This window comes from Diospyros lotus, chromosome 15 (assembly GCF_014633365.1).
Source record: "Diospyros lotus cultivar Yz01 chromosome 15, ASM1463336v1, whole genome shotgun sequence".
Lineage (NCBI taxonomy): Eukaryota > Viridiplantae > Streptophyta > Magnoliopsida > Ericales > Ebenaceae > Diospyros > Diospyros lotus.
The window spans coordinates 11,127,799-11,199,887 of record NC_068352.1 but is presented as its reverse complement, the minus strand read 5'-3'; the positions used below and the strand labels follow the sequence as shown (position 1 = coordinate 11,199,887).

Below are 72,089 nucleotides of genomic sequence, written 5' to 3'. Positions count from 1 at the left end.
AAGGAGCTTTACCCCTCATTGTTTGAGTAACCAAGTACGAATTTGGAGGACCAAATTCTTTTAAGGAGGGGAGAAATTATAACGACCCATTAGAGGGCCCAGTATTTATTCAGAAATTATTTAATTAATTATTGAAGCATTGATTAAGAGATTTTGCCAATTAATTATTTAATGTGGCAATTTAGAGATTTTAAAGGAAAAGAATAGCATTTATTTCTTTTTAATATTGGAGTTAAAGGAATTTGCCAAGGTGGCAATTTAGATTTTTAATGGAGAGAATAGTATTTAAATAGCATTTAAATAGCATTTAAATGGCATTTATTTTGTAGAAATTAAATGCAAGGGCATGAAGGTAATTTTGGAGTTTTATTATTATTTGAGAATTTTAATAATAATCTTTGTATTATTATTAGTTAAGTGGGGCTATGTATTTAAAGAAGAATGAGAATCCATGTATGAGATGGAATTGGATTAAGAGTCTCCTAGTCCCAATAGGAGAAGGTTTGAGAGTCTCCAAGTTCAATTGGGAGAGGGATTCCAAGTTATAAAAGGAAAGGGATCTAGGACTTTATGTCTATATATAGAGCCCATTAGCTTAGCTTTTCTTCACTCCATGTGAAGAACTATGAGGCCAAGAGATAGCAGAGGCTTGCTAGAGTCTTCAGGATCGCTCCAGGGTTCGATCAGAGAGTTCTATCAGGCAAGTATTCTTCCTGTAATCCCTTCCATTACAGGTTTATATCAGTTTTTCAGATTATTCCAGTTCTTCATTGAGTTCTTAGATTTCATATCAGCAAGCAGAGACGTATATATATATATGCGTATAACAGTGAAGTTATGAGCAAGTTTTATTAATCCTCATCCATTTTGGATTGCAAGTTCTATTAATCCTTATCCATTTTGGATTGCAAGTTTCATTAATCCTCATCCATTTTGGATTGCAAGTTCCAGTAATCCTCATCCATTTTGGATTGCAAGTTCCAGTAATCCTCATCCATTTTGGATTGCAAATTCCAGTAATCCTTATCCATTTTGGATTGCAAGTTTTATTAATCCTTATCCATTTTGGATTGCAAGTTCCAGTAATCCTTATCCATTTTGGATTGCAAGTTTGATTAATCCTTATCCATTTTGGATTGCAAGTTCCAGTAATCCTTATCCATTTTGGATTGCAAGTTTCAATAATCCTTATTCATTTTGGATTGCAAGTTCTATTAATCCTTATCCATTTTGGATTGCAAGTTCTATTACTCTAAGTTCTAATATCCGGATACCTTGTATCGTATCCGGATGTATCTAAAGTTCTTCAAGTATGATATCCGGATGGGTTATTTATACATCCAAAAAGGTCAAGATAATATCCAGATGTCTCGCCTGATATCCGGATGCCTCCCTCAAAAGTTGAATTTTTCATTCGAATAGTCCCCAGTTATATCTGAATGCATCAGTGAGATATCCGAAGGACCAAAATCATATCCGGATGTCCTAGTTCATATCCGAATACTTCCCAGCATATCCGAATAGCTTCTTCTTTGAATGTCAGTGTATCCGGATGAGCCTTCTTCATATCTGGATGTCTTTCTTCTTATCCTGATATCCTTTCTGATATCCAGATGACTTTTCCAGAAATCTAATTTAGCTTCCAGTGAGTCCTAATTCAAGTTTAATTCAATCAATGTATTCAATACCTTCCAACATTGAATTCATAAGCCAGAACATGATAAGTTAATCATACCCATACCATAAATCATAGTTCATTGAATCTTTATATTCTAATATATAGATGAAGATCATATCATGTTCAGTATTATTATAACATGATCAGCATTATTTTGTGAGATTATGTGCATACATTTTGGTATGAGCATTGAGCATGACTTTATATGGAGCACTACATATCGTGTGCCAGCATTTATGTGAGCATTGCATTGCATTATGCGCGCTAGGCGGCTTGTCCGCGGGGATCCCATCAGTTTCAGTTTCAACTCAGTTTATGAGTTGCTCGCCTGGTGGCAACCAGGGGGCTAGGGGCTTTGCCCACAGTATGTGCTTACAGTTTTTATGTATGCAGGTTTCAGATCAGACAGGTATGTGTTATCAGATTATGTGGGCCTATGAGCCAAAGTTGCATACCTGCATTTAGTTTACAGTTTATGTGCATTACATTTTTATGAATGCAATCAGACAGTGATTATTCAGTACAAGTTTAGTCAGTTATTTATCAGTATCGATATTCTTCGATTCAGCTTTAGTATTCTTTCCAGCTTATTACTTGCTGAGCTTTTGTAGCTCACCTTGTACTCTTCACCCCTCCAGGTTCTAGCAGGGGAGTATCAGATGTGGGGCCTAGCAGCAGTGTTCAGTAGTGTGTGTACGTGGAGCCGCTCAAGATAAAAGATGTCTGGGAGTCTGTTGAGTTTATAGTGTTTTCTCAGTTTAGATCTATTTTACATTGCAGTTGAGGGATTGTCCCTTAGATAGAGTTTATGGTTTTCAGTCTGTATTGACTCAGAGTTTTTATTTCAGTTGATTGATATTTCAGTCATGGTATCAGATTGCAGATTATCAGTTAGTTTATTTTATTTTCCCCGTAGCACCTCTTCTCGAGCAGTTCTAGGAGAGGGGGTGTTACAGTATTGATATCAGAGAAGTGTTTTGAGGAGTCTCCAGTACACACATAGGATGTCGGGTAGAGTTAGGACTTGTATCCGTCAGTTAGATAAGTTGGACCAATTAGTAGTATTCTAACCCTAAGTGATGATGTAGAAAGATGAGTAATAGAGGTGGATGACCCCGTACTCGCAGTCAGACTGCTTTTATGCAAGTTGAGGTTCTAATATCCACACCAAGCTCACCAGGAGAGTCTAGTCGCAATCTATGACAGGGAATAGTCGAGATGTGAGGTATGTTAACAGGATTGATAAGGGTGGTAGATATCCTAGTTACTAATCTGGTAAGGGAATCACAAGTTTCCCAGGAAGTAGGAGATAGTAGAGGCGATAAGCTAGTCACTCAAACAGATCCAGTTGTAGAGTCAGATACAGGGAGCTAGTTATTAAAGCATTTCATGGTCTTCTGACCATCAGCATTCCATGGAGGCACAAATGCAGCAGTAGTTGAGAATTGGATGTTATCGATGGTACAGATGATCGCCGAGTGCGACATAACACATTCTTATTTAGAGGCGATGCTGAGAGATGGTGGAAGATTGTCCGCCAGAGATTTGGTAATCAAGAACCCACATGGGTTGAGTTCCAGCAAGTGTTCAATGATGCTTATTATCCAGCATGGGTCAAAGACCAAAAAGTTTTTGAGTTCGTTGAGTTGGTGTAAGGTACCAAGACAATGGCCCAATATGAGGTAGAGCTTATAGTCTTAACTAGATAGGGCTCAGAGTTGATGTCCACTAAAGCTAAGAAGGCTGCCAAGTTCTAGAGAAGATTGCGTGTTGATATTTGCCACGCTTTTGGAGGAGCTCAGAGTGTGGATTATGCCACGGTAGTTCAGCAAGCATATGTTATCAAGAGAAATGTTTGAGAATTGTGAGATTAAGGTACATGATAAGAAGTTATTTGGAGACTTAGAAATTCTTGATGTTAGGAATTTTGATCCTTGGCATGGATTGGTTGTCATGGCATTATACAAGAGTTGACCGTCGATGGAAGATTGTAGACTTTGATTTAGCTCGACAGCCAGTCTAGATATATAGAGGAGTTAAGCCTATGGCTATGAATCCTATAATCTCAGTAATAAAAGTAAAGAAGCTGATGTGTAATGGATGCGAAGCTTACCTAGTTTTTGTTACCTCAGATGAGGGAAGCAAGAGGAAGTTATTTGAGGTGCCAGTAGTACAAGATTTCTCAGATGTTTCTTTAATGAATTATCAGGATTACCTCCTCAGAGAGGAGCAGAGTTTACTATTGAGTTATTGCCTAGTATACAGCCTATTTCTAAGGATCCATATCGAATGGCACCTGATAAGTTAAAGGAGTTGAAGGCCCAGTTAGAGGAATTAATAGAGAAAGGTTTCATTTGACCCGAATCATCCCTATAAGGCGTTCCAGTATTATTCGTGAGAAAGAAAGATGGATCTTTGAGGTTATGCTTAGATTATTGCCAGTTGAATCAGGTGACAGTGAAGAACAAGTATTCTTTACCTTGAGTGGATAACTTATTATACCAGCTGTGAGGAGCTAAGGTATTCTCGAAGATAGATTTGAGATCGAGATACCATCAGGTGTGAGTTAGAGATGATGATATTCAGAAGATTGCTTTCAGGATTCACTAAGGACACTATGAGTTTGTGGTGATGCCATTTGGGTTAACAAATGCTCCAGCTGTTTTCATGGATTTGATGAATCGAGTTCTACTTACTCACCTAATATAGAAGAGCATACAAAGCATCTTACTTTAGTATTATAGAGGCTCAGGAAAGAGCAATTGTACGCCAAGTTCAGTAAGTGTGAGTTTTGGCTCACTCAAATTGGATTTCTAGGCCATGTGGTGTCAGGAGATGGTATTTCAGTGGATCTAGATAAGACTAAAGCAGTTATGGATTGGCTGAGGCTGACGACAGTGACTAAGATATGTAGTTTTCTGGGACTTACAGGTTATTATAGGTGATTTATTGAGGGGTTTGTTCGTTTATCTTCCCCTATGACTAAGATAACAAGGAAATGAGAGAAGTTGGAATGGAATGACGCGTGTGAAGGAATGACGCGTGTGAACGTGCTTTCAAAAAATTAAAGTAGAAGTTAACTACTGCACCAATTTTAGCTATACCAAGAAGTGGAGAGAAATATTCCATTTGTAGTAATGCTTCCCATTAGGATTGGGATCGGTATTGATGTAAGAGGGTCGAGTTAATGCTTATGCTTCCAGATAATTGAAGAAACACGAGGTGAACTACCCTATTCATGATTTGGAGTTGGCAACGATAGTATTTGCATTGAAGATATAGCGACACTATTTATATGGTAAGAAAGTCGAGATTTATACAGATCATAAGAGTTTACATTATCTTCTATCACAGAAAGAATTGAGCATGAGGCAAAGACGTTGGGTCCAGTTATTTAAGGACTTCGACTGTTAGATTCTATATCATCCAGGAAAGGCCAATGTGGTAGCCGATGCTTTGAGTCGGCAAGGAGTTTCTGTGGCTACGATGATGGTTCAAGAATAAAAGTTATTGGAGCAATTAAGTGTTTTATCTATTTCAGTTCCAGAGGATAGTACAGTGACGAGTTGTGCTTACATGAGAATACAACCCGAGTTATTTGATTTACTCAAGAACCAGCAATCAGAAGATGAGAAGTTGGCACGAATTTAAGCAGATATTGAGAAATTTTCTCCTTTGAGATATACTCTATGGAGTGATGGTATACTTTTATTTCAAGGATGTATTTGTCTGCCCGATGATGGAAATCTTAAGTAAGAGATTTTGAGTGAAGTGCACAAGAGTCGTTACATTATTCATCCAAGTGTTGCGAAGATGTACCACGACCTAAAGCGGCAGTATTGGTGGAGTGGTATGAAGAAAGATGTTGCCAATTATGTTTTGCAGTGTTCAGTATGCTAACAAGTTAAAACGGAACATCAAAAACCTGTAGGTTTATTAGTTCCATTACCTATTCCAGAGTGGAACTGGGATAATGTTGCTATGGATTTTTGTGATGGGTTTACCCAGAATGACTAGAGGTTACGATGCTATATGGGTGATTGTTGATCGTTTGACTAAATCAGCTCATTTTCTGCCTATCAAGAAGACTTATCCATTGAATAGATTTGCAAGAATTTATATTGAGGAGATCGTGAAGTGACACGGTGTTTCATCCAGCATTGTATCAGATCAAGATCCTCATTTTAATTCTCATTTTTTGGGAGCTTTGCATGAGGCATTGGGATCTCAGTTGAAGTTTATACAGTATTTCATCCGCAGACAAATAGCCAGTCAGAGAGGACTATTAGGACTCTTGAAGACATGTTGAAAACTTATGTTCTAGACTTTCAAGGTAGTTGGGATGAGTATCTACCTTTGGTAAAATTTGCCTATAATAATAGTTTCTATTCAAGTATTGGAATGTCCGTAAGAGGCTTTGTATGGGCGACCATGTCGATCGCCAACATGTTGGGAAGAGATTGGTGATAGGGCTTTATTATGTCCTGAAATTATTGAGCAGGCATCAGAAAAGATTCGAGTTATCAAAGCTATAATGAAAATAGCCCAAGACAGACAGAAGAGCTATGCAGATAAGTGACATCAAGACCTCAAGTTTAAGGTAGGTGACCATGCTTGGTTAAGGGTCATGCCTATTAAAGGAGTTTGCAGATTTGGCGTAACAAGGAAGCTTAGTCCTCGTTACATTGGTCCGTTTGAGATTTTGAGACTGATAGGGACTTTGGCATATGAGTTAGCTTTGCCACCTCAGTTGTCCCATGTTCATAACATGTTTCATGTTTCGATGTTGAGGAAGTATGTGCCAGATCCTCAGCTTGTAATTGATTTTCAGACTCTTGAAGTTAGAGAAGATGTGTCTTATGAAGAGATGCCTATCAGTATTCTAGAGTGAAGAGAAAGGATTTTGAGGATTGATCAATTCCTCTTGTAAAAGTGCAATGGCAACGTCACTTGTCAGAAGAGGTAACGTGAGAATTAGAAGAAGAGATAAGGAGCTTTACCCCTCATTGTTTGAGTAACCAAGTACGAATTTGGAGGACCAAATTCTTTTAAGGAGGGGAGAAATTATAACGACCCATTAGAGGGCCCAGTATTTATTCAGAAATTATTTAATTAATTATTGAAGCATTGATTAAGAGATTTTGCCAATTAATTATTTAATGTGGCAATTTAGAGATTTTAAAGGAAAAGAATAGCATTTATTTCTTTTTAATATTGGAGTTAAAGGAATTTGCCAAGGTGGCAATTTAGATTTTTAATGGAGAGAATAGTATTTAAATAGCATTTAAATAGCATTTAAATGGCATTTATTTTGTAGAAATTAAATGCAAGGGCATGAAGGTAATTTTGGAGTTTTATTATTATTTGAGAATTTTAATAATAATCTTTGTATTATTATTAGTTAAGTGGGGCTATGTATTTAAAGAAGAATGAGAATCCATGTATGAGATGGAATTGGATTAAGAGTCTCCTAGTCCCAATAGGAGAAGGTTTGAGAGTCTCCAAGTTCAATTGGGAGAGGGATTCCAAGTTATAAAAGGAAAGGGATCTAGGACTTTATGTCTATATATAGAGCCCATTAGCTTAGCTTTTCTTCACTCCATGTGAAGAACTATGAGGCCAAGAGATAGCAGAGGCTTGCTAGAGTCTTCAGGATCGCTCCAGGGTTCGATCAGAGAGTTCTATCAGGCAAGTATTCTTCCTGTAATCCCTTCCATTACAGGTTTATATCAGTTTTTCAGATTATTCCAGTTCTTCATTGAGTTCTTAGATTTCATATCAGCAAGCAGAGACGTATATATATATATGCGTATAACAGTGAAGTTATGAGCAAGTTTTATTAATCCTCATCCATTTTGGATTGCAAGTTCTATTAATCCTTATCCATTTTGGATTGCAAGTTTCATTAATCCTCATCCATTTTGGATTGCAAGTTCCAGTAATCCTCATCCATTTTGGATTGCAAGTTCCAGTAATCCTCATCCATTTTGGATTGCAAATTCCAGTAATCCTTATCCATTTTGGATTGCAAGTTTTATTAATCCTTATCCATTTTGGATTGCAAGTTCCAGTAATCCTTATCCATTTTGGATTGCAAGTTTGATTAATCCTTATCCATTTTGGATTGCAAGTTCCAGTAATCCTTATCCATTTTGGATTGCAAGTTTCAATAATCCTTATTCATTTTGGATTGCAAGTTCTATTAATCCTTATCCATTTTGGATTGCAAGTTCTATTACTCTAAGTTCTAATATCCGGATACCTTGTATCGTATCCGGATGTATCTAAAGTTCTTCAAGTATGATATCCGGATGGGTTATTTATACATCCAAAAAGGTCAAGATAATATCCAGATGTCTCGCCTGATATCCGGATGCCTCCCTCAAAAGTTGAATTTTTCATTCGAATAGTCCCCAGTTATATCTGAATGCATCAGTGAGATATCCGAAGGACCAAAATCATATCCGGATGTCCTAGTTCATATCCGAATACTTCCCAGCATATCCGAATAGCTTCTTCTTTGAATGTCAGTGTATCCGGATGAGCCTTCTTCATATCTGGATGTCTTTCTTCTTATCCTGATATCCTTTCTGATATCCAGATGACTTTTCCAGAAATCTAATTTAGCTTCCAGTGAGTCCTAATTCAAGTTTAATTCAATCAATGTATTCAATACCTTCCAACATTGAATTCATAAGCCAGAACATGATAAGTTAATCATACCCATACCATAAATCATAGTTCATTGAATCTTTATATTCTAATATATAGATGAAGATCATATCATGTTCAGTATTATTATAACATGATCAGCATTATTTTGTGAGATTATGTGCATACATTTTGGTATGAGCATTGAGCATGACTTTATATGGAGCACTACATATCGTGTGCCAGCATTTATGTGAGCATTGCATTGCATTATGCGCGCTAGGCGGCTTGTCCGCGGGGATCCCATCAGTTTCAGTTTCAACTCAGTTTATGAGTTGCTCGCCTGGTGGCAACCAGGGGGTTAGGGGCTTTGCCCACAGTATGTGCTTACAGTTTTTATGTATGCAGGTTTCAGATCAGACAGGTATGTGTTATCAGATTATGTGGGCCTATGAGCCAAAGTTGCATACCTGCATTTAGTTTACAGTTTATGTGCATTACATTTTTATGAATGCAATCAGACAGTGATTATTCAGTACAAGTTTAGTCAGTTATTTATCAGTATCGATATTCTTCGATTCAGCTTTAGTATTCTTTCCAGCTTATTACTTGCTGAGCTTTTGTAGCTCACCTTGTACTCTTCACCCCTCCAGGTTCTAGCAGGGGAGTATCAGATGTGGGGCCTAGCAGCAGTGTTCAGTAGTGTGTGTACGTGGAGCCGCTCAAGATAAAAGATGTCTGGGAGTCTGTTGAGTTTATAGTGTTTTCTCAGTTTAGATCTATTTTACATTGCAGTTGAGGGATTGTCCCTTAGATAGAGTTTATGGTTTTCAGTCTGTATTGACTCAGAGTTTTTATTTCAGTTGATTGATATTTCAGTCATGGTATCAGATTGCAGATTATCAGTTAGTTTATTTTATTTTCCCCGTAGCACCTCTTCTCGAGCAGTTCTAGGAGAGGGGGTGTTACAGCCCGAGTGGGTGCAAATACCAAATGGTTGATAGGGACCTCTTGGAAGCTGAGGGGACCCTAGGGGTGGTCCGATTTTGCGAATAAGGCAACCCTTAAGTGCTTTCGGGTCGAATAAAGGTCCCGTGCAAGCGCAGGTTCAAGGTCGGTATTTCCGAGTAGCGGTCGGTTATAAATTTCGTATAAACCGAGATTTTGAGTGGCTTAATTATAATTAATTTAAGCATTGGAAGGGCCCAAGTGTAATTATAAGAATCTTCAAGAGCAATTATTAATTGTTGAAGTGAAATAATGAATAAATTAGAGGGTTTAATGTAAATTAGTATATATATATATATACATGTGAGTAAGGAAGCTTCCTAGCCTCTATAAATTTGAAATAGCCGAGTGAACAGAGAGAATAGAGGAGAGTGAGAGATGCAAAGCGAGAGAGAGAGGGAGCTCGGGGCTGGGCATACGATCGCAAGCGAGAGAGATCGAGAGAAAGCTTGCGAGAGAAGGAGAGAGAGAGAGAGAAAGCCGATGGCCATACGGCCATGGCAGAAGCTGCCATAGCCAGCGAAGAAGAAAAAATAGCAGCGGGTGAGGCTTCAATGGCCGGCCATGGAGCTGGTCGATGGCGATCGCGGCGTGCAACAGCTGATGCGACGCGTGGGTGGAGCTCCGAGTTGATTGAAGCATTGGCAATGGCGGTTGGAAGCAGCGTCGTGCGAGCAGGGGAGGCCGGTGCAGGCTGCGGTGGTGGCCGGCGATCGTGTTGCAGCGAGGAGCAGCTGGCGGGAGCGAGTGGGCTAGCGGCCAGCGGCCATGCGCAGTGAAGAAGACGATGAATAGTGCGCGCACGAGAGAAACTAGAGAAGAAGAAGAGAAAAAGAAAAATAAAAATAAAAGAAAAGAAATGTAAATTCTGGAAATTAAGGGAAAAATGGAGAAAAATCCTGAAAAATTCCAAAAAATGGGGGAAAGTTCTGGAATTTAAATTGGGGCTGGAGGAGCGTGTCGGGAGCTCGGAAGTGAGATTTTTTGGCGCAAATGGCAGCTCGGGAGGCAGTGTCGGTGTGGGCATTTCCGAATTTCTCTCCAAATGAATCGAGGTAAATTAATATTTTCTTCCCCATTTATTTGCATTAAGCGAGTTAATGTAAAATAGTTATTTGTTGGATTGAACCCTGGGTTGGGGTTGTTTGGAAATTATTAACGGCTGGTGTATGTCGTGGTTAGTGTTGTTTGGAGACATTGTGGATGGGTGATTTTGTGGTGTAAGCAAAAGCGAATGCGTTGAATTGTGTTTGATATTGTGGGGTTTGCCTATTTGCCTCTAGGTTCGACCGAGAAGGCAGTGATTCTAGAAGAACTTGAGATTCAGGCTGGAGTTAGTGCCGAGGCAAAGTTGAAGCTTCGAGCCAGGTAAGGGATGGCCCCATGTGGAGGTGGCCTTGCAAGTTGATAAATATGTCTGATAATGTTTTATGTTGCATTGGCATGTAGTGATTATATCTTGTGTGATGTAAGACCTAGTGGACCGATGGCCATATGGAGGACTAGTGTGGTGGGGGTTGATAGGTTGATGCCTCAAACCTTAGTGGGTTGTGAGGATGAGTGGACCTAGCCTCATTTGCATGCATTTGGCATACATAAACATGATTATATTCATATTTACATGCATTGCACCCTTACTGAGTCTTTATGACTCATGAGGTTTTACCTCATATGTAGATGATGCAAGTCCGGATGCAAGCAGGGATGGCGCCGGGAGGCCGTTGTGGCAACTAGCTGTGTTGCCCGAGTTATGTATTTTTAATATTACTTGTATGTAGCCAGGGGGCGTGGTGTATGTATACCCTTGTGAGTAAATGTCTGTGTTTTTTAGCTTAAAGGTATTTAATTGTTGTAATCATCATAGTGTGATAGATGATTGTGAGATTGCTTGTTGAATGTGGCATAATCGGTAAAGCCAAGTTTCGAACCGAGTCAAGATCAGCTAGGTATGTTCTCATAAATCCCCAATACTCAGCGAAGTGTTTGTATGCTAGATTTGTGCCTGGGTCACCTCTGGCTTGCTATGGGGTGAGCTGAAGAGAGGTGAAGCTCACTCGGGTTTCGGGTCTTGGTCTGCTGTATTTTTCTTATTTGAGTTAGGACCGATTCCTGAGTGGAGCGAAGGGAAGGACGAAGCCTAGTTCCCACCTAGGGCGTTTCCTGTTGAAACATAGTCCAACCCTTCAGTTGTGGTTTGTCGGGTGAGTAATCCGATCGATTATTTACCGATGACGCCCGTAAGTGGGAGCGGGTCGTTACAGTAGCCATGAGGGATCATTTTTTTTTGGAGTGTACACCTGAGAGGGTTTGAAGTCAAAACTTAGAGGTTGTAATGCGGGTGTGCTAATTTATTTTATTGCTTTTCTATGATTGAGTGTCCCATGATGAAAATCTGACAAAGAATGGTTAATTGCGTGTTAGAGTAGCTTATTCTTGTTTTATAAATTTTGGTTTCAAATTTGAAATTTAAACATTAATGTTGATGTTGTGAATAAAAATTGGCCAGTATAAAATCTGATTGGTATGGGACTAGCAATGTTTAAGTTGGGGGGTGTGATTGATGCTCAAAAATGTCAAAATTTTGTTATATTTGTACCCCTAGTTTAATCTTAAAATTGGTTTTAATTGAATATTTATATGCAATTTGTGGTTATATGCAGATTTAAAAAAATTAATATAAAAATATATATAATATATACATATATATAATATATAAAAAAATAGTAATAATAAAATAAATATAATATAATATATTATAATATATATATAAATATAATACCTATATAAAATATAAAACATATATATATTCCATACATATACATGCGTGCATGGCTTATAATATACCATAAAAGCATATATAATATATAATATATAACATATATTCACTTGAATTGGAAGCAGCATGCGTGGACTTGGAGGCTCATCAAAGTCCAAAGTAAAAAGAAGGCCCAGCTCCAAGCAGCCCATGAAATTGAATTGGAATTAAAAAGGAAGCCTGGCTCGGGGAATCAGCAGGCGCACAGCAGCTTCAGCATGCGATCTTTTGTCAGAGCATGCGTAAATGAACGTGGTGGCATGCGACGTAATTTTTTCTTTGACCAAGGCCATTTGCAGAATATAAACACATATATATATCCATCGTCGACTTCAGCAAAAAGAGATCCCCATCCGCCATTTTAACTAGAATAAGGGGAAGAGCACATTGTTCTATTCCTTTCTTTTTTTCCTTAAATTTCATTAGTTTTTTTTGTTTCTTCATGTTGTTCTAGTGTTCTTCATTTCAATTACTTACATTCTGCAGTTTTCCTTTCTGTTCTTTTCATTCTGTAACTTTAATTCATTGTTCATCTACATTTCTCTAATTTCAATTTCAGTATTTACATTCCAGAACTTTAATTCCTGTCTCTTTAATTTTTTTTCTTTGGAGATGTGTGGCTAAGCTTAAACTTGGGCCAAGGCGAGGACAGTGTCCAATGCCATAGATTTCCCAAGATAGCCGAACTTCAAATGCATTACCAGAAACCTGATTTAATTTGAGTATTGCGCGTTCATTGAATCTTTGAATTTGGAGTGGAGCATAAGCCAAACTTAGAGTCTCCATGCCATGTATGGAGGTTACTTAAACTGGAGATGCTATCATACCTGAATCCAAATGGGTTATCATATGTTGATTACTGCATATTAACTGTATTTTAATTTATGGTAGTTGCTTAACGTAGAATCTCTCATGCCATGTATGGAGATTGCTAGACCAAGAACTATCATCATCTTGAGATGCATTTTAATATCAAAACCTCAAATTAATTCAGACATATGTTTCTGGTACCTATCTATCTGTTGGGAAGTTATGGAATTGGCACTGAACATTGCCTTGACTCAAAACTTCTTACAGTTACAGTACTTCATTTTTGTTCACTTAAAATCAAACGAATTGGCCTGACAACCCAATTTATATCGTGGCTCTATTTTCATTTTATTAACGATCTCCCAGTGAATCGACCTGGACTTACCCAGAAAATTAAATTGTGCTACAACGCACACTCGTACACTGGCGAGTATAAACGCCTTGTGCCTGCATGCTTGTTTCTTTTTTTGTTTATTTTGTATGTCTTTATTTGAAATAAATGCACAAGGTTAAGCGCAGCCACCTAACAAGCAACTCTTTAGGTACACAAACTCTACTTTGAACTGAGATTACCAACTCACAATTCATCATCAAGGCTTTGGACTAGCCATGCTTTACTACCCGAATCTCATTCCCAAGGTTTCACTGTCTCTCGTATTTCATTCTCTAGACCCAACTGGCTATCGACATGTGACCATCAAATTAGTTTCTCCCAAGCATTACACTCACCGTCAGTCAGCACAAAAGTTGCCACCCTCAACCTAGTCACATAGTAGGATTACTCCTACACCAAGGTCGACCCCCACACGGGCATGCCCTGGTGAAACTGCACAGTCTTGTCATAGTTCTTTAGGAACTATCATTCATTTTCACTGCCACATGTCTAACTCTTTCTGCAAGAACCATACCCTAGGCCCTCGCTACCAATGATCACATCACCGAACAGGTAGTGCCTATACGGCTCATGAGCATGCATCAAATCTACCATGTCCACTTTACACGTTAGATAGCTCCTTCCATGTAACCCAACTCTATCCTCAAGGCATATTCTAAAAACGACCCATCTCATGATCCCACTGGCATGCCACACTAGACATTGAGGTTAATCTACCCCTCGAGCCTCTCAATACCCGTCTCATAACCAACTCACAAGATGACCACAAACCCAGATGTAATTCTTTAAATAGGACACACAGTCCACAATCAAAACATTACTTGCTTTCTTCTCCTTAGATTGTCTCCACAATACAATCCATCTTATTTTGGGTTGAGCCCCTAGGCTTCCAGCCTTGTTCAACAAGCTAGTTGCACACCTCGCACCCTAAACCATTGGAACTTGGACCCATAATTTTAGTTAAATAGCATTGGCTAAATATATCCCTCAAATTATCGTACATCATCATATCTTTTTTGCCTTGACCCAAACCTAGAGTTTTCAATCTACACATTTCATTTTTTGAATTGCTAATTTATCCTTACATTCGAATCTCGATGATTCATATCATCCATTTCTGAACTTAATCTTAACAGCTAGGTTATGTCGTATCAGACTAACCGTCTATGACTCGATCATTTCGATAACTACTAGTTGCCCTATCATTCATCGTAAGGATTTTGACTAGCGACCTAAAATCGATTGACCTCAAATCAACAGTCTCCTAATCTCATGGGACCATAATCATAGTTACCGAATCAATCTTACATTTGAACCATATCACGGACCCTAACTTTAATAGCTAAGTTATTCTAACTAGTTGTACTCTTTAATAAGATCAATATATCCTCACATCAATAACCTCTAAGACTTCAACTAACTATCCCTGAGCCTCTAAGTAGGGACTTCATTCTACGAACCATTCATGATTCAATCATTCTTGATAACTATCAATTATCCTATCATTCATCGTAAGTATTTTGACTAATAATCTTAAATTAAAAAATGAACCCTCCAATTCCTGTTCTTTCCTTTTTCGAGATTTGTTCTAAATCAACAATCTCTAAATCATCAATAATCCCTAAGTCACCAAATAAAATTTCGCTCTGCTACCAACTGTAACATCCCACTTTCTCGGTCGTGTTATAACTTGGGATAATTCTGGGAAAATAAATTTTTTCTTTCAAAGCTAATGCTAAACCATATCATTCCTCATATCCATCCCAAAATTTCTATACATTTATCTCGAAAGAGAATCATCAAAAACAACAAATGCGGAAGCTAGAATCGAACCTTAACTTTAACATTAACCAATAATAAAGTTATACATTATCATTCCTCAAAATGTTCAGAATTCAAAGTAGTAGAATTTAAATACAGGGGTTATATATCATTCAATCATTACATCATGCACTTTGCTAATGTTGTTTCATTCCTCATTCATCCTCATTTCTGCTACAATCTGCATCTGGAACGTTTGAATATTTCAAGGGTAAAGCCCAAGTTAGAAGGTGAATCATCTAAGGAAACAATAAACATATTTCGTGCATGAATGCAAAATGGTAAAATGTCATCATTCCTTTAGTTTGAGTCGACCGCACCTAACTGTTGGTCCCTATTTTTACAGTCTCTTTACCAGGCCGAGGTGTATGGGTGCACCCTTGAAAGAGCAGCGATGCCAATCCATAATCTCAAACCCTACGCAATGCATGACCAATAATATCATCGTGAATGTATGCACATTTCATTATAGCATGTAAATGCAATCAATATGACATATTCACATCAAGACATGACAACATTATAAAATCATTTACATAAAATCGGGTTTTAGATCGAACCACTTACCTCGAACGTATCTCAGAATATCTTAATTATCGTGCCAAGCTCCTAACGTACTCAATTCGAAACCTCAACATACCCTAGCCATCATATTTATTCAAGAATATCAATATTCTATTTTTTCTAATTTTCTCATAATTTTCCTCAATTTCTTCTTATTTTTTCTCAATAAATCCAAACTATTTTCTTAATAAATATTTCTCAAATATTTTCTCAAGTATTTCTCTATAACAATTCATGAAATAATTTTCTTGATTTTTCTATAATTTTTTAGAAAATTTTACTTACCTCAATGAAGCCCCTTCACCCTTTTCAGTTTGCGAGCCATAACCTAAAAAGGCGTGTCCGATCAATTTCCTAGCTCCGAGCATGCTCCTTTAGCACCAAATTAATTCCTAGAATTTTTCAGGAACATTTCCCTATTTTTCTCCATTTTTTCTTTTCTTTTTTTTTCCTTTTTTTATTTTTTCCTTATTTTTCTTTTTCTTTTCTTCTTTTTCCTTTTTTCTTCCCTTCTTCTTCCTCCCTTCTTCCTCCTCCCCTGGCTCCTACTCCACGCGCATGTTGCCTGCGCACAAGCAAAGCAACCACTCGCCGCCTACTGCTGCAGCCAACACCGCCGCTAACGGCCGCTCCCCGACCGTCGATCGCCGCTGCCTGCCACCACTCGCGGTCGCCCTGCTCGCTCTAGCCTTGTTGCTCATGTAGGATCATGAACGAGGATCAAAAGCATGCAACGGAAGCGTTTTAAAATAAAAACGATCCTCGTATTGGTTAGAGTCTAGGAGACTTACTTTTACGGCGGATTACCGGACGGAATGGAGCGATGGGAGCTTCTTCGCGTGGAGGAGACGACGGCTGTCCTGCTAGCCTTCGGCTCCGTCGCATCAGAACTCAAACGCCCCCTTTCGATCTTCCGGAGTATGACTCGAACTCGTGGCCTCTCTTCGGTGAAGAAGAATGAAAAACGACTTAGATGAAAAAACAACTAAAGAGAGATATATATAGGGAGAACCCTAGGGTTAAAAACCCTAGTGGGCCAAACCCTAATGGGCCAAGATCTTTTAATTAATTTTCTAATTGGGTTAGCCCAATTAATTAATTAAGACCCTAATGAACCATTATTTTATTTTAGCCCAATGGACCATTCTAAATAAAATAATTCTCTCTTAATGTAATTCATCCAACAAGCCAAATGTATTAAAAAATACATGAGTTACATCGAGCTACCCCGGGGACCAAAAGACAAATTATTCACGGCTGCTAAAATGACCAAAATATCCCTGCTACCTAGTAGCTATATTTTGTCATTCTAAGTGTTCCAACTATCACCATATGGAAACACTGACCCCACGAATAATTTTGCATATGCCATGTCTTTGACCTACTAGTGTAATGACGAAAATACCCCTCTGCGTAACACCCATCATTTAGAAAGGAATAATGTACTAACACCTTTCTAAATGACTTCTACCATCCTTAGATCACTAGTCCAATAATCCGTGACTACTCGAATGTACTTGCTTATCACTGGGAGCTACCCAGAAGCACACACTCTTAAGTCACGTTCCCAGGGCCCTGGATTATTCGATTATTCTTGGACAATCACAAGGGGGTGAATCACAGAAACTATCTTGTAATAGTCTGTCTTAGCTAATTAGAAACCATACTCCCAACTCAAAAGATATTGATCTTTGATAGACCTCACTTACAATGAATCCAAGAATATAGATCTAGGTTCACTAGACCACCAACTAATACTCAAGTATTAGAGTACTCGTCCACGTAGTAGCAGTGATAGACTAGCTCCATGATAATTAGTACTTTGTCATTAGCTTCTATCACAGGTCCACTCTACGCATTCCAAATGCGCTTGTACAATTAGAGTAAACGGAGTGTTTACTGGCTAAGGCAAGCCATCCTCCATTAGGATCTATTGCACAATGATCTTATCATGATAGAATGCCCAGTTCTATCAAAAGATCAAGAGTTATATTTTCTTGCTTATTAAGTACCCATGATTCATGCCTAACTGTGAAGAACGACCCATCACATGAATCACTTACTTAATAGCATGGACACCTTTCCAACAATTAAATGCAAATAATATATGTGCCATAAACTGAATAAAAGAAACATCATTACCATAAATTAAACAAAACGTGTCTTTAGGGCATACATTTCCAACAGCTCACGGCCATTGCTGCCCAACTTTCTCTCTCTCTCTCTCTCTCTCTCTCTCAACCTCCTCTATTTCTTACTACTTCTCAATCGGCCAAACTCACTACCAATTTATAGGGATCCTAGCCTTGGTTGCCACTCCATTATAGCAACTTAGCCACCACATTATACATCACATTTCACCTCAAATCTCTTACCTTGCCTCCCAAATTTCACTCCTCAAATCTCGCGAACACTAAGACTACGTTCTCTTTACTTTTCAATTTTTAATTTTGAGTTTTGAATTCATTTTCAATTTTCTATTTTTGTAGTCTGTGTTTAGAAAATTGAAAATGTGTTTTCTTTATCATTTTGAAAAATTATTTCTCTAAACAAAAAATTAGAAAACGCGTTCTCTTTCAAATTTTGAAAATATTTTTTAATAATATTTTATTCAATAAATTTGATTATTCAGTAAATTAGAAATATTTAATGTTAATATATTATTAAAAATATATATACATTTTAGAGTTAATGAATTTTATAATATTTTTTCCCATTACAATAATAAAATATGAATAAATAAATATGTTTTGAGTTTAAAGTTTGTTTTGAATGAAAATACTCAAAATAACTTTTGTTGTCTTGAGTTTTCTTTACAATTTTTTTTTTCAAAAATACATTTTTAAAAACAGCAAAGAGAATGCGTTTTCATTATTTTAAAAAAATTGAAAACTAAAAATGACTTGAAAACAATAAAGAGAACGCAGTCTAACCTTCCAAATCATGCGCAAATTTAGGCCAAGCATGGCTGTGAAGTTGCAGAGATATGGCAGTCATCGGCACGCGCACATACACACACACACATATATATTACATAATAATAATGATAAAATTACACATTTAAATCCCACTTTTCACCTTTATTTTACCTGGGCAATTTCCTAATTGCAACTACATCCTTAAACATCAAATTAATTGGCGTTACGATATCAAAAATCTAAAATTAATAACTTAAATCTTACTCGATAAAGATGATTTCGTCCCTGCGCCTTCACTGGACCTTTATTTCGTCCCGAAACCACTTCAGGGTTGATCTTTATGAAAAATCGAAGCCCCCTTAGGGTTCCGTTGACTTCTCGGGAGTCCCCTATGATGATTCAATTTTTCAACCCAAATCATAGTTATATTTTAGCTGTATCGAAAACAGTCCTAATTACAATTTCTTTTAATGTCATAAATCCTATCTCGGAACGCTCATCGAGAGCGTTTCATTTCATTTTCATTAAACATTTACACTTCAAAGCATTCCTTGTAGCCGATTCAGTACTTATAACTGTAGAAATTATACTTAAACCTCTAATCTTTTGATAATTTCACCTATAACCCAAGTTAAAATAACTCTCGAGCCTTGTAGAAAATTTGAGATATTACAACACATTTTCATTATTTTAGAAAATCTAAAACTAAAAATGGGTTGAAAACAACAAAAAGAACGCAACCTTAGTCTTTCATTAATTTTTTTTGTTAGTTTTTCATTTAATTAATAAAATAGTTTAACTTAGGTTAATTTAAAATTAGTTTGGTATTGTAATCTAATCCTTGTGGGATTGACATTCTTTTCATCGCTATATGCATATTTGACTAAGATACACTTGCCTAAATTAATTATGTATAAATTACACATCAATTAGGAGCAATTGGGTGTAGTGAAGTATTATTTATAGTTATGAAGTAATGGATGTTGTTTTGCTTTTATTGATATTTTGATGATAAAAATATTTATTTTTTGAAACTTCAAAATGAAAAATCAAAATTTTTTATGGCATGAATTTTCAACTTGAAAGACAATATTATATTCTTAAAGAGAATTTATTTTTAAGTTAGATGATTTATAAAATGTAGTGTGTCAAAATATTTTCAAAAAGTTAAAATACTTTTTGTACTTTTATTAAAGGCCAAAAAAAAGTTATCAGTTTTAGAAAAGAGATGACCAATTTAAGCCTTCGGTATATGAAAGGTAAAAAGAGTCAACCATTTTGAAAAAGAGTCAATCGTTTTATGCCTTTGGTATTGGATTGATGAAACAAGGGAAAAATATTAACCTCTTTACCAAAAAAGTTGACTAATTTTGACCCTTATGCAAAAAGAGTTGCCCGTTCTTGTGAACTGCCGACAAGAAATTCACACTCTATACTTTTATGAAAGTTCAAAAAAGTCAACTGTGACTGTAACATGTCGAAATTTTTTCAAAACAGTCGACCTATTTTCCAAAACAATGGACTATTTTAGAAAATAGTCAACCAATTACTCAGACCAGTCAACAGATTTTTCAAGAAAGTTGAGCATTCTTAAAAAAGGTCGACCTTATGCCCAATGTCATAAGAAGATTTCAAATTTCCCAATGAAAATAGTCGACTAGTTTGAAAAACTGTCAACCATTTATTCACTGACATATTTAAACGACTAATTTTTACAGACATTAAATACTTTCAACAGCTCGTCAAATGGCTAATTAATTCAAAGGTTGTACGAAATCTATAAATACTAACCCCAATGATGCATTAGAGAGGTTGACTAACATATACAAACTTACAAGTTTTCATTCTTCTTACTAATGCTTATTTTTTCAATCTTTCTCTCAACCAAAGTTATATATCATTTGTAATATTTTGTTAAAGTTTTGTTGTATTTTAGTTAGATCTTGTAACTGAGAGTGTTAATTAATTCAAAGGTTGGACAAAAGCTATAAATACAAACCCAATGATGCATTAGAGAGGTTGACTAACAACATATACACACTTACAAGTGTTGTCATTCTTCTTATTAGTGCTTATTTTTCAATCTTTCTCTCAACCAAAGTTGCATTATCATTTGTAATATTTTGTTAAAGTCTTCTTGTATTTTAGAGAGATCTTGTAATTGAGAGTCTCAACTCTCAAATCATCTCATTGTATATCTTATTGTATTTCTTAGTGGTTTACTAGAAGGCCTACTTGGTTATAAGTAGAAGGTTGTATTTTTTACTGGTTTGCTAGAGAGCCTACTTGATTTATGTAACATCCTAGATTTTCAAACTCAAATATGATGTAATACCTAAGGTTATTAGGTTGTAATACTTGAGGAAATAGGTCCTTTCAAGGGATTGTGGAAGCCTTGAGTCAAAAATTCAGTTTCTGAGCTAAAGGCAAAGTCGTAATATTGAAGTTTGGGTAAAAGTGTAATTTACCTAAAACTTTGGGGTATTAGCGTAATTTATCCATTTTTTGGGATCAAAAAGTATAATTAAAAATGGCCCGGGGACCAAGTTGCAAGGGGTCTATGTGCAATTACCTGAAAAGTTCGGGCCAAAGCATCATTTCTTGAAACCTTAAAATATCTCAAACTAAGTAGTTAAGGTAACCAAATAAAGCTAACTAGTTAAAGGTGTAATGATAGGAAATGTAAAAGATTCAATTAACCATGCAGAATGTAATGATGGGAATGTTGAAAATCTAACTAAACATGTGGACACACAAATCTCAAGGACATATGGAAAGCTTCCATTGGTCATTTGTAAGATAAGATAAGATCACATGATGGCTCATAATGATCCCCTAAGGTGACATCACGTGATTAGCCAAGAAAAGCTTACTTAACCTCCAAGTTTGCAAAAGTCTCCAAACCTTATCCTTAACGATATGTGGCAAGCATTCATTGGCCACTTGGAGATAGGATTTGAAGTCTCATGATGACCTCGCTAGGTGGCGACATGTGGTTGGTTAGAAAAGTCTATAAATAAGGGTCTAGGTTAATCACAAACTGTCGACGTTCGGAATTGGTTGACCGAGATTTGTTAACCCGCACCTGTATGGTAGATCCAAGAGAGAAATAATGAAGTATCTGGTCCGGTTTGCTGAGCCGACGGCCCGTCCCTACAAGGTACTCCGAAGCTCAAGTTAGCGAGCGAGTAAGCAAGTATATCAAGTGTTTGTGAGTTGGTGGTAAAGAATACATACCGTGGCCCTCAAGAGGGCTGGTTGATATATATATATATATATCAGCCGAAGCTTCTTTTCCTACTCCGTACGTGTATAGGCAATGGGATGGAGTAGCCGATGGAGGTGTCCCTGCCACGGCGAGGTATCAATGAGACCCTCATTAATGAGGACAGGATCTGCCATTAATGTGGATGGGATCTTCCATTAATGAGGATGGGATCTTCCATTAATGTGAATGTCCAAAAATCCAAGTGCGGCTGTAATGATGTTGTTGTTAGAAGGCCAGGATGGGACTGGCATAGGCCGATGAAATGGGCTGAGAGAATAGGCCCAAGGGGTCCAGTCAGGGCAGCCCTTGGCTTGCTGATATGCCACAACATGCTCCCCTTCTATGATGCGAGCTAATGGGCTAAGCCGACGAGCTATGAAGGTCACTGGGAACTTGCCCAGAGTATAGCTGGGGGCCTGTTCGAATATACTCATGAGTTAGAGGTGCTACTGGGAGCTCACTTGGTCCCAATGTTTGACCCTGAGCTTTAGCATTATCTGAGCTCGCTTTAATAAGTTCAGTTCGATTTACTGGGCCTTGGGCATTTGGGCCGAGTCACCACGTTAAGTCCAGCCCGCACAGAGTGGAGGGAGAAATACCCGTAACATAAGCCCCCCAGCTTGCAGTGCGATCTTCGGACTGGGAGCTGACACATGCCTAACTGCTTCGGCCTTCAATACGTCTTTTCAACTTTCTACCCAATCGTTTCAAATCAAACTATTTTGTGCTGCACGTCTTTTCTACGGCGCATTTAATGTGCACGTTTCCCATAACTGTTAATCATCATGTCCGTAGTCCCATGCTTTCGGACACCGCCATTGGATCTGGGGAAGCTCGTCAATCTCTTTATCCAATGGCAGGTGTCCTGAGCTATAAAAGGGGGAAGGGGGTTATTTGGCTCCCCCTTTACCATCTTATTTCAAAAATTTCCCCCGTTCCTGCAACTTGCTCTCCTTCGATTTCGAGATTCCATCGCCGTCAGTCCCGAAGCCTCTCTGCTCCAACTTCTCAACTGGTTCCCATTCTTAATCTTTGCAGCAATCGGTTTAAGAACAATAAGTTCCTCAAGTCTCTTTAGTATGTTTCAACTCTGCTTCCATCCTTGTAATACCCGGTATTACATGGTATTGAAAATAAGTAATTTTTGGATTATTTTGTCAGGACCTCGGGTGGTCCGGAAAGCCCAAGGGTCAATCTCAAGAAATTAATTAATAAACTTTGCCGAATTGGTGGCTGGGAGTGCCTCGGGACTGGGATGTCCAGGGAAGAGGGCAAGAGATTGACGAGCGTCTCAAGATGAGATTAATGACGCTAGAAGCAGTCCGATCGGGAATAATTTTCGGAATAAATTCTGTATAAGCCCGAGTGGGTGCCAATACCGAATAGTCGGAGGGGACCTCCTGGAAGCTGAGAGGACCCTAAGGGTGGTTCAGTTTTCGGAATAAGGCAACCCTTAGGCATTTTCGGATGGAATAAATGTCCCGTGTAGGCGTAGGGACGAAATCAATGTTCCCGAGTAAAGGTCGGTAATTAATTTTCGAGAAATCAAGAATTTATGTGGTTTAAGGATAATTAAATTAGGCTTGGAGGGCCTAAGTGATATTATTAAAATTCCTAAATGAATTAAGAGGTTGTTAAGTGGAATTAATGTGAATAATAGGGGTTAATATGTAATATATGTATTCTATGCATATAAGGCCGTGTGTGAGGAGGAAGCTTCCTTGAAGCTCCCTCATGTGTTCTCTGTAAATGGCCGAGAGAGCAGAGAGAAGAGAGGAGGTTGAGAGATTGTGAGAGCTCCGGAGAGAGAGAGCTTTGCTGCGAGAGTGAGATCGCGAGAGGCCGAGTCCGAGAGGGAGAGCTCGCGAGAGAGAGATGGCCGAGCTCGGCCATGGGAGAAGCAGCTTTGAGCTACTGTTGAAATGGCCGAGGAGAGACAGCCATGGAAACCGAACTGAAGCTTCGTGGCCGGCGATCGAGGCGAGCAGCGGTGGCGCACGATAGCTCGGGCAAGGCGGTTGGCCAATGGCTAGTCGAGCTAATGGCCAGCAACGGCCTGAAGCAACCGTTGGAGGAGCGAGCAGGTCAGCCATGGCGGTTGCAGCGGTGTGCGCGGGTGGATGCTCGGTTGCTGCTCGCGGCGGCTGGCTGTCGGTCGCACGGTGGTCCAGCGAGCAAGCGAGCGACCGCACTGAGGCGGCCAGAAGCTTCACCGAGCGGCCATGGCAGCAACACGCAGGGGAAGCCGACGCTGGCAGCGAGCTCACGGCGGTCTGGCGTGGTGCGATGCGGTCGGTGGTGGCGTCGTCAGGCGATGGCGGCCGACGGGAAGGCGAGGCAGCCATCGGAACAAGCGGTGGGTGAGGCTGGCCGTGCGTAGGCACAAGGAAGAAGAAGCTGTGCGCGCACGGGAAGATCCAAGGAAGAAGATGAACAGGGGAGGGGGGAGGAAATAAAGAGAAAAGAAAAAAAAAGGAAATTCTGGAAAATAAGGGAAAAATGGAGAAAAATCCCGAAAAATTCCAGAAAAATGACGGAAAGTTCTGGAATTTAAATTGGGGCTGGAAGAGCATGTCGGGAGCTCGAAAGTGAGATTTTTTTTAGCGCAAATGGCAGCTTGAGAGGCAGCGTCGGTGTGGGTGTTTCCGAATTTCTCTCCAAATGAGTCGAGGTAAATTAATATTTTCTTCCCCAATTATTTGCATTAAGCGAGTTAATGTAAAATAGTTATTGGTTGGATTAAACCCTGTGTTTGGGTATTTGAAATTTTGTTAATGGATGATTTTGGGGATGTTCGGAGTAGTTGAGGGCATTAATTGAATGCCGGATGTTAATGGAGTTGGGGTTTTGTGTGTTTTGCATCTAGGTTTGACCGGGGAGGCGGTGATCCTAGAGGAACTTGCGGTTCAGGCTGGAGTTTGTGCCGGCAGAGAAGAGGCTTCGAAACAGGTAAGGGATGGCCCCATGTGGAGGTGGCCTTGCAAGTTGGTAAATATGCTTGATAATGTTTTTATGTTGCACTGGCATGTAGTGGTTATATCTTGTGTGATGCAAGAACTAGTGGACCTATGGCCATAAGGAGGACTAGTGGTGGGGGCTGATAGGTTGGTGCCTCAAACCTCGGAGGGTTGTGAGGATGTGTGAGCTTAGCCTCATTTGCATGCATTGGCATACATAAACATGATTATATTCATATTTACATGCATTTGCACCCTTATTGAGTCTTTATGACTCATGAGGTTTTTACCTCATGTGTAGATGATGCAAGTCCGGATGCAAGCAGGGATGGCGCTGGGAGGCCGTTGAGGCAACTAGCTGAGTTGCCCGAGTTATGTATTTTTAATATTGCTTGTATGTAGCCAGGGGACGTGGTGTATGTATACCCTTGTGAGTAAAGGTCCGTGTTATTGAGCTTAAATGTATTTAATTGTTGTAATCACCATAGTATGATAGATGATTGTGAGATTGCCTGTTGAATGTGGCATAGTCGGTAAAGCCAAGTTTCGGACCGAGTCAAGATCAGCAAGGTATGTTCTCATAAATCCCCAATACTCAGCGAAGTGTTTGTATGCTAGCTTTGTGCCTAGGTCACCTCTGGCTTGCTATGGGGTGAGCTGAAGAGAGGTGAAGCTCACTCAGGTTTCGGGTCTTGGTCCGCTGGATTTTTCTTATTTGTGTTGGGACCGATTCCTGAGTGGAGCGAAGGGAAGGACGAAGCCTAGTTCCCACCTAGGGCGTTTCCTGTTGAAACATAGTCCGACCCTTCAGTTGTGGCTGTCGGGTGAGTAATCTGGTCGATTATTTACCGGTGGCGCCCGTAAGTGGGAGCGGGTCGTTACAGTTGGTATCAGAGCATGGCTAGTTATGTAAGTGAGGAAGGCTAGCGTGCTTAAGTGTTAAGTATGGTCGGTTAAGTGATTATTGTGAGAAATTGCCAGAGTTTTGGAATAGAGGATGTCTGGCATGATGTGAATGCAAGTCGAAATGTCGTAACTGCTGAGTTGGGGTCGAGAACAATTGATTTGAAATTCTGAGATTTCAATGTAAGGTTGGTCCGATAACCTTGAAAGTTGGACATATAGACCGAGGACCCTAAGGGATTGGGTCAAGTCATTGAGGCCTGCAAGGGCATGTTTGGATATTCCTGTTCTTGGGATGAGAAAATACCCTAGATTGAGAAGATATACCTGTGAGAGGTATACGAGTTGAGCAATGAGGAACCGAAAACCCGAGTATGGATGTTGGTATCAAGAAAACTCGAATGTGGCATTTCGAGGATATGAAGTGTTTAAACAATGGGAACTCCTTGAGATTGAAGTGTTGAGGCTCGTGTGGGGACATGAAGCCGAAGCATGACTAGTCCGGTAGGGGATTAGTGGAGCGTCCCTATGTCAGGGATTTGTCGAGCATGTTCGAGGGAATAGAGTTGTCCCTTGAAAATGGTGCAGTAAGGCATGTATGCTTGAGATAAAATGAGCTAAAGTTGGTGTTAGCTCGAGGCTCAAGGAAAAGATTCGACATCAAGCAATGTGACGAACTACTGGGAATAAGGTTGCTTGCAATAAGGCTCTGTGGGGAGTATGCGTGTAATGCATCAGTATGTCACGGCTAGTGAAGGCATGACGTAAGCAAATTACGGAAGGACTCTGAGGAGAGTCGGGATGCTAGATAAATGTGATGCGATGTGATCGTATTGTTATGATGGTCCCAGAGGGGATGTGCCTAGGGTATGAGTAGACCTTAGTTGGTTTCATGATGAGATGAGGTCTATCATTGGGAATGATAGACGTGTGGTAAGTGGACCCTAGTGGGTGTTTGGACGAGATGAAAGTCCTAAGTGAGTCGAGCTGGAATCTAGGGGGAATCCAGATTGGGTATTAAAGAGTTGGTCATGTGTTGATATGCGTGTGAGAGCCATTGGGTTTGAAGTCCTGATTGAGTAAGGCCAAGTGACCGTTCATGTGATCGATGGATGAGGGGCCAATCAAAACTCTCATTATGACGCTTGGGGTCTAGTGGGATGCCTAAGGTTGGGAGATGAGAGGTGAATAGACCCTCATTATGATGTCTGGGGTCGTGATGACGTCTAAGGTCTCGAGACCCTTAATGGGAGACGTAGAGGTCACCCAATGAAGGGTCTGAGCGGTATGTGGCCCGAGGGTGATGAGTGTGTGGCAACAGGACATCCATAGGCTATGCGCGCAATGGAAATGCCAACTTCGGATGCCAAGTGGGCAGGGACATGGTAAGAAATGTGAAAGCCCCGAATTTTATATTCCAAGTCATGGGAGCCTGAGAGAGGCCTGCTGGAAAGCCAAGCTGGGCGTCGTGACTGAATGCACTATGGGTGTGCAAGGAGAGACGAGAGGTCTTAGTTTACCTAGAGGGTAATGGTAGGTGTACGATGGTTATGAGTACCGGAGCTTGAGATAGGCTCAACATGTTGGTTGTTATTTGAGAGTCTCTTAAGCGATAAGAGATGTAGAGTCTTGAGGAGCGAGACTCATGGTACGAGCTTGAGGTTATCAAGGCAAGGATAATCAAGTAAGATGGCTTGGTAAGATGGTGGTGGAACCATCGTAGCTCGGGAAGGCTTTAAGTAGCCTTGATGCTAAGGGTGCAAGGCTCGATGTGACGGATCTGATGCTATGGACCGTGTGGCAGAGGACTAATGAGTTGGCTCGCGTTGAGGGCAAGTGGCCCATGGGCCTGAGCAATTTAGTGAACTGCAAGTGACGGTCAAATGCCAAAGATTTGGAGCAGCACCCTAGGAAATCTGGTCAGGTGAGACTGAGAATCTCCTGCAAGGGATAGGACATCTAGAGTAGTCCTAGGGAGAAATCGTGGAACGCGAAAACGTTCTAATGGTTTAGTTGCCGAGTAGGAAGCTTGGTAGGGCGAAGCTACGGGTACGACGCAAATCAGTGATGGGCCTGAGCCATGCTGTTGGAAACTGTTGTTGGGCCAGTGTATGGGAGTAACACGGTAATGATGATTAGGTGTTGGCTCTCCGAAGCACAGGGCAACACGATGGGGAACCAGTGTTGGGCCAGTGTATGGGAGTGACACGGTAATGATGACCAGGTGTTGGCTCGCCTAAAGCACAGGGTAACACAGTGATTATGCAGATGGTCAGGGGCTAAAGATTTGTGAAATGCAGTAGGGTGACGAAAGTTGTGGCCAGTTCCACAACTCAACCGCTAGTAATAAGAGAGGTTAGGGCATTGCACCCGAGTCAGGGGTTAAGCCCTTTATTTCGATAAGTAGTGTCGAAGTGGTTTAGGGAATGTTTGGGTGTTGTAGCGCTTCGAGATGTTTGAGAGAGAAACCCGTGGAAAAGAAACAGGTCTAACGCGGGAATAACGCTACAGTTGATGCCTAGGGTTGACGGGTCTAATGCTAAGAACCACTGGATGCAGACGGTTAGTCCACAGGAGGGACTGCAGCCCTCTACGTGGAGTAACTCGTCTGTAGTGGAGACGATTAGACGCCGAAGACTTGGGGTATGCTGTAGGTTATGCCTGAGCAAGACCTAAATTTTCGTAAGGGTTGAAGTATGGTGGTAGTGCTTTGGTGTCAAGGTAGCAAGAAGGTTTGTGAATCGAGGGGGGGTGATACCTCGTGGTGTGATAACAAAAGGTGTGGCGATGCTCCTTATTAAAGGATGCTAACGCAGTTGTGGTTAAATTTAACCGAAAGGATTATGGTAAATTGAGATGATGGACCCTATGTGACCTTGCGGTGATGCAAGAAGATGGGTCAATTGGTGGAGTCGATAAATGACTCTAGGATGTTACGTAAGTGTCGTGAAGGGCGAGACTTACGAGTTAGAAGCCAACCATGAAATGTGAATGTTGAAGCGTGCAAAAGTTTCAAGTATGGGGATCTCTAATCCTGTGATGTGAGATGTGGTAGGTTGAACGTGTGGCTGAGGCACGGTTTGAAATTTGTGAAGGCTTGCAATTGCACGGTCTAGTATTAGTCCTGATGTGTCGATGCAAAATTGAGGAAGTATCTTCATGTGGCACTGGATGGGTTTCCAGTTGTTGACACAGGATTAGTTGCCAGGTGGTAGCACCTAATGGCAATGATAGGAGCGTGAGGCTCGAGGACTGTGAAGTAAAGCCTTGTTGGGTGCCGTGTATGCCTCTAGTATAAAGGTTCAACGGGTCCTGGTGGTTAGACCAGGCGAATTTTGAGAAAGAGATCCAAGGGAATAAAAGATGGTTGGTCAAGGCAAAGTTGTGCCTCTTGAAGAAGTGTTACTCCGTAGCGAGAGTTATAGATGGTAGTGTTGAAGTGTGGCCTAGGTGGAACTTGAGATGTTCTCCTAAGAAAAGTTGGGCATGGGGCCACGACACTAGATGGACCTCCTAAGGTACTATCACTCTAACAGGATAGATCACCAAGGGAAACCCAGCGTGATGGCAAGTGCCTGAGTAGGAATGTGAGTCCTACGGCATCTAGTGGAAGTGTGAGTTCCACAGGAGTAGTAGGGGTGATTTCCAGTGGGTGGAGTTATTCCCAGTGGGTGGAGTTAAATCAAAAATCATAGTCGATGAGTGCAAGAGTAGTGCCTGGAGAAAAGTTATGTTGTTTATGAGCTAGGCGATCCGGTTAAAGCTAATCAAGTTGATTAGATGGAAGAAGAAGGCGAATTTAAGATGTCGCTAGTGGGTGACGAGAGCTCGAAAGAAGAGCTAGTGGGACGAGATTGGTTCCCAAAAATGGTGTTTAGGTGATGAAATCACTTGATAGCTGTGAGTGTTATACTTAGGGTGATGCCTTGGTGTGGGCAATTGATTAGAGTTAGCCTCATGGTTAGAGGTTAATCGGTGTGAAAGGAAATCAACCAGTGGAGCGGATTGGTGACCGACTGAGGGTAGCCAAGGGCGACCGAAGGTGCCGACCGGTGATAGCAGCAGCGGCAAGCAGTGACTGGCCATGATCGTGCAGTGTCGTGAGAGAAGTCGGTCAATGGCGTTGGTGGCTCATGAGTCGCGGTTGCGGCTGGATGTGGCGCTAAGCGATGGCAAGAGGTCATCTTAGCTGATGATGATGATGGCATTAGAGCCAATGTGGTCACTCACTGAGGTGTGAGCTGATTGAAGCAAAAGTGTATGAGAAATCCGGGAGAAGCTAGAGTTCTCAGGAAATTAGCTAGCTGCTATAAGTACAAAGGGTGATATAAGGAAGGCGGCCTAAGGGTGGGGTCGTGCTGGTTACGATGACCAGTGAAATTCGAGTAGTAGCGAGTCTTTTGAGATGACGTGGTGATGTCATTGTCGCTGTCAGGGAATTCGTGGCTATCATAGTGTTGTCCTTGCCGAGGAGGACAACGAGAATCATTATGCATGGTTTAAATCAGGTGTCTACTGCGGATTGAGAATGAATCTGATTTAAGTTGGCCGAAAGTTTTGTGCCTCTAGAATATGAGACTCTACCGAGAGATGGCAAAAATTTGAAAGGTCCCAATGAAATTGAAGCTGGGCGAGTAAATTTGGCTAGAAGACTGCTACACGAGTAGGGGTGTAACCATATTAGCTTGTTGTGGTGCAAACCAAAGGCACGAGTCATCCTACAGGTGCGATGCAATAAGTGATTGTGCAGATGGTAATAAGCTAATCACTTGTGTCACGCACCGTGGGTGATGACGAGGGCTGATTAATGGTTCTGCGACCTTAAGCGAAATGGTAGGATCCTTGACTCACGGTAGGGTTTAACAGCCAAGGTAAGGCCTAGCATGGGACATGATCGTGAAAGCTGAAATTGGGTGAAGAATTGAAGAGGGGGTTGCTCAGTGAAGAGTTCCTTGTTTAGGGTATGAAACCCCCACTAGCGTGTGATATCGGCTAGTAAGAAGGCCTAAGTACCTCTATGTGCTTATGCGAAGAGCTCCTGGTTGGGAGAAGGTTGGGACCCGAGCATGGTTAAGCTCGAGGTGAGATAGTAATGGTACGTGCATCGCCAAGCTCGAGTTGGACTCGGGTAATGCACGTATGGTTGAAATGTGTAATTACTTGACATGGTGTTAGGTATATCGATTTTGCGTAATCGTATCGATAAATGAGGGTCGGCTGGTCAAGGTGGAAGACCATGTATGTAATGGTCGAAATCGGCTGGGTGAGCCAAATGGTTGCTTCCCATGTAGTGCTAGCATGGTTAGTTGAACGGTAATGAGAAGTTACCATGAGGATCAACTTAAGTTGTGCATGCTTGTGATTAATGGCAGTATGCCATGGTGGCATAGGTGTTTGAGTGTCTTGTGGGCACTAAAAGAAACATTGCGGCTGATGATCAGTGCCAAGACGTTGCTGGTTGGACCAGCGTAAAATCGTGGCCATGTGTGATTGGCAATGGGAAACGTTACCGTGTGTGATCGGCGTAAAATCGTAGTAGACTGATCGGTGATGCAATGTTAGTGAGAGTTGTTTCAGTTGATGCGAAAAAGGGGAAATGGGAAGTAAACCTGCAAAGAGATGCTTCGAGGCAGAGAAAATTCATCCGGAGATGGATATCGTTGCAGTAAGCATGACCAGCGACCAGTGGTACGGTTTGGCGAGAGGCCAAAGCAGTATTTGGTTAGTAAATGTCCTTGGGGGGGCGAAGGATCAAATGCCTAAGTGAAGCCTTGAGGTGGGTATGACCCGAGTTAAAGGCTGATAAATGGTTCGGCTACGAGATTCTCGAGTAGGGGATTCAGAGAGTAGCCTGAGAAAGTCATTATCTTGGGCAGGAAAGTATGGTAAAGAGAATTTCGAGGACGAAATTCCTTAAGGAGGGTGGAATGTAATACCCGATATTACATGGTATTGAAAATAAGTAATTTTTGGATTATTTTGTCAGGACCTCGGGTGGTCCGGAAAGCCCAAGGGTCAATCTTGAGAAATTAATTAATAAACTTTGCCGAATTGGCGGCTGGGAGTGCCTCGGGACTGGGATGTCCAGGGAAGAGGGCAAGAGATTGACGAGCGTCTCAAGATGAGATTAATGACGCTAGAAGCAGTCCGATCGGGAATAATTTTCGGAATAAATTCTGTATAAGCCCGAGTGGGTGCCAATACCGAATAGTCGGAGGGGACCTCCTAGAAGCTGAGAGGACCCTAAGGGTGGTTCGGTTTTCTGAATAAGGCAACCCTTAGGCATTTTCGGATGGAATAAATGTCCGGTGTAGGCGCAGGGACGAAATCAATGTTCCCGAGTAAAGGTCGGTAATTAATTTTCGAGAAATCAAGAATTTATGTGGTTTAAGGATAATTAAATTAGGCTTGGAGGGCCTAAGTGATATTATTAAAATTCCTAAATGAATTAAGAGGTTGTTAAGTGGAATTAATGTGAATAATAGGGGTTAATATGTAATATATGTATTCTATGCATATAAGGCCGTGTGTGAGGAGGAAGCTTCCTTGAAGCTTCCTCATGTGTTCTTTGTAAATGGCCGAGAGAGCAGAGAGAAGAGAGGAGGTTGAGAGATTGTGAGAGCTCCGGAGAGAGAGAGCTTTGCTGCGAGAGTGAGATCGCGAGAGGCCGAGTCCGAGAGGGAGAGCTCGCGAGAGAGAGATGGCCGAGCTCGGCCATGGGAGAAGCAGCTTTGAGCTACTGTTGAAATGGCCGAGGAGAGACAGCCATGGAAACCGAACTGAAGCTTCGTGGCCGGCGATCGAGGCGAGCAGCGGTGGCGCACGATAGCTCGGGCAAGGCGGTTGGCCAATGGCTAGTCGAGCTAATGGCCAGCAACGGCCTGAAGCAACCGTTGGAGGAGCGAGCAGGTCAGCCATGGCGGTTGCAGCGGTGTGCGCGGGTGGATGCTCGGTTGCTGCTCGCGGCGGCTGGCTGTCGGTCGCACGGTGGTCCAGCGAGCAAGCGAGCGACCGCACTGAGGCGGCCAGAAGCTTCACCGAGCGGCCATGGCAGCAACACGCAGGGGAAGCCGACGCTGGCAGCGAGCTCACGGCGGTCTGGCGTGGTGCGATGCGGTCGGTGGTGGCGTCATCAGGCGATGGCGGCCGACGGGAAGGCGAGGCAGCCATCGGAACAAGCGGTGGGTGAGGCTGGCCGCGCGCAGGCACAAGGAAGAAGAAGTTGTGCGCGCGTGGGAAGATCCAAGGAAGAAGACGAACAGGGGAGGGGGGAGGAAATAAAGAGAAAAGAAAAAAAAATAAAAGAAAAGAAAAAAAGGAAATTCTGGAAAATAAGGGAAAAATGGAGAAAAATCCCGAAAAATTCCAGAAAAATGACGGAAAGTTCTGGAATTTAAATTGGGGCTGGAAGAGCATGTCGGGAGCTCGAAAGTGAGATTTTTTTTAGCGCAAATGGCAGCTTGAGAGGCAGCGTCGGTGTGGGTGTTTCCGAATTTCTCTCCAAATGAGTCGAGGTAAATTAATATTTTCTTCCCCAGTTATTTGCATTAAGCAAGTTAATGTAAAATAGTTATTGGTTGGATTAAACCCTGTGTTGGGGTATTTGAAATTTTGTTAATGGATGATTTTGGGGATGTTCGGAGTAGTTGAGGGCATTAATTGAATGCCGGATGTTAATGGAGTTGGGGTTTTGTGTGTTTTGCATCTAGGTTTGACCGGGGAGGCGGTGATCCTAGAGGAACTTACGGTTCAGGCTGGAGTTCGTGCCGAAGCAGAGAAGAGGCTTCGAGCCAGGTAAGGGATGGCCCCATGTGGAGGTGGCCTTGCAAGTTGGTAAATATGCTTGATAATGTTTTTATGTTGCACTGGCATGTAGTGGTTATATCTTGTGTGATGCAAGAACTAGTGGACCTATGGCCATAAGGAGGACTAGTGGTGGGGGCTGATAGGTTGATGCCTCAAACCTCGGAGGGTTGTGAGGATGTGTGAGCTTAGCCTCATTTGCATGCATTGGCATACATAAACATGATTATATTCATATTTACATGCATTTGCACCCTTATTGAGTCTTTATGACTCGTGAGGTTTTTACCTCATGTGTAGATGATGCAAGTCCGGATGCAAGCAGGGATGGCGCTGGGAGGCCGTTGAGGCAACTAGCTGAGTTGCCCGAGTTATGTATTTTTAATATTGCTTGTATGTAGCCAGGGGACGTGGTGTATGTATACCCTTGTGAGTAAAGGTCCGTGTTATTGAGCTTAAATGTATTTAATTGTTGTAATCACCATAGTATGATAGATGATTGTGAGATTGCCTGTTGAATGTGGCATAGTCGGTAAAGCCAAGTTTCGGACCGAGTCAAGATCAGCAAGGTATGTTCTCATAAATCCCCAATACTCAGCGAAGTGTTTGTATGCTAGCTTTGTGCCTAGGTCACCTCTGGCTTGCTATGGGGTGAGCTGAAGAGAGGTGAAGCTCACTCAGGTTTCGGGTCTTGGTCCGCTGGATTTTTCTTATTTGTGTTGGGACCGATTCCTGAGTGGAGCGAAGGAAAGGACGAAGCCTAGTTCCCACCTAGGGCGTTTCCTGTTGAAACATAGTCCGACCCTTTAGTTGTGGCTGTCGGGTGAGTAATCTGGTCGATTATTTATCGGTGGCGCCCGTAAGTGGGAGCGGGTCGTTACAATCCTTTCCATTATTTATGCCTCCGTGCCTTGCTACTCAGCGATGGCGGGGCGGTTTATGGAAATAAGCTTCGCCTATCTCAGGAGCTTCGGTAAACTTAGAAACCCTAGCTTCTCTTTTTTTTTTTTTTTTAGTCATGCCCTGTTGCAAAGCGCGCGACCTGACAAGTAGAAGGTGTCTCTAAGAGCTTTGATTCGACGTTCTGATTCTTTTCTCCCCCTTTCCTTTTTTTTCCTTTTTTTTTTTAGATGTCGACATCAGGTCAGAAGCATCGCAACCACAGGGTAAAGAGCGATAACACCTCCAGCACTTCGAGGCAAGGAGGAGTGATGCTGCCGCGGACTGTTCAAGACATGGCTTCATCTCGTTCAGAGGTCGCTGAGAGAGCTCTTCAGTGTACCGCTCCCGTCTTAGCCCAGCGATCTGCCAAGAAGCATACGGCTCATTAGATCTTCAAGCGGTACCCCTCAAGGCTGACGATCAGTGAGCTGACATCGCATGCTGCCACGTACCTCCTTCCCTGTGGGACTCGTCTGATGGTCCCCTCTCCTGGTGACCACGCAGCTTTTCCCCCTATAGGGTTTATTGCCATTAGCCCCCAACACTTAGAATTTGGTTTTAGGTGTACTGTAGCGACCTATTAGAGGGTCTAGAATTTATTTAGAAATTATTTAATTTCTTATTTAAGTTTTGTCTTAGAGATTTGGCCAATTAATTATTTAATATGGCCATTTAGAGATTTTGATTGAGGAAATAGCATTTAATTATATTTACTTTTTATGGGAAATTAAATGCAAGGACATGAGAGTCATTTAGCAATTTGTGATTAGAATTTAATTAATTAATTAGAGTTATTATTCTTAAGGGATTGAGGTATCCGAGCGTGAGAAGGTTTTGGGTTTGTGAAGTCTCCTAGTTATAATAGGAGAATGAGTTATAGCGTTAGGGCTTCTCAGATCAATGTATATATATAGTTTCATAAGTCACAATTTTCTCACGCCGCGGAAAGAGAAGAAGTTTGTGAAGAACAGAGAGTTTGAGAAGCATTGCAGTGTTTAGATTTTCCATTGTAATCGTTCGACCCGATCAGAGTTAGCATAAGGCAAGTATCCTATCTGTAATTCCTTTCATTACGGATTCAAGTTAGTTTGTTCTCAGATTATTCCAGTTCTTCATTGAGTTCTCATATTTATATCAGTTCCAGTGTATATATATATATATGCGTAGAACAATGAGTGCATGAGGAAGATATGTGTGATTCTTTATAGTGAATCTTTTAAATATAATCTTCAAATCATGTTAGCAGTGATCTCAGAATACCAGGACTCTTTGTTTTGGGTTACCTGTTTAATCAGACGGTATGCTTATGTATATATATATATATCTATATTCATGCTGTATACCATTACCCAGTGAGTTATGTTAAGCTATGTATAATTTTTACAGCGTTTTCTTTCATAAACGATTGATTGATACACCTTGATATTATTTTATATCAATTGGGATTGTTCTCCCAAGATTTCTTTTGGAATGGTGTAGTAATGTTAAGTTTTTGATTCAAGATATTGTCTCTGTTATCGTGAGTTTTATTTCTGATGAGATTCCAGTCGTTCGAATGAATCTTGTGTCATTCGAATGAATTTTGAGGCATCCGAATGAGTTTTCAATGCTATCATAAGTTTTTCCCTTATAATGTATCAATCATTTGAATGAGTCCTTTGTCATTTGAATGAGTCATGTGTTATCGTATCATTCGTATGTGTTTTTGAAGTTTTGAGACTGTCATTCGAATGAGTTTTCTTGTCATTCGAATGAGTCCTTGAAGATTTGAATAAGTTGTTGCTTTGTATAGTTTAGCATTCGAATGAGTCTCTCTGTTATTCGAATGACCCGTGAGTATCCCATTAATTCATTCGAATGAGGGTATTGTTGCATTCGAATGAGTCACTTTTTACCAGTCCAAAAGTTGGAAAATTGTCAAATTCATTCGAATGAATTTGTGAGTCATTCGAATGAGTCCTTGGAAAGATCTGATTAGCCTTTGTTATATATCATCTATCATTCGAATGAGTTTCTGCCATTCGAATGAGCTTGCTATAGTCCATATTTTTTCATTCGAATGGGCTACTGCTTCATTCGAATTGCTCCTTATACTTCCTCAATCATCCGAATAGTATCATATGGCATCCGAATGGCTTCCAATAAATTCTTAATGCAAGTCTTAAATTTAATATAAATATTCAATTATTTAAATATTAAATTTTTATACCAAGATATGATAAAATCCAGTATGCCATGCCCATACTTAGAAATTGAAAAATCTTTGTATCTCAATATAGCTAATAAAAATCATATACCATGTTTAGCAATTAATTATGACATGATCAGCATTATTTTGTGAAATTATGTGCATACATATTTATATGAGCATTGAGCATGACTTTATATGGAGCATTACATATCGTGTGCCAGCATTTATATGAGCATTGCATTATGCGTGCCAGGTGGCTTATCCGCGGGGATCCCACTAGTATCAGTTTCAATTATATCTCAGTTATGAGCTGCTCGCCTGATGTCGACCAGGGGGCTAGGGGCATATTGCCCACAGTATGTGCTTACAGTTTTTATATTTATAGAATTCAGATCAGTCAGGTATGTATTACAGTTATGTGGGCCTACGTGCCAAAGTTGTATACCTGCATTTAGTTACAGTTTATGTGCATTACATCTTGTAAATGCAATCCAATGATTATTATATCTCTCAATACAAGTTCAGTAAGTATTTTATTAATATCGATATTCTTCGATTCAGCTTCAATTATTCTTTCCAGCTTATTACTTGCTGAGCTTTGTAGCTCACCTTTTACTCTTCACCATTCCAAGTCCTAGCGGGAGAGTACCAAATATGGGGCCTAGCAGCAGTGGTCAGTAGTGTGTGTACGTGGAGCCGCTCAAGACAAAAGATGTCTGGGAGTTGTTAGTTTTATAGTGTTTATCAATTTGGGTTTATTTTTATTTCTAGTTTAGGGATTTTCCTTTAGATGCAGTTATGGTTTTTAGTCTTGATGACTCAGAGATTTACTCCAGTTGATTGAGATATTCATTATTGGTATCAAATTTTAGTTATTAGTTAGTTTTATTTTATTTTCCCGTAGCACCTCTTCTCGGGCAGTTCTAGAATAGGGGGTGTTACATGTCCACTCCAGCCCTACCTCATAGATATTTTGAACGACCTTAGGCTCACTCCTTTCCAATTGACCCCTAATTCGTACTCCCAAATAACCTCCCTTGCCATTCTTTTCAAAAAGAACAAACTTCTTCTTCCAACTCCTAGAGTACTTAGGTACCTTTATTCTTTCAAGGGTACCAAGGACAGGTTGTACTACATGTCAGCTCGCTCCTCAGACTGCAATAGAGTTTTGCCTCAGGGGAGGGCTAAGGGTAGGTCCAATATTGGAGACTACAAGTCCCAATGGTTCTACCTGTCCTGTTCTTCTATCAAAGACCTTAACAACTTCAATTTCGTTCTTGTACCGAGTGAGTAGTAGTTACCTCTTTTTTTTTTCTTTTTGTACCTGTAGTCATCAATTCGGTCATGCTTATCTTTCCTTCACATGTGTCTTTCTGATTTTAGAGACATCACCAGGGGGCAGCCTAAACTAACCATTTCCGAAGCGCAAGATCTTTAAGCGACTTCAGACTTAAAGACTGACGAAGACGATTGCAAGTTCTACGAGTTTGATCTTTGTGACTATCAGCTCGCCCCTCCCTTTGGTATCAAGGAAGTCAAAAAAGGCAACATCGGGATACATGGCCAAAGAGAGATAAGGTCCGTTTTTGACGACGCTGACTTCGACGAGAGTTCGGTTAGGAAGAGCAGAGCTCGCGGTGAGGTTACCATTGCAGCGTTACCAACACTATCCGAGGCGATGAGGCTCCAGCTCGAATGACCTGGTTCTTTCGCACTCTCCAGTGTCCTTAAGGCTGTTCGCGCATCCTCTTCCCCTACAAAGGCCCAAGGGCTTGGAGCTCGCACTGAAGAAGCCATTTCAAGACATGATCCCCTTCGTCTTCCTTGTGCTGGACCTGCGCCATCAGCCGCGGTTTCCTCAAGGCCAATTCCTGCCAGCACCTCTTCGCAGTCCGGGGCAACCGAGATTGCCGCGAGTCATGGGAAATCTGTGGCTTACGAGGAAACTTCTGGAAGCAAAAGGAAGATCCCTCCAGCCTCGCAGCCCGATCAGCCGGCCCAGGCGGACAAGAGGAAGAAAACGAGCTCTTCTGTGGGGCCGAACGCATCTGATGTCGTGGCCAGTGGGATGTACTTCGCCCCCTTCTTGACAACATGGACTGGGTCCTTGGTAATTATGCCAAGAGCCTAGACAAGAAGGAAGTATCAAGCGAAGCACTTGAGGATTACGTCGCTCACCACAGTCCCCTGGTGAGGTTCCTTTTCTCAACCTCGCACTTCTTCATCTTACTTTTTTCGAGTATGCAGACCCCTCTGATTTTGTAGGCTTCCTTAGGCGTCTTTAAGCTGAAGGAAGAAAGAACTCGCACCAAAATAGAAATAGAGAAGCTCGAGGCTACTTCCGAGGGGCTAAAAAAGAGATAAGAAGAAATTGGAGGAGAGCTTGGCCTTCGTGACTGGTGAATCCCGAAAATATCAGAGCCAGACCGAAGGCTTAGAGGACCGAGTAAGGGAAGCCGAGAGGGCCAAGAAAGAGGCCGAGGATGAACTATATCATCAGAAATAAGCGCTCGACTTGGCCTGTTCCCAAGCCACCTTGAAGCTAAATAAAGCGGAGACAGACTTGGCTGCAATGTGAGGCAAACTGGAGCGGGCTCAGCTGGAGGTTGAGCAGCTGAAAGTCGACGTCGAGGTCCAGGTCGCGAGGGAGCGCGAGGAGGTCGAATCTGATGTCTGTAGCACGTTTCTTTTTACTTTATGGAAAGCACATCTAGACCTCAACTTCTCATTCTTTGGCGAGGAAGCGGTAGAGGCGATGAAGAAATATGCTGTCGATGCTGCGAGCTCCGAAGTCAACGCCCCTGCGTCCGAACCTAACCAGGCCGTGGTCGATCTTTCTGCTGAGGACACCACCAACCCTGCTTCTCAAGGCGCAGCGACTCCAAGCCAAGTTCCTCCAGGCCCTTAGACCATTTTCTTTTTTCATTGTTGTACTTGAATTTTGGGGTCAATACATTTCTTTCGTTCAATCGACTTTTTGCTTCTTTGTTATTTGCTGCGAACTTTGAAAGCACAACATAGAAACGAGATTAAGTTCAGTTAACTCGAGTACACCTTTAACTTGTTGATATGCCCTGCAAACTTGGAGAATTACAAGACCTAAAAAAGTCATGAGACATGGACATGAAGCCCAAAGGCCCAATGGGTTGTAGGAGATCAAGGAAATAAGCCGAAGGAGCAAAAGGTCGAGCTGAGACCAAGTGGGGAGGGCCCACTCGGTTATGCCGAGTGGGTACAACACTATTTTGGTTTTTCAGGCATAATTTTCTCATATAAGCTCCTATTGAGGTGATTTATAGTCCTCTAGAAAGATAAGAGAATTATCTACAACTTTCATGTTTTGATTTTTAAGAGATTCGAGCTGAATCAAGGTGTAAATCAGGCATGATATTGATGCACCTGCACTATCAAGGCTCAGAGTCAAGTATTGAAGGAAGATGGATCCGAACCAAGACAAAAGCCAAAACGAAGGCATGAATGAGTGGCCCCCCACTCGGTCATGACCGAGTGGCCCCTCACTCAATCATGGGGAGACCAATTTTCCACAACTTTTCATGACCCCACTCGGTTATGCCGAGTGAGTACGACACTGCTTTGGTTTTTTGGTTATAACTTTCTCATATGAACTCCGATTGGGCTTATTCAAAGTCCTATGAAAATATAAGAGAATTATCTACAGCTTTTATAATTTGAGTTTTGAGAGATTAGAGCTCAATAAATATGAAAATCAGGTATAAAGTTGAGGTACGGGAACCACTCAAAACCGAGCCAAGGAAAAAGGCAAAAGAAGGCATGATCGGGTGGCCCCCCACTCGGTCATAGTCGAGTGGGCTTGGGCCAATCTCTCCTCTTTTCCCTCTCGGATGGGCGTCAAAATCATCGAAATAGGCCGTGAGATTCTCGCACCGATTCTCGCACGTCTTCTCTCTCTCCTCCGCTATAAATATGAGACCATGCCTTCATTACAAGGTACGCAATTTTGAGTAATTGAAGCATTATTTGGTATATTCTCGAGATCTGACTTAAGCATCGGAGGGTTTGCGCGGGGACCCCCACCTGCGTCCGAATGGTGCTCTCATTTTGTAGGCCACTCGTCGCTCTCAGGTCACTCGGTCATCAAGGCCACTCATCGCCCTCAGGTCACTCGGTCATCGAGGCCACTCATCCCTATCAGGTCACTCGGTCATCAAGGCCACTCATCACCCTCAGGTCACTCGGTTACCAAGGCCACTCGTCACCCTCAGGTCACTCGGTCATCAAGGCCACTCGTCGCCCTCAGGTCACCCTGTCACCAAGGCCACTCGTCGCCCTCAGGTCACTCGGTCATCAAGGCCACTCGTCGCCCTCAGGTCACTCAATCATCTTGGGCCACTCATCGCCCTCAGGTCACTCGATCATCTTAGGCCACTAGATCATCAGCCCACCAGATCATTAGACCACCAGATCATCAGCCCACTAGATCACCAGCCTTATCAGACCATCAACTCTGTTGGATTACTAGATCTGGACCTCTACCAGATCTAGTTGCTCGTTAAGATTCTCATCAACGAAGGCACGACTCCTGAGACTCTTGTGTCTGTCCGCAATTAAAAATAGATTATTGTATTTTAGCAACAACAATTGGCGCCGTCTGTGGGAAACACAAGACAAAAAGTCAACTTAAGAATGGCAAACACCCGTGGACACCGACGAACTCTCTCTCAAGGCGTAGAAACACACCTACCACCACGGAACTCTTAGCAACAAGGAGCGCCTCCCATTATTCCCAATTCTCACCCACATGGAGCACCTCATCCCCCTTATAATGCTCAACCCCAAGGAGGTGATCGCTCCGTTTCCCCAGCCAGCAAGTGGGGAACCAATTAGTCCCACCTCCACTTAATATCGGCTCAGGGCCACTTCCTACTGATCAAGCTAGGACTTCACGACAGCCACCGCGTACAGTCCCATGGGAAGAATATGAAGCATTGAGACAGCAACACATTGAGGGAATGCAAGCACTTCGAGACATGACTGGTATACTCCAAGATATGATGCCTAGAGGGACATTGCCCGATACTTTGAAAAAGTTTATGCCACCACCTAAGCCTTAGCCCGAGGTGGGAGCTGATTCCTATCAAGAGGCCACTCTCGATTCTCATTCCCGATCCACTCCTCGTCGTGAGGATAGATCACCACCACCAAGGAAGAATCCTCACGCCATGCCCCGAAGAAAGGAGAGCCCATGAAAGGAAAAAGGGCTAAAAGCGCCCAAAGACGGAGATACCATGAAACTGGGGCCGACACGCCAACAAGACATGATAACCAAACAGTAGCAAGTATACAAGATGACATGAAAAGGGTAGTTGAAGAAGTACTTGAACGAAAGAAATTGATCCTAGCCATGGAGGAGCAACAACACAAAAAATGTCCATTTACTACAGATTTATTGGAGAAGCCACTGCTTAGAAAATTCAAGATGCCTCACATCAACCCCTATTCTGGCAAGGATGATCCCTATGATCACATTCAAAGCTATGAGTCGTTGATGATATTGCACGGATGGGACGATGACATAATGTGTCGAGCTTTCTCCTTAACTCTGTCAGGGCATGCCCGGACATGGTTCAACAGTTTACCTGAGGCCTTTATCTCTTCATTCAGTCAGCTTAGAATGGAATTTGTTAAGGCATTTATGATTAATAGTCGAAGAAAAAAGGACGCCACATACTTGCTTAGTATTCGACATGGGAACAAAGAAACTATGCGTCAGTATGTGGATAGATTTCGAAATGCCACCCTCGAAGTTCATGATTTACCAATTGCAATGGCAGTGTCTGCTATGTTACACAAAACACGACTAACTCCCCTACAAGAATCATTATCTTTAGACCCACCAACATCCTTAGCAGATTTGTTTACTAGAGCAAATAAATACGTGCTCCATACGGAAGTTATGAGAGCTGTAGGTGGGAATGAGGGCAAAGAGCAAAAAAGGAAGGAAAGCGATGTTGAAGAGGACTCCAGGCGGGTTAGGGGATCAAATATACCTCAACCCCAGTTCCACCATTACACCAAACTTCTCCAACCTCGGTCAACCATACTTGCAGCCATCAAAGGGTCAAGTCTCATTAGACTCCTGAAAAAGGTTGACCATCCCATGGGGAAGAATAGAGAAGAATATTGTAGATATCACATAACCCGTGGTCATTACACTAACCAATGCTGGGAGTTAAGAGATCAGATTGAGATGCTAGTTCGTGAAGGACATCTTCAAAGGTACGTACAAGTTAAAGATAGTGAGCCTCGAAGAGGAGAAAATAGATAGGAAGAGGGAGGGAGATCAAATCAGAGATATCAAGAGAGAGGAAGGGATTACGGAGAGAATCCACCTCTAGACAATGAACCAATTCATGAGCCCATACATGTCATCTCGGGCGGTGAAACTATGGCAGGGGACTCCTCCTATTCCATCAAGACACGCCACAAAAGGACATGCCCTTAGAAGAAGGCAGTTAGCCACCATTAATACCCTCAAAGAAAAAACTGGGAGCAAAATTCAGACACATTGAAGAGAGCCTATGTTAAAGAACGAGAAACTAAACATTTCGTGCTCAAAGGCAACAATAAGACCCAAAATGAAACAGTGGATGTACTCACTTATTTCAAAAAATCTAAGCGTTTTCATTACACATTGCTTTGTGAAAGTTTGTTTGCTATGCTCTACTTACAGGAAAAATAAACTTAAGCCTGTTGCCCCGCTCACAGCCTGGCAACGAGGAAAAAAATAAACTCAAGCCCATTGCCCCGCTCATGGCCCGGCAATGAGGGAAAAATAAACTCAATCCCGTTGCCCCGCTAACAGCCTGACAACAAGAGAAAAATAAACTCAAGTCCGTTGTCCCGCTTATAGCCCGGCAAAGAGGTAAAAGTACATTTAAACCCATTACCCCACTCATGGCCCGGCAACGAGGGAAAAATAAACTCAAACCCATTGCCCCGCTCACGGCCCGACAACGAGGGAAAAAAAACTTAAGCCTGTTGCCCCGCTCGCGGCCCAACAACGAGGAAAAAATAAACTCAAGCCTGTTGCCCCGCTTATAGCCCGGCAAAGAGGTAAAGTACATTTAAACCCATTGCCCCTCTCACAGCCCGGCAATGACATAAAAGTACATTGAAGCTAGTTGTCCCGCTTATAGCCCGGCAACGAGGTAAAAGTACATTCAAGCCCATTGTCCCGCTTATAGCCCTGTAATGAGGTAAAAATACGTTCTAACCCGTTGTCCAGCTCACGGCCCGACAGCGAGGTAAAAGTACACTCAAGCCCGTTGCCCAGCTCACGGCCCGACAACGAGGGAAAAATAAACTCAAGCCCATTGCCCCGCTCACGGCCCAACAACGAGGGAAAAATAAACTCAAGCCTGTTGTCCCGCTTATAGCCCAACAACGAGGTAAAAGTACATTCAAACCTATTGCCCCGCTCACGGCCCGGCAACGAGAGAAAAATAAACTCAAGCCCACTACCCCGCTCAAAGCCCGGCAACGAGGGGAAAAAAACTCAAGCCCGTTGCCCCGCTCGCAGCCCGACAACGAGGGAAAAATAAACTCAAGCCTGTTACCCTGCTTATAGCCTGGCAAGGAGATAAAAGTACATTCAAACCCATTGCCTCGCTCACAGCTCGGCAATGAGGTAAAAGTACATTCAAACCCATTGCCTTGCTCACAGCCCGGTAATGACAAAAAAGTACATTCAAGCCCGTTGTCCCGCTTATAGCCCGACAACGAGGTAAAAATACATTCAAGCCCGTTGTCCCACTTATAGCCCGGCAACAAGGTAAAAATACGTTCAAACCCGTTGTCCCGCTCACGGCCCGACAGCGAGGTAAAAGTATACTCAAGCCCATTGCCTCCCTCACGGCTCAGCAACGAGGGAAAAATAAACTCAAGCCCATTGCCCCGCTCACGGCCCGGCAACGAGCAAAAAATAAACTCAAGCCCGTTGTCCCGCTTATTGCCCAGCAACGAGGTAAAAGTACATTCAAACCCATTGCCCCACTCACAGCCCGGCAATGAAGTAAAAGTACATTTAAGCCCGTTGTCCCGCTTATAGCAGCAATGAGGTAAAAGTACATTCAAGCTTATTGTCCCGCTTATAGCCCGGCAACGAGGTAAAAATACGTTCAAACCCGTTGTCTCACTCACGGCCCGACAGCGAGGTAAAAGTGCATTTAACCTCGTTGTCCCGCTTATAGCCCAACAACGAGGTAAAAGTACATTCAAACCCGTTGCCCCGCTCATAGCCCAGCAACAAGGTAAAAGTACATTCAAGCCTGTTCCCCCGCTCATAGCCCGGCAACGAGGTAAAAGTACATTCAAGCCCGTTGTCCCACTTATGGCCTGACAACAGGAGAAAAAACAAACGCAAGCTCATGGTCCCGCTTAAAGCCCAACAACAAAGGAAAAGTAAATGCAAGCCTATTGTCTCGCGCATAACACAATAACTGGGAGTAGAATCAAACTCTTTATTCGATGCATAGTTTGACATCTATGGAAAGCGAACTTACTAGTATATCTACCTCATACTTCTGCAAACGAATTGAAAATCACTGCTTTGGTTATGCCGAGTAGGTACGACACTGCTTTGGTTTTTTGGCCATAACTTTCTCATATGAACTCCGATTGGGCTGATTCAAAGTCCTATGAAAATATAAGAGAATTATATACAACTTTTATGCTTTGATTTTTGAGAGATTCGAGCTCAATAAATATGATAATTTGGTATGAAGTTGAGGTACGGGAACCACTCAAAATCGAGCCAAGGAAAAGGGCAAAAGAAGGCATGATCGGGTGGCCCCCCACTCAGTCATAGTCGAGTGGGCTTGGGCCAATCTCTCCTCTTTTCCCTCTCAGATGGACCGCAAAATCATCGAAATGGGCCGTGATATTCTCACCCCAATTCTCGCACATCTTCTCTCTCTCCTCCGCTATAAATATGAGACCATGCCTTCATCAGAAGGTACGCAATTTTGAGTACTTGAAGCATTATTTGGTATTTTCTCGAGATCTAACTTAAGCATCGGAGGGTTTGCGCGGGGACCCCCACCCGCGTCCTAACGGTGCTCTCGTTTTGTAGGACACTCATCACCCTCAGGTCACTCGGTCATCAAGGCCACTCGTCGCCCTCAGGTCACTTGGTCATCAAGGCCACTCGTCACCCTCAAGTCACTCGGTCAGCAAGGCCACTCGTCACCCTCAGGTCACTCGGTTACCAAGGCCACTCGTCACCCTCAGGTCACTAGGTCATCAAGGCCACTCGTCGCCCTCAGGTCACCTGGTCACCAAGGCCACTCGTCGCCCTCAAGTTACCCGGTCATCAAGGCCACTCATCGCCCTTAGGTTACTCGGTCATCTTGGGCCACTCGTCGCCCTCAGGTCACTCGGTCATCTTGGGCCACCAGATCATCAGCCCACCAGATCATTAGACCACCAGATCATCAGCCCACCAGATCATCAGCCTTGTCAAACCATCAGCTCTGTTGGATTACCAGATCTGGACCTCTACCAGATCTAGTTGCTCGTCAAGATTCTCATCAGCGAAGGCATGACTCCTGAGACTTTTGCGTCTATCCGCAATTAAAAATAGATTGTTTTATTTTGGCAACAACACTTGTAAATAAGAAAATTTGAAAACGAGCGGCTTTAAACAACACATCAAATAAGATATTGTTTGCTTGAGCCGCATGCTCAGTAGGTTATGATCACGGGATCAAATCCAAACTAACGTGCAGTAGCATGATAGTTGTTAAATTAATTCAAATTTTACCGTCAAGTTATATGCCCAGGTAGGCCATGGTTTGCCCCCAGCTAACGTACCATGACTTTTGAGGGCTTTGGCGAGGTCAAGATGAACACTCAGGAAGGTCGCAGTTCATGCGTTTTGTCAACATAAGAGGACCCCAGCCAGTGAACCATGACTCAGGAAATTTTATGGGTGGTAACTCGTTTTAGTGCCAAACCATGACACTGCAGCCAAAATGAATGGGCTTCATTTTGCCAACCATAACCTAGGGTGAAGACTAAGATGAATGCTCAGATAAGCCACAAACCATGGCACGTTTTCCAAGTTGAATGGGCCCCAGCTCGCAAACCATAGTCTACTATCCCTCCAACTATTTTTCTGGTTCTTATTCTTAACAACCAAAGCATGGGTGTAAAAAGATTTATCAGAGATAAAAGACACGTTAATATGGTTCAAACAGAATTTTGTTGTTCGATTTAATGAAGCAAATATCAACAAAGTTCACAATTGAGAATGTGAGAGAGGGAGAGGATGTTTGCTTATTGAAAGTATGGTCTCAGATGCTCCGCATTCCAAGCTCGCGGGAGAGCTGCTCCGTCCATATCGACCAAGTGATATGCTCCGTTGCCAAGATTTTCCTTCATAGTATAGGGGCCTTCCCAGCTTGGGCCCAACGTCCCTTCATTGTTCTTTCGAGCTCTAGGAAGGACAAGGCATAGCACGAGGTCATCGACTTTATAGCATCAGACTCGGACCTTCCGATTATAGTATCTTGCCACGTGTTGTTGGTAAGTTGCCACTCTCAAGCGAGTTGTCTCCCTTGTTTCCTCAAGAAGATCGAGACTCGAGGCCAGTAGTTGGTCATTATTCTCTTGGTCGAAAGTGGCTCTCCGCTGGCTTGTTACTTCATTTTCCGCTGGGATCATCGCCTCGAATCCATATACCATAGAAAAAGGGGTTTCTCCTGTGGTTATACGAGCTGTAGTTCAGTATGCCCACAGCACAGTTTGTAGTTCATCTACCCAGGCTCCATTTCTCGATTCCAACCTGGTCTTTAATATTTGTTTGATTATCTTGTTTACGGCTTCGACTTGACCATTGGCTTGTGGTTGGTCCACGGCTGTGAAGCTTTTCCTGATCCCCAGTGACTCACAAAATTGTACGAACTGCTCGCTAGTAAACTGGGTCCCATTGTCGGTGACTATCTATTGAGGGACACCAAACCTGCAGATGATGTTGTTCCATACAAAACTTTCTACCTTTGTGGTAGATATCTGTGCGAGCTCCTTTGCCTCCGCCTACTTGGTGAAGTAATCCACGGCCACAATAGCGTGCTTAGACCCGCCGTGAGCTGTTGGAAGTGGCCCGATCAGGTTGATGTCCCATATGGCAAAAGGCCAAGGGCTACTCATTTGTTGAAGATAGGCTGGGGGAGCTCGTGGCACTTTAGCAAACCTTTGGCATGCGTCGCACCTCCTCACCAAGTCCATAGCGTCTCACTTCATGGTAGGCCAGTAAAAACCCTGGCGAAATGCCTTCTGAGCCAAGGATACTCCCCCAGCATGATTGCCACAGTAGACAGCATGGATTTCATTGAGAACCACTTGGCAATCAGGCTCATCGATGCATCTAAGTAACGAGATTGAGAACCCCCGCTTGTATAGCACTTCATCACAAATGCAATATCTAGCCACCCAAGCTCGAATCTGCCACGCCTCCAACTTGTCGCTTGCCAATTGACCCCCTTACATGTAGTCCACGAGCGGCCTCATCTATGAATTTGGCCTTAGCTCAATTGTCAACACCTCAGTTTTTTCCTCTGCGCTTAGTGCTGCTAGGAACTCTATGGGGATGGCTCCCAATGAGTCAGATTCTCCAACTGAAGCCAAATGAGCTAGTGCGTCGGCATGAGAGTTTTGGCTCCGCAAGACTTGATTTACTTTGCACTCCTCAAAGAAGCGTAGCAACTCCTGAACTTTCTGGAGGTACGCTACCATCTTTGGGCCCTTTGCCTGATACTCCCCTTGTACTTGGTAGACCACCAGTTGGGAGTCGCTAAAAATTTTTAATCGCCCCGCCTTGACTTCCTTTACTAAGCGGAGACCAGCTAGCAGTGCTTCGTATTCGGCGTCATTGTTGGTTGCTCTAAACCTAAACCTCAATGCATAGGGGATTTTATGTCCCTCCGGGCTCACCAGGAGTACGCCAGCTCCTGATTCATGTTCGCTGGAAGAGCCGTCAATGAATAATTCCCAAATTGACGAGGTTTGGGGGACCGGTTCTTTCGCAGGTCCTGTGAATTCTATAACAAAGTCTGCCATTATTTAACCCTTTATGGTCGTCCTTGGCTTGTATTCTATGTTGAATTGGGCGAGCTCAATAGCCCACTTGAGTAGGCGGCCGGATGAATCAAGCTTCTGTAAAATAGGCTTCAGTGGGTGCTTGGTTAGCACGCTGATCTGATGGGCTTGGAAATAGAGGCGTAGCTTTCAGGACATGATCCACAGGGAAAAAATAAGCTTTTCCATAGGGGAGTATCTTATTTCGGCGTCGAGCAGTCTATGGCTTATATAGTATACCGAGTACTGGACCCAATCTTCTTCTTGGACCAAGGCGGCGCTCACTGCGTACTCAAACACCCCTAGGTAGACAATCAATTCCTCCCCTTCCTTTGGCTTTGACATCAGGGGAGCCCACCCCATATATTGTTTCAACTGCTGGAAAGCGGTCTCTCACTCTTCCGTCCATTCGAAACTATTTGCTTTCTTCAGGATTTTGAAAAATGAGATGGATTTATCAGAAGATTTGGAGACGAACCTGCTAAGGGTCGCGACCTATCCATTTAGGCTTTGCACTTCCTTAGTCTTAGTGGGCGATCGTATGTCAAGTAGAGCTCGGATTTTCTCAAGGTTGGCCTCGATTCCCCTTTCGTTCACCATGAATCCCAAGAACTTTCCAAAAGCCACACCGAACGAGCATTTGAATGGGTTTAACTTCATCTGGTACTTCCTCAAAATCTGGAATGCTTTTCCCAGGTTGCTGACATTATAATATCCTAGTATTTTGAGAATAATAAAAATTAATTTTATATTTAAAATATTTTTTGACATCAATTAGAAATTATAATTGAGAAAACTAATGGGCTTAGAGTTAGTGGGCTAAATTGAAAAAGAAAAAGGCTAAGTAAATGGGCTTATAGTTAGTGGGCTAAGTTGAGAAAAGAAAGGCTAAGTAAATGGGCTTAGAATTAGTAGGCTAAAAAAGTGGGTTTAAATTTATGAACTAAACGAAAGAATAGTCTATTCAAAATAAGATTTAGTTGAAAATAATTAAAGTAAAAAAATAATTAAAGATAGTGGGTGAAATAATAGAGAAATGTGAAGACAAAGTAAAGTGTGGACAAATAATCAAAGATAATGGGTGAATTAATGGAGAAATGTGGGAGACAAAATATGGTGTAGACAAATAATTAAATATAATGGGTGAATTAATGGAGAAATATAAGAGACAAAATATGGTGTGGACAAATAATCAAAGATAATAGATGAATTAATGGAGAAATGTGAGAGACAAAGTAGAGTGTAGCCAAATAATCAAAGATAAAGGGTGAATTAATGGAAAAATGTGGAAGATAAAGTAGAGTATGGACAAATAATTAAAGATTGTAACACCCCGTCCTATACAGGCGTGTCACTATAAGGAAATTCCTGGGGTTTTTTTTTTTTTTTTCCTCCAAGTCTGTTTCTTGCAGCGCCGTGAGCACAATCTTCACATGCAGATGAAACACACGTTGCAAAACTATAGCCGGCACCCGCAGTGATTCAAGAACAATCTTCACATGCAGATATAAACCCCGAGAGTTCCAGTCTTGCTCGTTTAATTAACAATAACATAATCATAACTGAACGAGACGATATAAACACAGCGGAATACTTAAGCATCAGAATGACGTGGCCTACCATGTGTTACACATAAGATGTTTCTACACTGGTATATGTATAACACCGTTACTAATAATTACAACACTGTCGAGCGATTGCTCATACATATAAAATAGTAAATATCAGTGCTCCCAAAATAGTACAACCACTGTCAGATAAACACCACTAGCTCACTGATCGTGTCCTCGATCTCGCAGCTGTCCCTGACCCATGTTAATGCATTGAATGTTCCAGGGCCATAACCCATGTTAGATGATAAACCATCTAAGTGAAAGCATGAAACAGTTTATACAATGCATGAAAGACACACGAGCATGGCATACTGAACGACAACATGCAAGACACGTCTAACTTGAGAGATATCCCTGACATACTTAATCCCTCGGATGCCCCACTGTGACACCCATTCAGCTGGTTTAACGTTAATCCCTCGGGTGCACCGTCGTGACACCCGTTCACCTGGTTTAACATTATTCCCTCGAGTGCCCCAGTGTGACACCCGTTCACCTGGATTAACATTATCCCGATCTCAGGTAGACCCCATCCCGCCCCATACGAACCCAACGATGACATGAAATTCGACTCCAAGTGATATGAAAATTTACACGCCATGCACCAACATTTTAAAGTAAATCAGTTAATGCAATGTAATAAATGTTGACACGATAATCATAAGTAAAGCCCTGTAAACAACCTAAGTCCATGAGGGTATAACCGCTCACTAGAACCCACCACAAGCACTTAAAAACACTTCCAAGACAAGGTAAAGCTAGAATCAAACCACTCACCTCGAATCGGAAAAGTCTGAATTTCGCCTCGAAAAATGTACCACACCTCGAAAATTGTGTAATCCTTCTTCCAATGGCCCAATTGACTCATATTTCATCATTTAAGACCTTTGGAATCAACATTTCTATTTTTCCACAATTTTCTCTATTTTTATTTATTTTTCAAACATTTCTACTTTCGGAAATTCACTAAAAATACCTAACATCAACTTTTACAAAATATTTTTCCATGATAATTCTTAAAATAATTTTACCTAAATTCTGAAATTAAAAACACATAAAAACCCTACCTCACGCGCCACCCCGAAGCCCTGCGAGTGGGAGCCACGCGCCACCGCACAGTCGTCTTCTCCGGCCTTCTTCTCCGGCTCCGACAACTCCTTTGGCCAAAACAACTATGGGGCCTTGAAGATCTCGATGAGGTGACCTCAATGGTACCCTCAAATGCCCGAAATGATCATCAGAAAATGCCTTAAATGGCGGTTGCAGGTCGCGGTCCGGCGGCCCTCGCTTTTCCGGCTAAGCCACTGAAACTCCACCAAACGTACACAAAACTCCTCGAAAAGTTCCAGAAATGATCCTTGCAACTTGTAGAACAAAAGCCCTCTAATCTCCTTGCTTGATTCTTGCCAAAACGAGCGGAATTTGATCGACTTGTGCGCTAACCCTCTCAGCCGAGAACCTCTTTTATACTCCACCTCGACCCAAATTTCCACCACCAATCGATTGCTCTTATCCCCTTAACCCTAGATCTAGCTTCCAAACCAATTAAACGAACCCAAATCGCGAGCCTAAGCCCTCGAAAGATTCGGCCAAAATGGAAAAATCTTCCGCCATTAAAACCGATCACGTCGCCACCGTGCTCGGCCAATGGCCACCCCCTGAAGCTTCATCATCACCTGAAGATCATCCTAGCACCCTTAGGCGAGCTTCCCGACGTCCAGAGGTGGCTAGCCGGCGACCCATGTGCGGCGATCGCGTTCACACCATGGCATTTTTTGAGAATTTACAGTTTAGCCCCTAGTTAATTTTTTAATTGCATTTTCTCCTAACCCTAAACACCCTTGAACTATCCAACACTTCCAGAACGGCCCTCAAGTTCTATATTTTCCATTTCCCTTTGGAATTTCTGAAAAATTCATCGATTCGACCTCCCTCTGATACTTTGTAAAATCTGCACTTTTGCCCATACGCCCTTATTTGTGTACTTTTGACTTCAAACCTTTGAAAATCCCTTGATTGTGTCGAGTATTGCTTATTTGAACCATTTTGACCTTTGTTGACCTACTTGACACAGTCCCTCGCCTTCTGTTTATGTTTTGCATATTGCACTTAAGCCCGAAACTATTGTAAATTCCATTTTGATCCCATAACTTCCAAAACTTCTCTTAATATTTAATACTGGATATTACATCACTACAATTATACTAAACTTAATTCAATCTCTATTAATAGAGAAAATTTGAAAGGTTGGAGGACTTGAATTAGAAAGAGAAAGATTGTAAGAAAGAATGATTTGAGAATAAGAGAGAGATTTGAAAAAGAGAAAGAAAGAATATAGAGAAAAATACCAAAAATTTCTAGAAAAATGCTATAGGTTGGTTTTAGTAGTTCGTGTGAAAATTTGTGGCAAAAGGCATTATTGGATATGCAAACCGAGACTTCATCGCAATATAGAAGAATATTGAATCACTCCGCGGGAAGGTAAGTTATTTTCAAAAATTTCTTTAAAAATTTCAAAAATATTAGAATGATATTTTAGAATTTTTGATGGTGAAATTGGAAGAGAAATGCATGATTAGTATTTATTATGGATTTTTGAGGCAATAGATGCTTGAAAATCAAAGAGAAAATGAGAAATAAATAGAGCATGGATTTTAAAAATTATGAAGAAATTTCTGGGGCTTAGGAATATTGTTTTAGGAATTATTGTGAAGAGAAATTAAGAAAATTTTATGAGAAAGTATTTATTTCATAATCTTAAGGAAATAATAGGAGGGAATTGGAGAAATTAGAAAAATTAGAGAAAAATTAGAAATCTGATTTTCTTAAGTAATTATGGTGCCAGGGTACGTCAAGGTTCATAATTGAGTACAATTGGAAGTCCGACACAAATTTTGAGGCAAAATTACGTTAGGGGCAAAATTATCTTTTTACAAGGGAAGTGGTACTTCCCAACTAGACTATGTGTTATGATCTTATCATGTTGTCATGCCTTGTTATGAGTATGTAATATAGATTGCATTTACATGTTTTGATTTATGAAATATGCATATGAGCATGATGAGATTCACGGTCATACGATGTATGGGTTTGGGATTAGGTGCTGGCACCGTTATTTTGCCAATGGTGCACCAATACATCCCGGTCTGGCAGGAAGACTAGAAAAATGGCGGGTAATCTTAAGGTGCAGTCAACCCAAACATGAGAGATATGATGTTATGTGCATTGCATACATACACGAGCATTAAATATTTTGTTTCCCTTACTTAGATGATTCATCATCTAATGTGGGCTTTGCCCTTGGAATATTCAAACGTTTCAGATGGAGATTGTAGCATAAACGAGGATGAATGAGGCATGAAATGGCACTTAGCAAAGTGCATGATGAGTTGTATGATCAATTGAATGTATGTTATGTAGCCCATGTATTTAAGTTCTGCTACTTCGAATTCTGAATGTTTTGAGGAATGATGATGTAGAACCCTATTTAGGGTTAATGTTAGTTGAGAACTTATGTTATGTATTAAGTCATGTTGAGAAATTTATGTTCCCGTGATGTAAGCACTGATTTATGATTAATGTTATAATGTTAGGTTCGATTCTAGCTTCTGCTTTTGATATTTATGATGATTCTCCTTGGAGATAAATAAATGGAATTTTTGGGATATATTTAAGGAGTGATATGGTTTAGTCTTAGTTTTAGTAGTATTAAAAAAAATATCTCTCAGAATTATCCTAAATTATAACGCGCTCGAAAAATGGGGCGTTACAAACATGGTTGGCGACCTGTTTGGATTTCACCAGCATATCATCGACGTATACTTCCATGGTCTTTCCGATCAGATCTCCGAACATCATGTTGACTAGTCGTTGGTACGTCGCCCCTGCATTTCTTAATCCGAAGGGCATTACCTTGTAGCAGTATAATCCCTGGTCCATGATAAAGAGGTATGCTCTTCCTCGTCGGGATTCATAAGGATCTGATTGTACCTCAAATAGACGTCCATGAAGCTCAAAAGCTGGTGGCCGGCCGTTGCATCCACGAGCTGGTCAATTCTTCGCAGGGGGAAGCTATCTTTTGGGCAAGCTTTGTTTAGGTCTGTGAAGTCAATGCAAGTTCTCCACTTCCCATTCTTCTTCTTCACCAGGACCGGGTTAGCCACACATGTCGAGTAATGGGCTTCCCGGATAAATCCGCTGGCTAAGAGCTTGTCTACTTCTTTCTTCAAGAACGCATACCGTTCAGCCGTCATTGGCCTCATCTTCTGATGAACCAGCCTATGGTTGGGGTTGACATTGAGCCGATGCTGCATTATCCTTGGATCTATTCCCACCATATCTTCATGGTTCCATGCGAATACATCCAGATTTGCTTTAAGGAATTTGGTCAGTTGGGATTTACCTCGAGGGAGAGGCCTTTACCCACCTAGAGGCACCTTTCAACGTCTGAGCTATTGACTATAACATCTTCCAGTTCGTCCGTCGGGTTGGCAGTTCGGTCACAATCCACGTCGCGTGAGTCCAGGTCATGGCTGACTCCCTGGCCATTAGTGGCTCGGGCCTCCCCTCCGGAAACCATATTTATCTTTTTTCCTTTGAGCCTTATTTCAATGCTTCCTCATAACAGCGCCTCACCAAATGCTGCTCGTGTAACACCCCAAATTTCTCGAGCGTGTTATAACTTAGGATTTCAGGAATATAAAAATTTTTCATATCACAATAGCTGTCATACATCACACAATATCCCAAAAACCCTAATTTTCACCTTCTCAGCTTAACAAACCCAATAATCGAATAGCTATGACAGGAGTTAAAATCTCGAATGTGGAAGCTAAATCGAACCTGATATGGTTCACAACCATAATACTTTATTTATCATAAAATTGTTCAAGACGTCTACAAAATATATTACATGGACATCATCAAGTGATAACTGAACATCTTAAAACATATCCAAAATTACATAAGTTCGCACATAAACAAAAATATGCTAATCATGCTATAGACAGTAATTTAAGCTAATTCTTCAGCTACCTCCTTTCCCTTAGAGCCGCTCGTCGAATCTGGAACGTTTGAATATTCCAGGGACATAGTCCAATTAGAACATGAATCTTCTAGTGAGAAACTCCAAAAACAGTTTATATCGATACATGATCAAGTATAAAATGTATGAGAAGACAACGAGAACTACTCTGAAGTGCCTCGTGAACATGTCAACCTCCTCCAATGAGAGATTTCTCAATCGCGCAAGCATAGCGCCTCTCGGGAGGTCCCTAACCATGTCACTTCGGCCCGACCTCATAGAACTCATGCAAGCACCACATCCGTTGTTCCTTAAACTCACAGTCTTCCCCACGAGAGCTTTCTCAATGGTGCACGCATAGCGCCTCTCGGGGGATATCCAACTTTTGCCCTCGGCTAACAACAAATAGGTACAACAGTATGGCCACACGAATTTTATAAATGCAATAGTTAAAAAGCCAACAGCATATATTTTCCAGAAAAAAATACATTTCATATATGCAACATGATTTCACTTAAGAGAATAACAAAAGTCTACGTACAAGAACTTTACAAAACATGTCTCATGCAGTAGAAGTCTCTCATAAGAGAATAAAAAATAGGATTTGGAGTATAGGAGTCTCACCTTGTTGGTTTATCTCTTTGACGGTATAATTTCACAGCAAACGGCCTAGGTTTCTGCAGAAAACACATGTTTTGGTAAACCTAAATAGGCCTCTCACGCACCCTCATGTACCCTAGAAAGGTGGACCACGCGCCTTGTAACACCCGGTGTAACCGGTGTTAAGAGAATAGGAAAAGAAGTAAGTATACTTCCAAAAATGCCCTTGAGGAAGTGATGATCCTTGAGATTGAGAATGCCCATGAGAAGGGTATTTCGGTAATTTGGATAGAGAAATCCAATAAAGGGGTATTTTGGTAAATTAAAAATAATTCCTATGAAGAATTAGGTGTGTAAGTGAATAAAAATCCCAATTTGGTATTTATGTGGAGATATATGGGATTAATAAATTCACAAAGAGTAATTGGGAATTTTGGAATTTAATTCCATAAAGGAAATTTAATTTTGAAATAGGGAAAATGGTGGATATTAAATTATTTGAGGAGAATAATTATATTTTCCCTAAGTTGTGAATTAATGTGGTAATGCCACTTGGAGAGATGAGATTAAACTTGGAAGCCAAGGTTAGTGTCTTGTTGTGACACTTGGCATTTTGTGGTTCAAGTATAATTGGGTGAATTAAATAAATGCAAAAGTTATGATAATTGGTCTTGTAAGCATTTAATGAGAGGCATAATTATATGGATTAAAGTAAATCCAAAAGAAAATGGTAAATGGTCACCATTAATGCCTTGGAAAATATGAGGGATTTATTTAAATGAGAAAGAAAGTATTATGTCTTTCAAGTGGTCTCTCATGTGATGGTTATGAAAATAGTCTCATTTAAGTAAATGAGAAATAAATGAAAAATGCAAGTGATCTAAGGGCTTAGATGCATTCTTGAGAAGTATAATGAATCCAAAGGTGAGGATTCAAAGAGAAGAAATGGCATGGATTGCCAAATATTAAGAGATGAGTGGTTGAGATTAAATCTTTCAAAAGCACTTGGATTGTGCTTTAAATTGAAGGTTGAGATCTTCTCTTATAAAGTGAATAAAATCCAATGGATGAGAGTAATCAAGACCAAAGCACATGGATTGTGCTTTCTTGTGTGGTTGGGATTTTCTTTCAAAAAGCAAATGGAAATCAAGGGCTAAGATCAAGTCTTGAAATTGAGATTTCAAGACAAGAGTAGTATTTAAAGGGAAAGTAAGCCCTTGTCTCAAGCTTTGCCATTTCAAAGAGAGAAAGAAAATGAGAGGAAGGAAGAGTTGTCTTCCAAGAAGAAGAAAGGGAGAAAATGAAAGAATGGAGAAGAAAGGAAGATCAAATCAAGGTAAGTTCCATTCTTCTCTTCTCTACTTAGTGATCTTATATGCAAGGAAAGTGAGTTTTTGTTTTAATGCCATCCTAGATGGGAGAAGAGAATGGGGAAGCTCTCTTGAGAAGAAGATTTAAAGCTTCAAAGAGAAGATTGTTAAGGTAAGGGATAGCCCCAAGTGGTGGAGGCCTTGCATTGCATTGTAAGTAGGTTGCATAAATCTTTATGTATCTTTTTGCATGCTTTACTTGTTCATGAGACCTATGGCCATGGGGGGGTGGGAAAGAAGTGGTAGGTTGATGCCTCAAACCATGTTGGGTTGTGAGGATGGAATGACCTAACCATACTTGCATGCATTTGTTATTACATAGACTTGTTATGCTTGTATTTACTTTGCATATGCACCCTTACTGAGCTTTTGAGCTCATGAGGTTTTATCCTCCCCTTGTAGGTTGTTCTTATGCCAAAGAAGAAAAGGGAATGTGTTGGAAGCTTGTGGTTGAAGCTCATGGTGTATCATTTTATTTTTGTTGTAAAGCTAAGGTTATAGCTTGAGAAGCCTAGGTTTGTGGTGTTCAATTTGTGGTTTAATGGCTTAGGGAAGCCTATTATTGGTAAGTGCTTCATGTGATGTATGTTAAGGGTTGCAAGGGTTTGTGAAGGCCTAGAACCATGAATGTAATTTATTTTGGAATAAATTGTGAGTTTGGAGAAAAGAATTTTTGTTGTAAAAATAGGCTTGGAAATTGGAAATGTGGAAATTTTCAATGCATTTTTTGGAGTGGAATTTCTGGAAAATTTGGGGTTTTATAGCCCAAAGAAAAGAAAAAAAAAAAGAAGAGAAAAGGAGGGAACCAGCAGCTGGAAGCTGCTGGAAATCAGCAGCAGCAGGCTGCAGCCTGCGCGCGGCCTGGGCCGCATGGGCGGCCGCGCGCGCGCGGGCTGCCGCGGCCGGGAGCGCGAGCAAGCGGCCGCACGCGGGTGGCCGTGCCTACGCGCAGGCGCGCGCGCGGGCAGGGGCGCACGCGGGCGGTCGCCCGGCATGCGCGGCCAGCCCGCGCAGCCAGCGCCCAGCGGGGCCCCGCGCGGGCCCCAGGCGTGCCAGAAGGCCCCGCCGGCCAATTTTTTTTAAAAAAAATTGGAATTTTGGGAGAAATTGGGGCATTTCTAAATCGATTTTGGGCCCCGGAGGAATTTTCAAAGCAAATGGATTTTCGGGCATTTTTGGAGAAAACACCAAAAATTTGGAAAATTGAAAATGATGAGTTTTTCCTCCAAAATTGGTGATCCATCAATGGATTGGTTTAAATGGTGATTTTTTTTGGAGCCCGGTAAAATTCTTCGATGAAAAAGAATTAACGAGAAAATGGCGATTGGGCGCCTGAAGGAGATTTTCCTTATAGCCAATGCAGTGTGGCTAAAGCCCAATTCTGCTAGCGAATCTTGGGATTCCGCGAAGGGAAGGTCGAGCCTAGTTCCCACCTAGGGTGTTTCGTCTTGAAACATGGCCCACCCTTCGCCAAAGGCCGGGCAGGTGGACAATTCGGGTGATTGTTCACGAGTAACACCCGTAAGTGGGAGCGGGGCGTTACACGCCTTCACGCGCAGCCACTTCCAACGCGTATATCTTGCGCTGCACAGCAAAATTCGGACAACATTGCGTCATTTTCGTATTTCGGCCATATCTCCCTCGTTTTAACTCCGATTCGACCCCCGTTTAAACCTACGCGACCCTCTCTTCCCCCTCTATAGGATTATAAAAAAAAGGACTTACCTCACTTTTTTTCTGACTGATTTTGGCAAACTCCGACGAAAGCTCGTAACTCCAATGAGGCTCGCTCTTCCCCAGCTTTTCCTTCGATTTCTTCCCGCCTTCTTGCCGAACTTCCTCCTCTCTCTCTAGAGAAAGCTCCTCCTCTTAGAGTGCCTCAACTCTCAAACTTGCTTGGAATGATTTGAGAACAACCCATGGTGCCTATTTATAGATTTCTTCAACCAATCACATTATGCTACTTGTCACAATCTAAGCCATGGACTCCAAAGTCTCAAAGATATAATTGAATGGATTTTGAAATCCAAAGCTATAATGAATTTAACTTTTGAAATCCAAGCTAATTCCCCCAACTTCTCTCAAATAACATTTTAGCCCTTATTTCAAGTCCTCAACTTTAATATTTTACCACATAAGCTCTTAATTTTATCCTTATTTCATTTGGATAATTCTCTAATTATATTTACACCCTCAAACATCAAATTTATCGAGATACTTAAAATCTCAAAATTTATAATTCAAAATTTCTCGATATGTATGATTTCTGGGAAGCCCTTACCATCATTCAGTCTTTTCAGGCTACAACCTAACTTAATCGAAAAACCGTCTCTAATTTAATTTCTTTCAGCGTCATAAATCTCACCTTGAGACACTCGTCAAAAATATACCTTTATCCTCAGGTATCTAAGCTCTAGGGCACTCCCTGTGACTGATTTGGTCACTTGTTGTCATTTCAAACATATTTTTTGATATTTTAAACTCATTTAAAATACGTGGCATCTTCACAAAAATATGGGGTATTATAGCTCGCCCTTTACACAACCGGTCCCCTTCGGGGTCGGGAATTTGACAGCCAGGGCCTTGGGTGAGACAACTAGGTCCAGGTTGTTCATGGCAGGCCTACCCATGACGACATTATAAGTGGAATGACCGTCAATGATGAGGAAGTCTGCCATTGCTGTGGCCTGGAGGTCTGATTCCCCAACTGTTAATGGGAGCCTTATACGCCCTTTTGGTATTACCGCATCGGGAGAGGATATCAACTTGTCCGGACTTAATCCCATATGGTCGAAACATCCCTTGTACATGACATTCACTGAGCTACCTGTGTCGACCATCACCGTCTATACTTCCATATTGCTAATCCGAGCTCAGATCACGAGGGCATCGTTGTGCGACCAATGCACACCTTTAAAATCATCTTTAGTAATAGAGACGTCTTTCGAAGCTATCTTGGCTTTCTTGGAAGGTCCTTCTTGGCTGCCATCCCCTACAAGCAGAAGGGGGTCGGCTTCCCGAACATATCGCTCATGCGACTTATTAGAAGTCCCTACGATATGGGTCCCACCATGGATAGTGAAGATAGTTCTCACCATAGGCGTCTGGTCCTGCTCGTGAGCTCGGTGAGGGCTTTGTTGAGCCGGCTGTTTGGGTTGTTAGTCCCTAGGACGCATTACATAGTCATGCAACCGACCTCCTGATCAGCTCTTCGATTGCATCTCTTAGCGCCCAGCACTCAAAGGTGGCGTGCCTCACTTTGTTGTGATAGGCACAGAATTTGCTCTTGGTTTTGTACTTGTCAGGAGTCTTTAGGCAGTTAGGCCTTCCGAAATCCTCCTTGTTGTGTTCTGTGGCGAAGATCCTGTCTTGGGAATCAAATAAGACACTGTAGTTTTCATACCAACCCTGGCGTGTTGGTCGTTCACCTCCCTGCCCGAACCTCTCCTTTTTGGCCGTCTGGTCGTTGGGGCTTCGTCCTCGACCTTCCTTGCGAGAGTCCTCCTCAACTCTCTTCTTGCTCTGGCTGGTGTGTTCCAACCCCTTCTTCTGGTCACTCGGCTTTTTCAGGCCGAATGCCTCTTCCCACCAGACCTCCTTCGTAGCTCGCTCATAGAATTCGTCGAGGTCCCTCATCGGGGACTTATAAATACTTTCGTAGAGTTTCCCATCCTTTCGAAGCCCGGCGGAGATCGTAGTCAAGATACTTTCGTCGAAGGGGCTCTTGACATTATTCACTTCATGCCTGAACCTTTCTATGTAATCTTTCAAAGATTCGTCAGACCGTTGGAATACTATAGCGAGGTGGAATGTTGGGGCGAGCTGCCTTCGGAGCGACCTGTACTGATCTATGAATTTCTTCTAACATTCCTCCCAACTACAAATGCTGCGAGGGTGAAGTCTCCTTAGACACGCCCGGGGGATATCTCTCAGGGTCCCAGGGAAAGCTCGGCATTTGGCCAATGAGCTGGAGGTTTGTAGGTCCATCTGGACATTGAAAGCATCCAGGTAGTCGAAGGGGTCGTTGTCCCCATTATACTGAGGGATGCTAGGGACCTTAAATCTGCAGGGGATGGGCTCCAGCTCTATTTCCCTGGAGAATGGGGTCCTTTCTTCACGGCTTTCCATCTGATCGTGTGCCCCATGTCTAACCTCCAGCTACTGGATTCTTAGTAGTAGTTCCCCCACTATGGGGTCCTGATTCACCGACCGCCCAATGGGGAGTTGCTCTTCCCATGCGGAAACTAGTCCTGAGTGATGGCGATCTCACGGGGGAGGCCGCCTCCTATTCTCACACTTAGGGGAGCTGCGGTGGGTGCCATGGCTACTGTTGATCCCCACCAATGAATCCTCATGCTGCGGATTCCCAAGTCGGCGATTCCCTCCATGGACATTTTTGTGGCGATTTCTATAAAGGCTTGCACCGGTTCTTTGTTTGGTGAGGTGCACCCCAGGCTCCCCATCATAGCATCGTCGCTCTTCCGCCCTTCAAGAGTGTAGGTTGGAGGAGCGGATCGAGCCAGCTCACTGCGTGTCCCTTCTTTCTTTTAGAGGGCGTCTTCCGCCCGGAGGTCGAGAGGCATCCGCCTACGCCTTCACCGTCTGGGCTTGTGTTTGGGCTAGTACCTTTACTGCATTAGCGAGCTACATGACAGTATTCTCCAATGTTTCCTATCGTTGCTGCCATATCTGCGTTACTTCTACATCGGTGGTAGGAGTCACGGGCAGATAGGGGCACCGCGAAGGCACTCCATGGATAGCTTCAGCCGAAAGAGGCATGGAGATGGACGCCACAACTCCCCCAGTTTTCAGAATCTCCGGCACACGGTTGGCATGATTTGCAGGTCGGTTGGTTGTTGCTCCGGAACCTCTCGTGTTTCTAGTTTTTGACATTGATGTTTTACCAGAGCGGGCCCTCTTTCTAGCGCTAAAATGTCGACGTTCGAAATTGGTTGACCGAGATTTGTTAACCCGCACCTGTATGGTAGATCCGAGAGAGAAATAATGAAGTATTCGGTTCAGTTTGCTGAGCCGACGGCTCGTCCCTGCAAGATACTCCGAAGCTCAAGTTAGCGAGCAAGTAAGCAAGTATATCAGGTGTTTGTGAGTTGGTGGTAAAGAGTACATACCATGGCCCTCAAGAGCGCTGGTTGATATATATATATATATATATCAGCCGAAGCTTATTTTCCTGCTCCATACGTGTACAGGCAATGGGATGGAGTAGCCGGCGGGGGCGTCCCTACCGCGATGAGGTGTCGAAGAGACCCTCATTAATGAGGATGGGATCTTCCATTAATGTGAATGTCCGAAAATCCAGGTGTGGCTGTAATGATGTTGTTGCTAGAAGGCCAGGATGGGACTGGCATGGGCCGGCAAAATGGGCCAAGAGAATAGGCCCAAGGGGTCCAGCCAGGGCGGCCCTTGGCTTGCCGTTATGTCGCGACATGCGCCCCTTCTATGATGCGAGCTGACGGGCTAAGCCGACGAGCTATGAAGGTCGCTGGGAACTTGCCCAAAGTATAGCTGGGGGCTTATTTGAATATACTCACAAGTTAGAGGTGCTACCGGGAGCTCGCTTGGTCCTGACATTTGACCCTGAGCTTCAGCGTTATCTGAGCTCGCTTTAATGAGTTCAGTTCGATTTACTGGGCCTTGGGCATTTGGGCCAAGTCACCACGTTAAATCCAGCCCGCAAAGAGTGGAGCGAGAAATACCCGTAACACAAACTATTCCAAACATTTTGAGGAGACTCTCTGTCGAATTGAGGGAAACGAATAGGGAAGGTCTTGTTCTTGAGAAAAAGAGGAGAATTCTACAAAAAGAATGAAGAAAATCAATAGAGAATCGAGGGAGAACGGGCCTCGCCAGAGTTTATGAGTCTTTCTTGAAGTTCGTGCCAATCAATCAAAAAACCATTCTCGTTTGTTGTAAACAGTGCTTCATTGGGTAAATAGTCAAGGTGAGTAGTTCTTGTGCATGTTTCCTCTTGATCATTCTTGGTTTCATTTGTGGATATGTTGTGGCTTACGTCTCATGTTTCTTTTGTTTCAAGCATATATTTCCTATTTTTGCACCCATCACGAAGTTTGTGGTTGTGGTTTGTTGATGGGTCATCATGGGAAATCGTGTCCGTGCAACGGGACTAGGTTGTGGCATACCTATCATTTTTCCCTTGGCTTATTCATATTCCATCTGCTTTGTCTTACATCATGTTGTTTGATGACTGTGGCTTGTTGGTGGTTTGTTATATGTGAACTACCACGGGAACCCGTGTAAGAGGGCTAACCACGTGGGCCCGTGTAATAGGGTTATCTCATGCTTGTGTAAGAGGGCCGAGAGGTTCAGACATAGCAACACCCCGGCATCTGTTATCATAGGAGACTATCTCGTGCTTGTGTAAGAGGGCCGAGTGAGTCAACCATGGCTAGGTTCTAGCATGTCTATCTCGTGCTCGTGTAAGGGGACCAAGAAGTTCATGGAAGCACCCTAGCATGGCTACCGTTCGGAAGATTTCATGGCATATCTATATATTGCACCTACATGTACTGTTTCCTTTCTTATATCACTCACTTAAATGTCATTATCTAACTCGGGTGTTTTATACCCCTAGAACATTCACCATTCCAGATATATGAGATGTACCAAGTGATACAGGTTCCAGTGTGAGTAAGGGCAAAGAGGTGGTGATTGGCTAGCTCTGGATTTTTATTTCATTATGTACCTATGTAATCTGAATGATGTATTGTAATAGCAGCTAGGATGCTCGAGCTTGTAATAAGTGTGTGAGTGTCCTATAGTTGTACTAAGGGTTGTGGTTTCGATGTGCGTGTGTGGGTAATATCTTAATTAATGCACTTTAAGTGTTGTATGGGGAAGTTGCTCATGATAAGGGTTTATTCACTAGGTTGGGCATGTGTTGCAGTTGTAACTACAAGTAATGAGTTGCATCTTTTGGGTTTATTGGAAGTTATACGCATTTCCTATACATATAAAGGAAATCTAGTGAAACCCCTTTATTTAGCTTTAAATAAGCTTTCAGGTTCGATCCAATGCTTCCGTTGGCAAGGGTTTCCATAACGCCCATGGTGATGTTAGCTTATATTTTACGTCGTTGTGTATTTGGAAAAGCGAGCGTTACAATTTAAGTAAGAGATTTTTAGTGAATTTGCAAAATCTCCAATGATGAGTTGGAGGAGTGGATGTAAGCAGATTTTGTCGAACCACTATAAATTCTTGTGTTTGTCTTCTTTCATTACTTTCTATTTTACAATTTTGTAAATCTTAATTTATACTAGTTGTTTCATTGCACCAAGAACCCATTTTCACTTAAAAGGTTTGTAAAACTCCACCTATTTTTAAATCACCCAATTTATCCTCCCTTTTGGGTGTGTAGTGACATAATTGTGCAAATCTTACAATGGAGAAGTAGGGGAGTAATGGAATGTATTTTTCAATAGTGGAAATAGTTGTAAAAAAAAAAAAATTGCTAGATAGCTACCTATATATATTAAGCTATGCCAGTCTGATATTATCAAGCAAATATTGGAAATTTCTCTCAATTTCTCTCTATCGATTCTCTACCTCCCTATGTTATTCTCTCAATTCTCCCTAAAGTTCTCTATTTTCTCTCTTCTTACTGATTGTCACCAAGAAAATCTAGATTTAAACCCTAGGATCTTGACAATAATGCAAAAGAAATCATTATTTGATTACATAATTGTTTGACATTCGAATGTGAGTCCAAATTTATATTTGGACCAGAAAAATAAAAATATTTTAAACAACATTTATAAATGTTATTTTAAATAATATATTTAAAATGGCATTATTTAAATCCCACTCCATCCAAACACAGCATGAAGGAATTGGCATGTGGTCTAGGAGAATACTGTTCCAAGCCGATGGCATGTCTCAACTCACTGACCTATCAATGGGGACCCTATCCTATAAGTACAAAGAAAATGTGCATCAAGCAAAGCCCATGTGTATCACACATGATTGTCCAACGGAAACTAGACTTAAAAGGCCCAAATATTATATCATATATATATATATATATATCAGAAAATATGTCAATGCGATCAACAAAACCGTCATATATTGGAATTATGATAGAATCTATTATGCTTGACAAAATAAATTTATTAAACAAATTCATACAGAAAATCAATTGAAGTGGGCCAAAGTGGACCACTATGGGCCAAGCCACAAGGAACCAAAGAAGGGCCACTCAACCACCCCAAAATGAGGGTTACTTGGGGCTATACTCAGACAAGAGCCACAAACGTACCCTCGAGAGAGTATCACTCGAGATTACACCACTCTCCCAAGTGTGTGGTCATTGAGTGGTCGAGAATTGTCTGCGCCACATATGTACGACCATCGCACGCACGACCATATGCAGAGGCTGCATAGGGGCTGAAAGCTTGAGCACCCCCAAATAAGGGTCACTCGAGGGTATGCTCGGGTAAAGGCCACTCGCTCTCCCCGTATCATCCGCACGCCACGAAGCAACAACCCTTGCGCGCAAGACCACAGCCATGTCCCCAAGTAAAGGTCACTTGAGGGTGTTGGCCGAGAGGCAGCCACAAAACAGGGCCACCCCTGCATGTAGCCATGGCATGGCCCCTTCTCCCCACTTGTGGCCATGCCCCCGCCTCCGCATGCAACCACGGCAAGCCATGCACCACTCTAAGATACCCAAGTGCCCCTTTCCCTCCCGGGAGCCTCTCATGTGGCATCACCAAGAGACCTTTCCAGGGGGTCCGTAGGTCACTCACCTCCTTTGACAACACTCCACCTAACCCTAACAGCCTCTCTCCAAACACTCGAAAGACCTTTCTGGGAAGCTGCAAACCCTATATAACCCAATCAAGATGCCCACCGAGAATACTAGGTCACACGCAACCTATCAACCTCCTCCATCACTTTAAATAGGTGGGGTCCTACCCTTCCCACCCTCCCCCCCCCCCCCAATTCAGGTACGCCAACTCTGAAACTCACACTTTCTTCTTATGCTCAATGTACTCCATATTTTTAAGAAATTGACTTAGACATCTAAGGGTTTGCACGAAGACACTCACCTATGTCTCTAATTGATTTTCTTTCCCAACAGGTCATTCATTGCGAGAAGGTCATCCATTATTCAAAAGAGTTATCCATCGCTCGAAAAAGTCATCTATCATTCAATAAGGTCACCCGTGTGCTATCCTAAAATTGTCTCCCATACACTTTAATTTCATTGTTATAGTCGGACAACAACGGAACAATTGTTAATTTTGATAATAGGCCTACCGGAATTTGAGATGCATTTGAAAGTAATTTTGGATTGGACGTCTCATAATATATTAAAGCGGTACAGTTTTTTTCTTTTTTCAAGTTTTAGAGAGCAAATTTTGACACAACTTCGTTTTTAAACTATAAATAAATTAAGTTGCTAAAAAGCAAAAACAAGAAATATTCCTCAGCGCTCTTGCCCCCATACTCCTGAGCAAATGGGGTTGCCGAGCGTAAGCATCGTCATGTTATGAAGACAGCCCGGTCTCTTCTTCCCTGCCTTTTATAGAAACGAAGCAGTTACGATGAAACGCACAAACTCACGTTTATTATTTACTTTTAAAACTAATAAGCATGACAACGCCCAATTATTAAAAAAATGGCACCAAAAAGAACAACCCAACACAGTTGTAAAGCACAAAACAGCACATCAATACCAAACATGCCCAGAGATGGGCATCACCATATGGTAAGCAAAGGCAATATACACAAACAAAGAATTAACCGCCAAATTCATCACAAGAAAAATACCCATTTATTTAGGCATGTAAAAGTTAAAATTCTTCTGCTTTCTTTTCTATATGGATGAGAAACAGAGAGAAAAATTTACATCTGAGGTCCAAGAGGTAACCTACTAATAATTTGATGGTAAACAGATGATCCATTGGGAAGGCTTAAGGGAGGCTCCGCCTCAGGCTCTCCTTTGGGCAACATGAAACCCATTTCATTCACTGGGTTTTGCTGTCCCAAGTATGGATGATGAACTGGAAGAACAGGCAGCTTACCTTGGTTAGGTGGCCCAACACCAGCCATCGCCAAACCGGCAAGCGCATGCTGGTTCATGCCAAAACTGAAGCCTTGGGGAGGTCCCAGCTGCTGCCTTCCTGGGAGGCCGAAAGAACTTAGAGGCAGCGGCCTGTCAAACCTAACCATGCCATTGTGTACTTGAGCCGGCTGGGGCCTGTGAAGATGGGGCGGTCCAGCAGCTGCTGAAGCATTAGCGCAGGCATTTTGCCCAGGTCCAGTGTTAGGGACGCCAGAGTTAACATGACTGCTGTTACGAGCAGCAGGAACATCGTGGTTGTGCTTCCCCTCGTATGTAGTGATCACCGACTTGAGGTCATGAGATGCCCTCTCCACGTGCTTCCTTACCGTGCAGCCAGCATGAGTGCACTTATAGTAACTCCTGCATCAAAATCAAAATAGCAACAAATTGTTTCCATTTTCTTCAATGACAAGTGAATTTCTGATCTTTGTGTGTGTCGTGAGGAACAATAATGAAGATTGAGGCGACCTTGGATTTGGATTTCCTTTCACAACTTTCTGCCCATACTTTCTCCACCGATAGCCATCATCAAGGATATCCACCTCACTGGTTGTTTGCACGACAACTCTAGGTTCTCTAATGGCCCTCGTGGCTCCACTCATTTCGGTTGCATATGCTTCCATTTTCCTGTAATGAAATGGCATGTATTTAGTTGGTTACCATAATTTTATTACAATCATTTTGGAACAGAACAAAGAAAGGCAGTAACCTTCTTTTCGACTCAGATTCATCTCCTTCTCCATCATAACCTAATGATACACTCCCATGTGTGGCACGATCATCTTCGTCTTCATCATTGGAAAAGGTAGAAGAGCCACCCACCATGTCACCAATTTCAAATTGTGAGCCATTCTGGCCATGCAATGAGTTTGATGCATTCCCATACTCAGCTCCCACAGATGCTGATGATGTCACCTCAAGATTGTCGGTCCTCCAGTCAGGGGCTCCAGGAGCAGTACCCTTTTGCATGCTTGACCACATTGGATCACCATCAGCACCAATCTGCACCCCTGTTTGATCAGCAGCATCAAGTTGCATGTCAGCCAGTAGATTTGAGGATCCAATAGCTGATCTTCTATTAGGGGGAGGTTTGGCGTGATTGTGAGCCCCCTTGTATATGATTTCTGTGATGTGCCCCTCATGAGATCGTTCCACTTTCTTCTTGACAGGACAATTTGGATGCGTGCATTTGTAATAACTTCGTGGATACTCACTGCCTTTTACTTGTTTTTGTCCATACTTTCTCCAATTGTAGCCATCCTCTGATGGACCACCACCAGCCATGGATTCCCCACCGGCTCTTTGATCTCCGTCCTCATCTTGCTGCTCATCTGATGGAGGTGACTGTGCTGCACTAGCACCAACAGTATCAGCTTCCCTTGCTTCTGACATCAAGGATTTGCCAACTGCATCCTTTTCACCGCATGATCTAGAGAAGTCCTGAGGGTCGAGTTTCTGTCTGCTCTGGGATAGCACTTTAGCAGGTCCAATGCCATGGTTAGAATTTTCTGTCTGAACAGAAACCTCAATGCTGGGAAAGCTTTGCCGAACAAAATTTGGAGTTATCTGCAAGCAAGGAGACAAATAATACTTAAGAACAGAAAATGGATATCTTCCTTTTTGCCTTTCCAGTCAACTAATTTCATGCCACCTTCCTCTCTACCCCTGATCAAAAGCAAGAAATTTAAAGTATCAAATGTGTACAAAATGTAGAACAGAATTTCCAGAGCATAATTACTTTGTTTGCAGAACCAAGAAAAAGAGAGGGACCCGATTCTGCAACAGGTTTGAAAGCAAAGGATGAGGAGTTGACACTATCAAAAAAATTATGCTTGGTTTTGTCAGTGGCCTCCGTAGACAAGGTAGGGTTTTTGCTGTCCCCGCTTGGGGCAAACGGGAACTTCCCCGTTGTCGGAGATGGCTGAACCTGCAATTGAACATGTGGGGAAATAAGAAAACAAGAGGCATGTGTTACAGAATATCTTAATAGCCCATCTGGACTGATGAAAACTTCACCAGAGGTAAGCATAAGCAGTAATAAGGCATTCAAAAAAAACAATAAGTTAGGGCAAAATTAAACATTTAGAGAAGACAAAAATATTAGCCAATACATAAATTAACTCAACAATTACATGGATGAGACCTTCTTATAACACACTGAAGCTTCTCCTAATAAAATGGATAGCAGGTACCTAACAATGGGCTCATAAACCTGGCAGAGGCTATTCATTTCCTCTCAAAAGCAAAGACAAGTATTAACCAGAAAAAATGGCAAAATGTTTAGCTTACCAGTGAATTAGAGAGGAAAACTGGAGATTCCAGCAGGGTTGTTGGGCTCAACCCAGGTGGAATTGTCAGGTAAGGAGAACGGACATCTGGGTTTGGTGAAAGATCAGCATGTCTAATGCTTTCTGTATTCAGTCTTGGAGCATTAAACCCAGCTCTAGCAGCCATCCTTTCTAGAAGGCCTCCACGTGAGTTCATTTTCTGATCCAAAGCGGCATTTGAGTCGGTTGATTGGTCGCCACCCACAGAAGCTAGTTCCCTGTGCTTTTCATCACTACTTCCAGACATGATCTGCTCTTGAGCCTTTGAATACAGAGCCCCATTTTTAATTTCATTAGGAGGTTCTGAAATTGACCTTGAGCTGATTTCATCACCAAATAAAGAGAAAAGGGCTCTTGGGCTTGGACTGGGAGGCACCCAATCACCAATAATAGCAACATGATCATCAAACCCTCCCATGATGCTAAAATTCTGAGCCTCCTTTGTTGTGTTCAGTTCAAAGCCAGTTCAACTACAGAATCAATTTGGCACTAGCTATAGGAGAATATCTGATTTACATCATATGCAAAGGATGGTAGCATTAGTATTGAGACCAATAACTCTAGGATAGCACATGAATCAAATAAACATAGAAAATAAAAATTTAATTAGCAAAAGTTGCAATCATGTCATTAGCAGACCAAATTGAAGAAATTCAAAAAAAAAAAAAAAACACACAATGCCTTCATTTAGCTTGACAGGCATTGTCCATATGCGCGCACGCACAAAAAGAACAGACTTGGACAGCAAAACATTTAAGTCCTTTTGTTTTTTCTCGACACTATAAAATCATACAATACATTTCAAATAAACTTTGCCAAATATAAGAATACTTCGAACTTGAAGATTGTTTTGCCTCTGACACAAACAAAAATTCCAAGACTTCAAGGGCAACCGCAAAAACAAACATTAGGCAATTTGCATTATGAAGTTTTCAAAAGAAAGCTTATTTATCATCAAAATTTTCCTCCTCCAGCGGAAATCCGATATTTCCTCTATCAAGTCATTAAAGAAGTGGTTGATCATATCAACAAGTTCCTAGAGGCCACAACTGCAACCTTCCCACAATAAAAGTGCAATTAACTAAGAAAGAAACCAATCAATAATCCGAAACTGCCGAGAACCATTTCAAAGGGCCTAAATTCCAGATACAGAAATTCAACGAATACTAGGAGGAACATCCATTATACTCACAAAATCATTCGCAGAATGATTACATAAACACCACAAAATTTAAGCTAGATAATCGACAAAATCTGAGAAAGGATCTAGGGTAACAACAACAACAACAACAACCTATCAATATAGGATAAACCCTGTATTGAAAGAGCTCATCGAGATCTAATTTGTTGCTTCTCTAGGAAAATTTAACAAGAAGCCCTTAAGAACGAAAATCAAGAGCAAAATAAAACACTTTCCGTAGATGGACCATCACCAATCATAAAGGGGAAATACCTAAAATTGGACAGATAAGCCATAGATACGATCGAGGCAAGGAATTCCCAAAATAATAGAAACAAAAGGAGCGAAATGGGGAAGCAAGAAAAACCCAATCCAAGGGTGAATCAATGATTAAAGAATGATTACGGGGTAAGTACCTGGAAACAACATATATATAAAAAGAGGGCTAGTCAAAGCAGAGAAGAAGAAGAAGAAAGAAGATGGCGTGGATTGGATTTGGAGAAGACCCTTTTCTGACCTCTCTGATAAATTCTGCTGCTTCTTTCTTTCTCTCTTTCTCTCTTTCTCTCTTTCACTAAAGATCAATGAGAAGCAATCCCACCTTCCCGTCAATTTCCCCTCTCTCTGATAAATATGATTTTGATGTTGGAAAATTTTACAAATAAAGAAAGAAAGTAAGAAAGCAAGAAAGAAAATCAAAAAGGAGAAAAAGTGGGGCTTGTTTTCTGTGTTATGGTGGACCAGAAATGCATGGAATGGAATCCAGAGAGAGAGAGAGAGAGAGAGAGAGAGGTTAAAGTAAAACCCACATTTGGCACTCTATGCTGCGATTTTCATTAAATAATTTGCTTCTTTATGTGACAAATACTTGAAAGAATTTATCTTTTATGGGCCGGGCTTTTTCTGCTGGGCCAATAAAAAATTCTAGGCCCGCTTTGACTGGTCAATGCAATGACACCACCTGTTACTCAACATTTGACTTTGCAGGAGCCCAATTTTGTTTTTAGCAATGGTGATGGAGTGAATGAATT

At 42.0% G+C, this 72,089-nt stretch overlaps 2 protein-coding genes across 3 annotated transcripts; both read right to left on the bottom strand.

The window, feature by feature from the left end:
• Positions 1-60,629: 60,629 nt before the first annotated feature.
• On the bottom strand, positions 60,630-61,574 carry LOC127791572 (uncharacterized). The gene is made up of 2 exons (XM_052321554.1): positions 61,313-61,574; positions 60,630-61,210 (listed from the first exon to the last, which is right to left on the bottom strand). The coding sequence occupies exons 1-2, from the start codon at positions 61,572-61,574 to the stop codon at positions 60,630-60,632; spliced, it is 843 nt and encodes a 280-aa protein (XP_052177514.1).
• Positions 61,575-67,237: 5,663 nt separating this feature from the next.
• Positions 67,238-71,865, bottom strand: LOC127792433 (probable WRKY transcription factor 2). 2 transcript variants are annotated; one of them, XM_052322920.1, is made up of 6 exons: positions 71,475-71,865; positions 69,841-70,385; positions 69,290-69,478; positions 68,261-69,117; positions 68,020-68,178; positions 67,238-67,911 (listed from the first exon to the last, which is right to left on the bottom strand). In XM_052322920.1, the coding sequence occupies exons 2-6, from the start codon at positions 70,294-70,296 to the stop codon at positions 67,332-67,334; spliced, it is 2,241 nt and encodes a 746-aa protein (XP_052178880.1). In that variant the 5' UTR covers positions 70,297-70,385; positions 71,475-71,865; the 3' UTR covers positions 67,238-67,331. The 2 variants fall into 2 exon arrangements, with proteins under 2 accessions (XP_052178880.1, XP_052178881.1); XM_052322921.1 differs by having other exon boundaries at positions 71,332-71,476.
• Between the last annotated feature and the right edge of the window lie 224 nt (positions 71,866-72,089).

Excerpts from the sequence above, each read along its gene's own strand:
- LOC127792433 (XM_052322920.1), bottom strand. The coding sequence starts at position 70,296 with ATGGGAGGGTTTGATGATCATGTTGCTATTATTGGTGATTGGGTGCCT. Across the intron at positions 69,118-69,289 it reads TTCTTGGTTCTGCAAACAAA|ATAACTCCAAATTTTGTTCG; the intron begins GTAATTATGCTC and ends CCTTGCTTGCAG. Across the intron at positions 68,179-68,260 it reads GAATCTGAGTCGAAAAGAAG|GAAAATGGAAGCATATGCAA; the intron begins GTTACTGCCTTT and ends ATTTCATTACAG.
- LOC127791572 (XM_052321554.1), bottom strand. The coding sequence starts at position 61,574 with ATGGAAAGCCGTGAAGAAAGGACCCCATTCTCCAGGGAAATAGAGCTG. Across the intron at positions 61,211-61,312 it reads CATTTGTAGTTGGGAGGAAT|ATTACATAGAAAGGTTCAGG; the intron begins GTTAGAAGAAAT and ends AATCTTTGAAAG.